At 44.3% G+C, this 71,592-nt stretch overlaps 1 protein-coding gene across 2 annotated transcripts; it reads right to left on the bottom strand.

The window, feature by feature from the left end:
- Positions 1-25,063: 25,063 nt before the first annotated feature.
- Positions 25,064-69,772, bottom strand: THBS4 (thrombospondin 4). 2 transcript variants are annotated; one of them, XM_027607118.1, is made up of 22 exons: positions 69,585-69,772; positions 64,683-64,886; positions 51,038-51,285; positions 48,640-48,748; positions 48,175-48,257; positions 47,791-47,842; positions 47,377-47,579; positions 45,754-45,891; positions 43,377-43,445; positions 41,473-41,625; positions 37,576-37,680; positions 36,690-36,797; positions 36,287-36,446; positions 34,203-34,321; positions 33,277-33,329; positions 30,613-30,806; positions 29,459-29,637; positions 28,784-28,832; positions 28,490-28,686; positions 27,696-27,868; positions 25,816-25,955; positions 25,064-25,286 (listed from the first exon to the last, which is right to left on the bottom strand). In XM_027607118.1, the coding sequence occupies exons 1-22, from the start codon at positions 69,670-69,672 to the stop codon at positions 25,225-25,227; spliced, it is 2,886 nt and encodes a 961-aa protein (XP_027462919.1). In that variant the 5' UTR covers positions 69,673-69,772; the 3' UTR covers positions 25,064-25,224. The 2 variants fall into 2 exon arrangements, with proteins under 2 accessions (XP_027462919.1, XP_027462920.1); XM_027607119.1 differs by lacking the exons at positions 47,377-47,579; positions 47,791-47,842.
- Between the last annotated feature and the right edge of the window lie 1,820 nt (positions 69,773-71,592).

Here is a 71,592-nt window from a genome sequence, read left to right as displayed (position 1 = left end):
CCCCAACCTTCATAAATGGTCCCTTTATTAAAATCTTAATTTCACAATTTGAATGTGCCATCTGTTTCTAGTGGAGCCCTGCTGGTACGAGGAGTTAGGACTCCTGGATTAGAGCCCAGACCTTGCCATTCAGTAGCTGTGGAGTAGGGATAGGTTACCTAACACGTATCAGAGGGGTAGAGTCTAACCCTTCTCTGTACCCCCGACTGGCCTCTCAGTGTGCTTTGAACATCACCAACTGAGGGGTGTCAAGAGCTTGATGAGTGAAGAGGGTTGAATGAAGCTGGCGTGTGGAGGATGCAGCCCTCTCTAAGATTCTCCTGCAGGAATGTAGATAGTGTGGACAAGCTTTTGATTTTTGTTACTGTTACTTTGAAATAAATTTTAAAATTCTATAGTGAGGGAAAACATGAGTGTGTTTCCACCCAGGATTGAACTCTGGGGTCCTTTACACTTGTGAGGTGAACATGATAACCACTGGTCAGAGCACTTGATGTTTTAGAAGAAGCTGAAAATCCAGATTTTAACGTGAACTCTTTCAAGTTTTTTTTTTTTATTTAAAGTATAGTTGACACACAGTGTTACATTAGTTTCAGGTGTGCAGCCAGTGATTCAATGACTCTACATTATGCTGTGCTCGCCACAAGTGGACCTGCTGTGTGCCATACATCACTGTTCTAGCCCCACTAAGCCTATTCCCTGCTGTGCCTTTCATCTCCATGAGTCACTGGTTCCGTAACTGGAAGCCATACCTCCCTTTCCCCTTCACTCCCATTTGCCCATCCCTCCACCCCTCCCCGCTCTGGCAACCACCCCAGTTTGTTCTCTATATTTATGGGTCTGTTTCTGCTTTTGTTTGTTTGGTTACATTTCACATAGAAGTGAAATCATATGGTATTTGTCTTGCTTTGTCTGTCTTTTTTTTTTTAAACTTTTTATTTATTTATTCATGAGAGACAGAGAGAGAGAGAGGCAGAGGAAGAAGCAGGCTCCGAAGGAGCAGGGAGTCTGATGCGGGACTCGATCCCAGGACCCTGGGATCATGACCTGAGCCGAAGGTAGACGCTTAACCATCTGAGCCACCCAGGGACCCTTGCTTTGTCTGTCTTATTTCACTTAGCCTAATGCTCTACCCTATACATCTATCCATGTTGCAAATGGCGAGATCTCTTTTTTTACATGGCTGAGTAATATTCCTGTGTGTGTGTACACACCACATCTTCTTTATCCATTCATCTGTCAGTGGACATTGGGTACTTTTCATACCTTGGCTATTGTAAATAATGCTGCAATAAACATAGGGGTGCATATATGCTTTCAAATTAGTGGGTTTTTTTTTCCTTTGGGTAAATATCCAGTAGTGGAATTACTGAATTGTATGATATTTCAAATTTTTTTAAAAGTGTTTTTTTTTTTTAAGTAATCTCTCCAGTCAACATAGGGGGTGTCAAAAGTCGCATGCTCCACTGGCTGAGCCAGCCAGGCACCTCATATTTCTAATTTTTTTCCATATTTCTAATTTTTTGAGGAACCTCCATCCCTTTTGATTGTGGTGAATGATTCTTTTAATGTATTGGTGAATGTGGTTTGCTTATGTGTGTGTGTGTATATATATATATACATATATATATACATATATATATTATTTATTTATTTATTTATTTATTTTGAGAGAGAGCATGCGTGAGTGGGGGAGAGAGGCAGAAGAAGAGGGAGAGAGAATCCCAGGCAGGCTCCATGCCCAGCACGGAGCCCGTCATAAGGTTCAATCTTATAACCTCGAGATCATGACCTGAGCTGAAATCAAGAGTTGGGCACCCAACTGGCTGAAGCCACCCAGGCGCCCCTGGTTTGCTAATACTTTGTTGAGGATTTTTGCATCTGTGTTCATCAGGAATAATGGCTTGTGGTTTTCTTTTTTTGTGGTGTCTCTGCCTACTTTTGGCATCAGTAATGCTGGCTTCATAGAATGTATTTGGAAGCTTTCCAGGCTCTTCTATTTTTTGAAATAGTTTGAGGAGAATATTAATTCTTTAAATGTTTGGTATAATTTGCCATTAGTTAATCCATCTGGTCCTGGACTTTTGTTCATTTGGGGTTTTTGATTACTGTTTCATTTTTGTTACTAGTAATCAGACTGTAAAGATTTTCTATTTTTTCCTGATTCAGTTTTGGAAGAATATATGTTTCTAGGAATTTATCCATTTTTTTCTAGGTTGTCCAATTTGTTGGTGTATAATTTTTGATAGTAATCTCTTATCCTTTGTATTTTTTATTTTTTTTAAAGATTTTATTTATTTGACTCAGAGAGAGAGAGAGATCACAATCAGGGGGAGCAGGAGAGGGAGAAGCAAACTCCCTGCTGAGCTGGGAGCCCGATGTGGGGCGCAATCCCAGGAGCTGGGATCATGACCTGAGCTGAAGGCAGACGCTTAACTGACTGAGCCACCCAGGCGTCCCATCCTTTGTATTTTTAAAAAAGATTTATTTATTTGTTTTAAAGAGAGAGAGAGAGAGGATGTAAGCAGGGGGAGAGACAGCAGGAGAGGGAGAGAGAGAATCTTCAAGCAGACTCCATGCTGAGTGTGGAGTCTGACGTGGGGCTCAACCCCAGGAACGTGAGATCATGACCCAAACTGAAATCAAGAGTTGGAACTTAACCAACTGAGCCCCCCAGACACCCCAAGTCCTTTGTATTTTTGTGGTGTCAGTTGTTAACTCTCTTTCATTTCTGATTTTATTTATTTGGGTTTTTCTCTTTTTTTCCTGATGAATCTGGCTAAAGATTATTAATTCTGTTCATCTTTTCAAAGAACCAGCTCTTGGTTTCATTAATCTTTTATTTTTGTTTTTTTTTTTAGTCTTTATTTCATTTATTTCTGCTCTGATCTTTATTATTTCCTTCATTCTACTAATTTTGTGCTTTGTTCTTTTTCTAATTCCTTTAGGTATAAGTTTAGATTGAGATTTTTCTTGTGTCTTGAGGTAGGCCTGTATCACTATAAATCTCCCTTTCAGAACTGCTTCTTTTGAGCCCCCAAAATTTTGAATTGTTGTGTGTTAATTTCACTGGTCTTCATGTATATTTTGATTTCCTCTTTGATTTCTTCATTGACCCACTGGTTGTTTAGTAGCATGTTGTTCAGCCCCTATGTGTTTGTGTCTTTTCCATTTGTTTGTTTTTTTTTTCCCCTTGTAATTGATTTCTAGTTTCATACTGTTGTGGTTGGAAAAGATGTTTGATGTGATTTCCTTCTAAAATTAATGAGACTTGTTTTGTGGCCTAATGTGTGATCAATACTGGGGACTGTTCCATGTCCCACTTGAAAAAAAACAAACAAAACGTGTGTTCTGTTGTTTTTGGATGGAATATTCTGTATATATCTCTTAAATCCATCTGGTCTAATGTGTCATTCAAAAGCACTGTTGTTGGGGAGTGGGGAGGAAGAAAAAAACACTCTTTCCTTATTGATTTTCTGCTTGGATGATCTATCCACTGATAGAAGTGGGGTGTTGAGTCTCCTACTACTATTGTACTACTGTCAATTTCTCCCCTTTATGTCAGTTAATATTTGCTTTATGTATTTAGATACTCCAATGTGGGGTACATAGATATTAAAATTGTTATATCCTCTTGTTGGATTTCGCCCATTATCATTATGTAATGCCCTTCTTTGCTTCTTCTTAAAGCCTTTGTCTTAAGGTCTATTTTGTCTGATACAGGTATTGCTACCCTGGCTGTTCCCCCTCCCGCCCCCAGCCCATTTGTGTGGGATATTTTTCCATACCTTCACTTTCAGTTTGTATGTGTCTTTAGTTCTGAAGTCAGTCTCTTGTAGGCAGCATATAAATGGGTCTTGGTTTTTTAAATCCATCTTGCTGTCTTTTGATTGGAGCATTTAGACTATTTGCAAATTAAGGTAATTATTGATATGTACTTATTGCCATTTTATTAATTGTTTTCTGGTTGTTTTTGTAGTTCTTCTTCTGTTCCTCTCCTTCCTTATGATTGATGACTTTTAGGAGTTATGCTTGGCTTTCTTTCTCTTTATTTTTTGTGGGTCTATTATGGGTTTTTGGTTTGTGGTTACCATGAGGTTCATATATAACATTCTATGTATGTAATAGTCTATATAACTTGAGTCTGAACACATTCTAAAAACTTTATTCCTTCATCCATATTTTATGTATGTGTTTTCATATTTTACATCTTTTTGTTTTGTAAGTCCTCTAAACTAATTTTTTTTAAAGACCTCATTTATTTGAGAGAGAGAGAGAGTGAGTGGGAAGGAGAGGAAGAGAGAATCTAAACAGTCGCCACACTGAGTGCAGAGCCCAACACGGGGCTTGATCCCAAGATCCTGAGATCATGACCTGAGCTGAAACCAAGAGGCTGATGATTAACTGACTGAGCCACCCAGGCGCCCCAACTCTTATTAATTTTTTAGATGTAATTGATTTTATTACTTTTGTCTTTTAACCTTCATACTAGCTTTATATGTGATTGCTGTACTACCTTTACTGTATGTTTGATTTTGAATGAGATTGTTTCCCTTTTTGGTTTGTTTGTTTGTTAAGATTTTATCTTTAGGTAAACTCTATACCCAGCATGGGGCTTAACCTCACAACCCTGAGATCAAGAGTTGCCTGCTCTACTGACTAAGCCAGCCAGGTGCCCTCCCCAATTTTTTCCTTTTATAATTTTTTTTCTAAGTATGGCCTTTTATTTTCCACTTAAAGAAGTCCTTTTAACATTTATTGTAAGTTGGCTTAGTGGTGATGAACTCTGATTTTCTTTGGGAAACTATTTCTCCCTCAATTCTGAATGATTTTCTTGCTGAATAGTGTATTCTTGGTGGTAGGTTGCTGGTTTTTTTTTCCTTTTAACACTTTGAATATATCATGCCACTCCATTTTGGCCTGTAAAATTTCTGCTGAAAAATCAGCTGATTGCTTTATGGGATTTTCTTTGTTTATGACTAGTTGCTTCTCTCTTGCTGCTTTTAAAATTCTCTCGTTCATCTTTGACATTTTAATTATTGTGTGACTTGGTGTGGACCTCCTTGAGTTCATGATGTGGAACTGTCTGTGCTTCCTGAATCTGGATATCTGTTTCCTTCCCCAGGTTAGGGAATTTTTCAGCTATTATTTATTCAAATAAGTTTTCTTCCCCCTTCTCTTTCTCTTCTCCTATAATGCAAGTATCTGTTTTTCTTGAAGTTATCTAAGAGATCCTGTACTCTATCCTCATTTTATTTTATTTTTGTTTTGTTCAAGTTTTTTTTTTCTTCAGATTTTATTTGGTTATTTAGAGAGAGTGCGTGTGAATGACAAGAGGGGCAGGGGAAGAAGGAGAGAGAAAATCTCAAGCAGACTCCACACTGAGTGTGGAGCCCAACACGAGGCTTGACCTCACAACTCTGAGATCATGACCTGAGCTGAAATCAAGAGTCAGATGCTTAACCAACTGAGCCACTCAGGCGTTCTTTATTAAGTTTTAATTTTAATTCCAGTATAGTTAACATATAATGTTATATTAGTTTCAGGTATACGATGTAATGATTCAACAATTCCATAGGTCGCCCAGTGCTCATCACGACAAGTACACTCCTTAGTCCCCTTCACCTTTTAACCCATCCCCCTACCTGCCTCCCCTCTGGTAACCATCAGTTTGTTCTCTATAGTAAAGAGTCTGTTTGTTGATTTCTCTCTTTCTCTCTCTCTTTTTTTCCTTTGCTCATTTGTTTTCTTTCTTAAATTCCACATATGTGTGAAATCATATGGTTTTGGTCTCTGACTGACTTATTTCACTTAGCATTAGACTCTCTAGCTCCATCTGTGTCATTGCAAATTGCAAGTTTTCATTCTTTCTTATGGCTGAATAATATTCCTGTGTGTGTGTGTGTGTGTGTGTGTGTGCGTGCGCGCACGCGTGTGCATGTATCTCTTTGAATTACTGTTTTTTTGTTTTGTTTTGGTAAATACCCCATATTGCCATTGGTAGATTACAGGGTAGTTCTGTTTTTTACTTTTTAAGGAACCTCCATACTCTTCCCCAGTGGCTGTATCAGTTTGCATTCCCACCAACAGTGCTAGAGGGTTCCTTTTTCTCCACATCCTCGCCAATACCTGTCATTTCTTGTGTTTTTGCTTTTAGCCGTTCTGACAGGTATGAAGTGATATCTTATCGTAGTATTGATTTGCACTTCCCTGATACTGATTGACATTGAACATCTTTCACATGTTTGTTGGCTGTCTATATGTCATCTTTGGAGAAATGTCTGTTCATGTCTTCTGCCCATTTTCAGATTGGATTATTTGTTTTTTGGGTGTTGAGTTTTATAAGTTCTTTATATATTTTGGATACTAACTCTTTGTCAGATATGTCATTTGCAAATATCTTCTCCCATTCAGTAGGCTGCCTTTTAATTTTGTTGATTGTTTCCTTCACTGGGCAGAAGCTTTGTATTTTAACATAGTCCCAATAGTTTATTTTTGCTTTTGTTTCCCTTGCCTTAGGGGACCTATCTAGAAAAACGTTGCTATGGCCGATGTCAGAGAAATTACCACCCAAGCTCTGTTATAAGATTTTTATGGTTTCAGGTCTCACATTTAGATCTTTAATCCAGTTTCAGTTTATTTTTATGTATAGTCAAAGAGAGTGATTCAGTTTCATTCTTTTGCATGTAGCTGTCCAGTTTTCCTGATACATTTTGTCTTTTTCCAATTGTATATTCATTTCTTCTTTGTTAAGGATAAATTAACCATATAACTGTGGGTTTATTTCTGCATTTTTTATTCTGTTCCATTGATCTATCTGTTTTTTCTGCCCATACCATACTGTTTTATTTACTACAGCTTTGTTATATAACCTGAAGTCTGGAATTGTGATACCTCCAGTTTTGTGTGTGTTTTGCAAGATTGTTTTGGCTATTTGGGGGCTTTAGTGCTTCCATATAAATTTTAGGATTGTTTATTCTAGTTCTGTGAAAAATGCTATTGGTATTTTTTTTAAAGATTTTATTTATTTATTTTAGAAAGAGAGAGAGAGAGAGAGCGAGTTGGGGAGAAGGAGAAGGACAAGCAGACTCTGCACTGAGCATTGAGCCCAACATGGGCCTCAACATGGGGCTCGATCCCACGACTCTAAGATCATGACCTGAGCCAAAATCAAGAGTCAGATGCTCAGCTGACTGAGCCACCCAGGGGCCCCCATGCTGTTGGTGTTTTGATAGGGATTGCATTAAGTGTGTAGATTTCTTTGGGTAGTCCAGACATTTTAATCAATATTTTATATCGCAAGCATGGAACATCTTTCCATTTCTATGTCTTGTCTTCATTTTTTTTCATCAGTGTACTACAGTTTTCAGAGTATAAGTCTTTCACCTCTTTGGTTTAGTTTATTCCTAGATATTTTATTATTTTTGGTGCAATTGTAAATGATGTTGATTCCTTAATTTCTCTTTTTGCTGCTTCATTATTAGTGTAAAGAAATGCATCTGATTTCTGAATGTTGATTTTATCACCTGCAACTTTACTGAGCTCGTTTATTAGTTCTAGAAACTTTTTGGTAGAGTCTTTTGGGTCTTTTGTATACAGTGTCCTGTCCTCTACAAGTAGTGAAAGGTTTACTTCTTCCTGAGCAATTCGGATGCCTTTATTTCTTTATGTTGCTATTTGCTGTGACTAGGGCTTCCCATACTGTGTAGAATAAAGTGTCTTGTTCTTGATCTTAGGGGGAAAGCTCTCAGTTTTTTCCCATTGACTATGATGTTCACTGTGGGTTTTTCAGATATACTTTTTATTACATTAAGGTATGTTCCCTTGACTTACTTTGTAGAAGGTTTTTATCATGAATGGATGTTGTACTTTGTCAAAAGCTTTTTCTGTAGCTATTGAAATGATCATATAGTTTTAATTCTTACTCTTATTCATGTGATATAGCATGTGGATTGTTTCGTGAATACTGAACCCCCTTGCATCCTGGGAAGAAACTCCACTTCATCATGGTGTATGATTTTTTAATGTATTGTTGGATTCAGTTTGCTAGTATTTTGTTGAGGATTTTTGCATTTACGTTCATCAGAGATTCTGGTCTGTAGTATTCTTTTCTTGTGGTGTCTTTATCTGGTTTTGGTATCAGGGTGATGCTGGTCTCATAGAATGAATTTGGACATTTTCCTTATTCTCCTATTTTTTGGAATAGTTTAAGAATAAGTATTAACTCTTCTTTAAATATTTGGTGGAATTCACCTTTGAAGCTGTCTGGTCCTGGACTTTTGTTTGTTGAGAGATTTTGATTACTGATTCAGTTTCATTGTCGGCAATCAGTCTGTTCAAATTTTCTATTTCTTCTTGCTTCAATTTTGGTAGGTTATATATATTTGGGAATTTATCCATTTCTTCTAGGTTGTCCAATTTATTGGTATGTAGGTTTTCATAATATTCTCTTGCAATTGTTTGTATTTCTGTAGTGTTGCTTGTGATTTTGTTTATTTGGGTTCTGTGTGTGTGTGTTTTATGCCTGCAGTCAGAGATCAATCAATTTTGTCCATCTTTTCAAAGAATCACCTGCTGGTTTCATTGATCTGTTCTATTGTCTTTTAGTTTCTATATTATTTCTGCTCTAATCTTTATTATTTCCTTCCTTCTGCTGGGTTTGGGTTTTGTTTTTTCTTTATCTAGCTCCTTTAGGTGTAAGGTTAGGTTGTCTGTGATTTTTCTTCTTTAGGTAGGCCTATATTGTTATAGACTGCCCTCTTAGAACCACCTTTGCTGCATCCCGAAGATTTTGGACTGTTGTGTTTTCATTTCCATTTATTTCCATGTGTGTTACAATTTCTTTGATTTCTTGGTTGACTCATTCATTATTTCGTAGCATGTTACTTAACCTTCATGTATTTTTGCTCCTTCCAGATGTTTTCTTGTGGTTGCTTTCTAGTTTCATAGTGTTGTGGTCGGAAAAGATGCATGGAATGACTTCTTTTTTAATTTATTGAGACTTGTGGCCTAATATGTGATCTGTTCTGGAAAATGTTCCATGTGCACTTGGAAAGAATGTGTACTCTGCTGTTTTAGGATGGAATATTCTGAATATATCTGTTAAATCCTTCTGGTCCAGTGTGTCATTCAAACTACTGTTTCCTTGTTGATTTTCTGCTTGAATGATGTGTTCATCAATCTAAGTGGGGTGTTAAAGTCTTCTACTATTACCATATTACTATCGATTATTTACAGTTGTTCTATCCTCTTGTTGGATTGTTCCCTTTATTATTATATAGTGTCTCTCTTTGTCTCTTGTGGTACAGTCTTGTTTTAAAGTCTGTTTTGCCCAGTATAAATATTGCTATCCTGGCTCTCTTTACACTTCCATTTGCATGATAAATATTTCTCTATTCCCTCATTCTCGGTCTGCGCATGTCTTTAGGTCTGAGATGAGTGTCTTGTGGGCAGTATATAGATGGGTCTTGTTTTTTTTTTTTTTTTAAGATTTTATTTATTTGAGAGAGAGAATGAGCACAAGCAGGGTGAAGGGCAGAGGGAGAAGCAGGCTCTCCGCTGAGCAGGGAGCCTGATGTGGGACTCGATCCCAGGACCCTAGGACCATGATCTGAGCCAAAGGCAGGCAGTTAACCGACTGAGCCACCCAGGTGTCCCCAGAATCTTAAATATTCTTTATTTCATTTCATTACATCGTTTTTGAAGTATAGTTGACACACAGTGTTATGTTAGTTTCAGGGATACAGCACAGTGATATAACAACTCTGTATGAAAGGAACTTGATCAATGTTTTCCCAAAAGAGACAACATTCTGAGAAATGTACATGACCTATCAATAATGAGTTGTGAAAGTGAAGGAAACTTTAAAAAAAATTATCAGTGATAGAAAACATGCTGGTCAAGTATTCTAGATATTGGCATGATCTATCTTTTTAATCTTTATAGAAAATGAACTTACACATTGTTGTTATAAGAGGCAAAAATTGGAAAAGTGTATTCTAGAGCTGTGTCAGGCAGTGAAGAGGTAGAAATATTTCATTTTTTTATATAAAAAAATTCAGCATGAAGAACACCATCTGGCTCTTTTTTTTTTTTTTTTAAATCTCTGTTAAGGGTCTCACTGGTGTCCTTCACTCTTTTCTCAAGTCCAGTGAATATCTTTGTGACCATTACTTTAAATTCTCTATTAGGCATATTATTTACATCTGTTTCACTTAGGTCTCTTGCTCTGGTTTGGTCCTGTTCTTTCATTTGGGACATATTTCTCTGTCTTCTCATTCTGTCTAACTCTCTTTCTGTTTCATTAGAAAAATCACCTATGTCTCTTGCTCTGGATGGTAATGGCCTTCAGAAGAAGAGGTCCTGTAATGCCCTGCCCTGAGCTGTCCCCTGTTCCCCAGGGCCTGGTGCTTCAGGGAGTGTCTCCTATGTGTGTGGCATGAGATCTGCTGCTGAATCCTGGTCTCTTTTTCCTTCAGTGCAGTGTCTCTTTGCCGGCTGTGGGCAGTGTTTTTTCCTCAACAGGGGTGGGGTGCACATTTATAAGGTGTGTGCTGGTCTGCTTGTGAAATGAGACCTGCTACTACCATTGCCACTGGAACTGAGGTCCTGCAAATTACGCAGGTTGGGAGATGTGTTGGCAGGGTTTGCAGCAGTCTTCTGGGGAGGGGGCCTGTAGTGCTAGGACTGAGGCAAGTGTGACTGGAAAGTGTGGATCTGCCAAAGTGGGGGGGGCGTGGTCAGGGCTTGGTGTTAGCAAGTTAGGTAAGGAGTGTGGAGGTGCACCGGGTCTCGCAGGTGGCTGTTGTTTATGCTGGTGGGAGGGGGACGTAAATGGCATGTGCCAGTTCCTTTGTTCCTGGAGGGGTCTCCTCATCATCCCTGCCTCTCTGAGTCACACTCTGAGATGAGTAAATCACTCTCCCTCCTGTCTGCCCCTGGTGTGTTTCAAAATGCTGGTTCTGGGCTGTATTTGTATAGACTATTTGTGGTGGTGTCTCTTGAAGGGTGGGGACTTGACTTCTTAACAGCCTCTGGGCTCTGCCAGAACTGAGACCTCTGATTTTTAAAATCGCAGGCTTTAAGCTCTCCTGGTTGTAAAAACTCACTAAAATTGTCCCTTCTTGTTTTCAAAGCAAAATATTAGGAGGATTCATCTTCCCTATGTTGGCTCCATGGTGTGAACATCTGTTTTTCACTCTTCTCTGCATCACCGACTCCGTCCCTACCATGGATGGCCGTGGTCCTTTTTGTTCCCAAACTGTGTCTTTGTCCTTTCTACCTTCCTTGATGTGGCGTCTTCCCAGCCTTTAGTTGTGGAGTTTATTCTGCCAGTCTTCAGGTTATTTCCTGCGTTACTTATGTTGATGTGAGTGTTACTTAGTTGTATCCCTGGGACGAGGCAAGCTTAGGGTCTATTTACTCCACCATCTTCTCAGTCTCTCCCATCCTCATTTTAAAAAATTCCTTTTTTCTTTTTGCTGTTCAGCTTGGGTGCTTTCCCTTATCCTGCCTTCCAGATCACTGATCTGTTCTTTTGTATCCTCTAATCTACAGTTAGTTCCATCTAGTGTATTTTTCATTTCAGTTATTGTACTCTTCAAGTCTGATTGGTTCTTTTTTATATTTTCTCTCTGTTGAAATTCTCACTGAGTTTATCCACTCTTCAGTCCTGTTAGCGTCTTTATGACCATTACTTTGAACTCTTTATCAGGTAGATTGATTATCTCCATTTCATTTAGTTCTTTTGCTGAGGTTTCTGTCTTATTCTTTTGTTTGGAGCATATGCCTCTGTCTCCTCATTTTGCTTGACTTTCTGTGTTTGTTTCTATGAATTAGGTGGAACATCTTCTAACTTTGAAGGAATGGTCTTGTGTATGGTAACTCCCTATGAAGATGTGCTTTCCTGGTGACTTTGGTTGGTTGTTTGGCTGGAGCTGTTGCTGTCATGGGCTGGGCATCTGGGGACACTCTGTACTGGGCTGCCCTGCTGGGATGGCTGGAACTGAAGTAGGCATGGGCCAGGGTGGTCCCAGGACCCTCTCTGTAGAAGGTGCCCTGACAGGATAGCTGGATCTGAAGTGGGTATAAGCCCCAGGGTGTTTCAGGTTGTCTTGTGCAGGGAGCATTCAGGCATTATGGCTGGAGCTGAGGTGGGCACTGACCAGAGGATTCTGGGTCTTCTGTGTAGGTGGTGCCTGCCAGGGTGGCCGGAGCCAAGGTCAGTGTATCTCAGGGGCTCCTGGGTTGTATTGCATTGAGGGTTCCCTGACAAGTTGTCTGGAGCCAAAGTAATGTGAGCCTGGAGTGTTCCAAGGTGCTTTGCAACCTGTGTTGCCTTGATGAAATGACTGATCAGGGGTGTCTTGGTATACACCATGCTGGGACCACCTTTGTGGGTTGGCTGAGGATGATATGGGCTAGGGGACCTGGGGCTCACTGAGGTGGCAGGCTAGCTATGGTGCAGACCCTGTTCCTGTCCACACTATCAAGGTGGACTGGGGAGGGGGCATAAAATGTGGTGCTCACAAGTCCCTCTAACCCCGAGAGCATTCCAGCAGCTCTCCCGCAGTCTGTCAGGGTTCTAGGGTTGGTTCCTTTATGTGCTAGTTGCCCTTTTATTTTTTATTTTATTATTTATTTTTTTGAGAGACAGCGAGCATACAGGGGATTAGGGGCAGAAGGAGATGGAGAGAGAGAATCTCAGGCCGGCTCCATACTCAGTGTGGAGCCCGACATAGGGCTCGACCTCTTGACCCTGAGATCATGACCTGAGCTGAAATCAAGAGTCAGACACTTAACCCACTGAGCCACCGAGGCACCCCTCTAATTGCCCTTTTAAACTATAGCTTTTTTTCCCCTGTGCCTCAGTACAGATAAATGCGCTCACGGGCTCTGGGTACCGTCCCTCCCCGGTGCAGTTTATAGCGTCGGGGATGGGGGGGGGTGCCCCTTGTTACTGTGTCTCCATCTCTTGATGTTCTCTGTGGGGTCTCTCTATCATTTGTTGTGCAGAAGCCGCTCAGATAGCCCTTAGTCCTTCTTCAGGAGGAATTGCTCTATAGAGGGGGTAGATTTGGTGTGTCTGTGGAGGAGGCGAGTTCAGGGTCTTCTTACATGGCTATCTTGGACTACAAACCCTTCCAAGTTCTAAGTGGTTGCAGAAATTAACCAACCAAACAAAAAACGCCAAGAACAATGAGAACACTGCAGGCCAAACAGTTTTTGACTGAAGCAACTTTTGTCAGGCCCCCTGTCCCTGCCTGAGAAGTTGCCCTCTGTTCCCTGGCAGGTGACTCTCCCCGGTGGTGCAATCAGGACAAGGCTCTTTTTGGCCTAGCTAAAAACTCTCAGGACGAAGGAAGTAGGAGTTCTGCCAGTAGACAAATGCTTTACAGATAGTCAGAGAGCAAGGGAATCCAGAGGGTTGCTTTAAGTTTCGTCCGGTCCTAATAAAACAGGTTATTGTTTTGCACTTATCAGCATTAGAGTGAAAATGGCTTTCACTCATTCAGAGACCTGGACTGAAGCCAGCTGGACTGACCTACTGTTTTGTGTCCCTCACAGGGTCTAGCACAGGGCCTGGCACACAGCAGTTGCTCAGTAGGTATTCGATTGATGAGTGGAGTGGGTGAGTGATGAATGGACGGATGCAGGGCTCTTTGCTCGGCTCACAGAGAAGACTGTCATGTGAATTTAGGTTGAGGGACAAGGAAGGTCTTCTCTAGGCACTTCTGGAAAAGAAACAAAGAAAATGAGGCTTCTGTATTTATTTAGAGCCTAATTGGCAATAATTCACATTTCATTTGTTTCATGTGTGGTTGTTGGTTTTTATTTAGTTGAATGTTTTGGTAAATAAGAGTTCGTAAGTACTGGACTATTAGCAGTGGTGATGCTAGGAGTAAAGTGTTTAATAAATTGTAGTTGTTATTTTATTTTTAATGAACTTCAGGAGTTGTTTTTTAACTGGCAGAGTGGCTTGCTAAGAATAGGTCTATTTTTGGAGAATTGCTGCCCCCTCGTGGAGTCTATGGAGAAAGACAAGAATTTGAAGCTTCTTGCTTTGGGGCTTGAGTCAACTGGCTTTTCCAATTCAACAAATACTTTATTGAGGGGCTGGGGGTAGGGTACAGAGATAAATATTGCACAGTACTCGTCCTCCAGGAGCTCACAGAAACCACAGGGTTGGAAGGGACTTTCAAGATGTTAGTTCTCAACCCCCGATCCTCAGAAGTCTGGTGAGAGAGGGGTGGGAGTGAGAGGGGCTTCTTGTGAGGATAATGCATTAAAAATAAACTAATGGAGAACATTTTCTTTCTTTCTTTCTTTCTTTAAAATATTTTATTTATTTATTTGAATGAGAGAGAGAACAAGCTGGGGAGAGGAGGGACAGAGGGAGAAGCAGGCTCCCGCTGAGCAGGGAGCCCAATGCGGGACTCAGTCCTGGGACCGGAGGATCGCGACCCCAGCCTAAGGTAGGCACTTAGCCAACTGAGCCCCTCGGGTGCCCCTGGAGAACATTTTCAATGAGAATTTTCCTTCCATAAATTTTTTTTTGACATTAGATGTCTGCTACTGTTTTTTTTTTTTTTTTTTCTACTGGGTGCTATCAAAAAAGCAATTAAAGAACAGCTATTTAGAAGAAAACCCCCCAAATATGGTAAGAGATGTTTACACTTAGTTTTGGAAAACTCTTTTCTCATCGAGACATATGTTACCAACAGTGATTTCCTATTGTGTTTTATGATGTATAAATCTGATATTACTTAGCAAGGTGAACTTACTGAAGGGGAGACTTGTGTGCTAGATCATAGCTTGGATAAATGTCTGAAAGGAATCCTTTCTTCAGGGAACTTTGAACCGAAGCTGTGACTTCTGAGAGCTGCCGCTCGAGGGTGGGGTCCAGACCTGAGTCCCTCCACCCCCATGGAGCCCTCAGCTCAGGGGCTGTTTGTGGAATTTCTAGATGGAGGACTCCATTCCATTTCTTCTTAGAGAAACAACACACATGCAGGAGTTTTAGAATTGTGAATATGCTTGGCAGGCTCTCTGTTTCTGCACATGGGTCCAGGGCTGCCTGCTTCGGCCTCTGGTGACCAGGTTGGAGGGACAGTGTCACCAGAAACACCTTCTGGAGTTGGGAGTGTGGGGCCTGGAAGTGGTCGTGGCTCTCCCTACGGCCCCCTCCCTTCCCCTGAGTGCAGGTTTCTTTGGCCTTGCCCCCCATGTCCTCCCCTCCTCAACTTCTCTTTGGTCGGTTCCCGTCTGTTAGGGCTGAGCAGAGTCCTGCCCCCTGCTCTTGCTCCATCCCCCTGGCCTCTCACTCCTCCAGCCTGCCCTGTCCGCTCTTACTGGGACTCCTTCCTCAACCCCATTCCCGAGGTTCCCTGGGCTTGGTGAGGGGGAAGGGGGAGAGGAGGTGGTGCTTTTGTCCAGGATGGCTCCATTGGCGCTGCTCATGATGGGCCTGCCTGCCCTCTCGATCGCGGCCCTCTGGAGATGGCTCAGGGCTGTGGCCTGGGTGTCCAGTCCACAGTCAGGAACAGGTGTGCCGTGAGAAGCTCCTGGCACTCTCTCCCACCATGTAGGAGTGGGGCAGACAAGGCTGCTCTGCTTCTCCAGCCTTGGGGAATCCCTTTTTCTTCTTTTTCTGCCACTCTCCCTCTGGCTTTTGAGCAACTCTGATTTCATTCTGCAAGTCTGACTTTTCCAAACAGTATTCTTGGCGGCTCTTTCTTTCTTTCTTTTCTCTCTCTCTCTCTTTTTTTTTTTTGGTAGGCCCCAGAAACCCAGAGCGGATCCTGCATCTTAGATCATCAACATTTGAGGGCGTTCAGACTGTGGTGGGGTAGCTCCTTAAGACCCTGACTCCATCTCCCTTTCATGTTTCCCTGCTCCCCAATTCTCCCATTCAGGCAGGGGGTGGACGCTGAGCTTATTACCTCAGAAGGCATGTGGCGGGTGTGAGTCAGAGCCAGCCTGCAAGCTAAGCCTTTAGGAGAACTTCGGGGGCGTTAAGTAAAGGAAGACTGGGAACAGACAGAGTTTCTTGGCCAAAAGCGAGGGAGAAGATGAGGCTTTCCTCCTCAGGTTGGGGATAGATTCTCTCACACCAGAGGGAGAGGGAGAAGTGGCGGAGGGGATACGCCTGTAGGGCTCCCTGCAGCCCCAAACGTGAGGGCCAGTAAAGAAATGTCTGCATAGGTTCATACAGGTTTGGGGGCCCTTCTTGGGGTCTTTTAGCCTCAGAGAATGGAGGGTGGGTGCTGACCATGGGTATGTTAGCAGGAATCCGTGTGGACAGATACTCCTCACCCCCTCACACTTTGGTACTGAGAAGGTATCCTGGAGTCTTGATCCTGGGAGAAGAATGGAAACCCCAAGGAAGACTGGAGTAGTATTTCTCTGGAGTCTGGCAGGATGAGCTTTCAAAATAAAAACAAGTTGAAATTTGGGAATTAAAACTATTTTTCTCACAAACCTGAGTTCAGGGTCTGGATTCATGTCTACTGCATAAGCTGAGGAGGCAGGCGATATGAAGAAAATACTTTTCATTCTTTTATGAGAGGCTCAGGAATAGGCCGCGGTCACTTCTCAGTCAGGCGTCTGGCCAGAAAAGGGAGCTTTCATCCTGCAGGCCTCCTTCACCCCCACCTCCAGATAAGTAGGTGCATTTAGGCATCCTTTTTAAGGTTTAATACGGGGGAGGCGGGAGGAAAGAGAGGTGCCTCTTGCCACATCCCCAGTGAAGGCTGGCCCAAGTCCAGCCTAGCACATTCCTGGGGCCAAATGGCCAGCAAATGAGGTTGTGATAGCTGGAGCAGAGTCGCCCTGGCCGTTGGGAGAGGCCGCAGCCACCCCTGGAGCTACGGGATACTGCACCAATGTTCTTTTCCCCTCTGTACAGTGCCCTGCGCTCTCGAACTGTCACTACTAATTTGGAGTTGAGGATGTAGTGCCCCAGACTAGCGCTGGGCTGTTTTTCGTTGGTTTTGTTTTTCCGTTATGAGGGCAGCTTTTGTACATAGAAAGCAAAATTTATGGCTACTTTGGTTTTTAAAATTAGTGTTCGATTAATTAAAGATACAAATTGCAAAACCTTAAGATTATAAGTTCAACTTAAAAATATTACTACTCTTCTATACTCTATAAATATACAAATGTACTTACTACTCTATAGCAAAATTTATCATCACTTTTAAGCTTCTGATTGTTTAGTCTCATTTGCAAACTTAAATTTCCACAAGCATTTTCAATTGCATTTATAAATTGAATATGTTAATTTATAGCACCTAAAATATATTAACTTATAATAGACTATATAAACTTTCATTTATAAATCTAATTTTTTGGTCATTTGACAAAACCTATGTAGGTACTCAAGTAACTCTTACAAATACAAACATAAATATTGTGGATTTAATTTATCTTAACCACCTCACTCTTATTTATATAGTCAACCAAATTCCTTCATACCATTTAACTTAAAACCGGAAGTCTAAAGTCAAATACATAACTATACATTTTTAATTGAATCACAAGTTCAATTTACTAAATTCTCTAATATGCCAAATTCTTTAAAATACGTCAAGTACTTTGTATTTTCTTTATTTGTATTTTTAAAAATTTTCCCCTTTTTAATTTAAATTCAATTAACATATATTATTTGTTTCAGGAGTACAGGTCTGTGATTCATTAGTCTTATATAATACCCAGTGCTCATTACATTTCGTGCCCTCCCCAGTGTCCATCACCCAGTTACCCCATCCCCCACACCCCCTCTCCTCCAGCAACCCTCAGTTTGTTTCCTGTGATTAAGAGTCTCTTATGGTTTGTCTCCCTCTCTGGTTTCATCTTGTTTCATTTTTTCCTCTCTTCCCCTATGATCCTGTACCTTGTTTCTTTTTTTTTTTTTAAAGATTTTATTTATTTATTTGACAGAGAGACACAGAGAGAGCAGGAACACAAGCAGGGGGAGTGGGAGAGGGAGAAGCAGGCTTCCCGCGGAGCAGGGAGCCCGATGTGGGACTCGATCCCAGGACCCTGGGATCATGACCCGAGCTGAAGGCAGACGCTTAACGACTGAGCCACCCAGGCGCCCCTGTACCTTGTTTCTTAAATTCCACGTTAATCAGTGAGATCATATGATGATTGTTCTTTCTCTGACTGACTTATTTCACTTAGCATAATACCCTCTAGTTCCATCCACGTAGTTGCAAATGGCAAGATTTCTTTTTTTTTTTTTCCGATGGCCGCTATTTTTTATTTTTTAAAAAAGTTTATTTAAGTAATCTCTATACCCAACTTGGGGCTCAAACTCACAACCCCGAGATCAAGAGTTGCATGCTCTTCCAACTGAGCCAGCCAGATGCTCCTAGAGTACTTTAAATATCACATATTAAGGGGTGCTTGGGTGGCTTAGGTGGTTAAGTGTCAGACTCGGCTTTCAGCTCAGGTCATGGATCTCATGGGTTGAGAGATGGAGCCCCCTCTCCCCCTCCCATGCTCAGCAGGGAGTCTGCTTGAGATTCTCTCCCTCTGCCCTTCCCCCCACATGCACTCACTCACTCTCATGCTCTCTATAATAAATCTAAAAAAAAAGTAATACCATATATTCAAAGATAATTCCTAAACACTACACAGCAGTATTAGGACGGTAGGTTTAGCATCTCTGTACTTAATTTTAAGTTTTCTCAGGAATTAAAAACCCTGACCCATTAAGGAAACTACACTGTCTCAAGAAATTTATGGTAAACTTCTCAGTGGACTGAAGTTACTTATTAACCAAAATTTGGACAAGGATGTAAGATTTGGAGCTGTGGACACTGCCGGGGATTTTGCTCATACCTCTGAAAGGAAGACTGAGTGCTCATAAACTCAATGATTTTAGGGACCCTAAGTGTATGGCCTTTAACAAGGGTACCTCATGCCTCACTCCCCTTGATTCATATCACTAATGACCTAGTTCTCTAGTTTCTTCCAGGACAGATTCTTTTTTGTTGTGTCAATATACTTCAAGTTATCTTTCTAGTCTGGGCCATTAAAATGCTTATAGATACTGAAATAATGGGTGACTGGATTCTATATCTTTCTCATTCTCTTTCACTCCGTAGCCCCACATTAAGCTAGGGACAGTCACCTGTAATAATTCTCAGATATAGGAATGGTAACCTGGGAGAAGAGGAGGAAGAGCTTCCTTTTTGTTGGATGAAGACAAAACGTGCTCCACTTCCCTCTCTGCCCCTGCTTCCGTGCTCCTCGGCCTTCTCCTATGGAGAAGGCCCCGGGAACTCTCCCCACATCCCGCGGGAGTCTACATGGCCCCGGGGCCCTCCTCCTGCCCCGGGAACTCTCCCCACATCCCGCGGGAGTCTACCCTGGTATGGTCTGTCCCCATGGTGACATCCCTCTACTTTTTCCCAGTCACCCCTCCCTCAGGAGCCTTGGTCTCAGTGAACAGTCAGGAGGAAGATAGGCACTAGGATGGATTCATCCTAGTTGGTGAGTGAGTGAGGACTGCCCCGACTCCTAATAAGATTCAAATGAAGACCTTACTATCATGAATAGAACTCATGGAAACTTGGGTTTCTGCACTAGGGTTGGGTATAAACACTTAAAAGTCCCAGGTTTCAAATTGGGGGAGAGGGTTGCACACTGGCTAGTCCATTCCCATAGTGTGTTGCTGGTATCTGGCTAGACTTTCTCAAGTGTTTCCTGATTCTCACTACTTTTTCCACTTCTCCCCCTTTTTTTAATTGAATCTATTTGACATGTAATGTGTAAATTTAAACATTACGATTTGTTAATTTGATACATTTATATATTGTAACATGATTGCCATCGTAGTGATATTTAACATCTCTATCATGTTACATAATTCCTTCCTTTCAGCAATTGGGATAATTAAGTTTTAGTCTCTCAGTAGTTTGATGATTGCAGCCTAATATTGTCTATATTCATTATACTGTACTTCAGATCTCTGTGACTTATTTACTAATTGCAAGTTTGTACTCTTAAACACCATCAATCTTTTTTTTATTATGTTATGTTAATCACCATACATTACATCATTTGTTTTTGATGTAGTGATCCATGATTCATTGTTTGCGTATAACACCCAGTGCTCTATGCAGTACGTGCCCTCTTTAATACCCATCACCAAGCTAACCCATCCCCCCACCCCCCTCCCCTCTAGAACCCTCAGTTTGTTTCTCAGAGTCCATAGTCTCTCATGGTTCGTCTCCCCCTCCGATTTCCCCCCCTTCATTTTTCCCTTCCTGCTATCTTCTTCTTCTTTTTTTTTTTTAAACATATAATGTATTATTTGTTTCAGAGGTACAGGTCTGTGATTCAACAGTCCTACACAATTCACAGCACTCACCATTGCACATACCCTCTCCAATGTCCATCACCCAACCACCCCATCCCTCCTTACCCCCATCACTCCAGCAACCCTCAGTTTGTTTCCTGAGATTAAGAATTCCTCATATCACAGAGATCATAGGATACATGTCTTTCTCTGATTGACTTATTTTGCTCAGCATAATACCCTCCAGTTCCATCCACATCGTTGCAAATGGCAAGATTTCATTCCTTTTGGGCGCCTGGGTGGCTCAGTCGTTAAGCGTCTGCCTTCGGCTCAGGCCATGGTCCCAGGGTCCTGGGATCGAGTCCCACATCGGGCTCCCTGCTCAGCGGGAAGCCTGCTTCTCCCTCTCCCACTCCCCCTGCTTGTGTTCCCTCTCTCGCTGTGTCTCTGTCAAATAAATAAATAAAATCTTTAAAAAAAAAGATTTCATTCCTTTTGATGGCTGCATAATATTCCCGTGTGTGTGTGTGTGTGTGTGTGTGTGTGTATAGCACATCTTCTTTATCCATTCATCTGTCGATGGACATCTTGGCTCTTTCCGTAGTTTGGCTATTGTGGACATTGCTGCTATAAACATCGGGGTGCATGTACCCCTTCGGATCCCTACATTTGTATCTTTGTGGTAAATACCCAGTAGTGCAGTTGCTGGGTCGTATGGTAGCTCTATTTTCAACTTTTTGAGGAACCTCCATACTGTTTTCCAGAGTGGCTGCACCAGCTTGCATTCCCACCAACAGTGTAGGAGGGTTCCCCTTTCTCCGCATCCCTGCCAACATCTGTCGTTTCCTGACTTGTTAATTTTAGCCCTTCTGACTGGTGTGAGGTCGTATCTCATTGTTTTGATTTGGATTTCCCTGATGCTGAGCGATGTTGAGCACTTTCTCATGTGTCTCTTGGCCATTTGGATGTCTTCTTTGGAAAAATGTTCATGTTTTCTGCCATTTCTTGATTGGATCATTTGTTCTTTGGGTGTTGAGTTTGATAAGTTCTTTATAGATTTTGGATACTAGCCCTTTATCTGATATGTCATTTGCAAGTGTCTTCTCCCATTCTGTCAGTTGTCTTTTGGTTTTGTTGACTTTCTTTTGCTGTGCAAAAGCTTTTTATCTTGATGAAGTTCCAATAGTTCATTTTTGCCCTTGCTTCCCTTGCCTTTGGCGATATTTCTAGGAAGAAGTTGCTGCAGCTGAGGTCTAAGAGGTTGCTGCCTGTGTTCTCCTTTAGGATTTTGATGGACTCCTGTCTCACGTTTAGGTCTTTCAACCAAAATACCATCAATCTTACCCTGCCCACCCCCATCCTCTGGTAAGTACCATTTTACTCTGTTTTTTAGGAGTCTGACTTTTTTCGGTTCCACATATAAGTGATATCATACATAAGTACTTAACTTTCTCTGACTTATTTTGCTTAGAATATCATGCTCAAGGTCCATCGTGTTGTTGCAAATGACAGGATATCCTCCTTTCTCATGGCTGAACAACATTCCATCATGTATATTTACCACATCTTTTTTATCCTTTCATCCACTGATGGGCATTCAGGTTGTTTCCATATCTTGGCCATTGTGAATAATGCTGCAATAAACATGGGGGCACAAGTATCAGGTTGAACTCCCGTTTTCCTTTCCTTTGGGTATATGCCCAGAAGTGGAATTGCTGGATGGTGTGGTAGATCTATTTTTAATTTTTTGAGGAAACTCGATATTGGTTTTCATAGTGATTGGAACAATTTGCTTTCTCACCAACAGTGTAAAAATGTTCCCTTTTCACCAGATCCTCACCAGGCCTTGTTGTTTCTTGTCTTGATGACAGCCATTCTAACAGGTGTGAGGTGATAGCTCCTTATAGCTTTGGTTTGCATTTCCCTGATGCTTGGTGATGTTGCCTATCTTTCCATGCCTATTGGCCATTTTGATGTCCTCTTTGGAAAAATGTCTATTTAGTTCTGTCCATTTTAAAATCAGATTTTTTGTTATTGAGTAGTATGATTCTTTATATATATTGAATATTAACCCCTTATGGATGGTTTGAAAAATTTTTCTCTCATTCTGTAGGTTGTCTTTTCATTTAGTTTCTTTTTCTGTGCAGAAGTTTTTGAGATTGATGTAGTTCCATTGCTGACTTTTGCTTTTGCAGTTTGTGCTCTTGGCATCATATTAAAAAATAATTATCACCGGGGCACCTGGGTGGCTCAGTCGTTAAGCGTCTGCCTTCAGCTCAGGTCATGATCCCAGGGTCCTGGGATCGAGCCCCGCATCGGGCTCCCTGCTCCGTGGGAGGCCTGCTTCTCCCTCTCCCACTGCCCCCGCTTGTGTTCCCTCTCTCGCTGTGTCTCTGTGAAATAAATAAAATCTTTAAAAAAAAATCATCATCAAGACCAATGTCAAAAAGCTTTTCCTATATTTTTTTTTTGGTACTTCTCCATTTAAAAAAATAATTTATTTTAGAGCGAGAGCGTGTGTAGGGGGGAGAGGGGCAGGAGGAGAGGGGAAGCAGACTCCCAGCTGAGCTCAGAGCCTGTCGTGGGGCTCGATTTCAAGACCCTGAGATCATGACGTGAGCTGAAATCAAGAGTTGGCCCCTTGACCAACTGAGGCACCCAGGTGCGCCCCACTACTTCTCCATTTAAACAAGAAGTTTTCTGAAAGTTTCAGGCTTTCTACACCGGTTCCCGAGATATGGAGGAGGGGTGACTAGACGTGAGACAAGATAGCGTGCCCAGCCAGTTGTGTGCTGGTAAATGTTTGACAGTCAGCTCTCCGGTGCCCTGCTTTGTAGTGTTTGCCAATTTCTGTGGTATAAATATTTCCACCATGGCTAATCTCAAACTATCAACAGCTTGACAACTAGCTCAAAAAATTCCTCAAAACTCAATGGTTGGCTCTCATGAGCTGGTGAGTGCTGGCTTCAGCACATCACTGGATCTATTTGCTCTCTGTATGTAATGACTTTTGTCTTCCCAACAATGTAATAAGCTCCTTAAGGGATGCAATTAGATTCTTGATCTCCAGCAGGCTGATGGTACTGTCATGGTTATAGACACAAAAGTACCGATTAAGGAGACTTTCCTGTGGATATAGTGCTTTCTCAGAACAATGACGCAGCGAATAGCAGGGAGACTTGGGGGTAGGGAGGGCACAGGAAGCCTGGCTCCTCTTTCCACCAGCCTCAGGAAGGCAGTGGAAGAGAGAACATGGGAGCCACAGGATGGTTTCGCTAAGGAAACCAGGCTCACCGAAAGTCAGATCAAGATACTGTAAGAATTCATCTCAGATTCACGTCCAGATCTGGTCAACACACCTTTCCCTTAGAGATTAGTGTATTTCCTGTCCAGGATCTGGTATGTACTTCGATGATGAGAATGGAATCTCTCAAGAAGTGGGTCTGTAGTTTTCATCACAGACTGCCTAGGAAAGTGCCAAAGACTCAGTAAAAGGGCATTAGAATCACTATAAAAGTCTCACCTAACTGTACTGTTGATAAAATGGGTGGAAGAGCTCCTAGAGTCCGTAAGGGCTCAGGAAATAATCACCTTTCACTGAGATACAAAAAGTGAGGAAAAAGGGTAAGATCGAAAGGGGATAATCTCTAACCATGTGAACTTGGCCTTCTGAGGTTTTTCGGGACGGGGAAAGGTTTATAGGTGTAGAACCACAGACTGGATAAAGCCCGTGACTGCAGCATGGCACAGAAATCCTTGGAAGGCAGCTCCTGGAGCAAAATCCCCCTGGGAGACGAAAAGTGTCGGCAGAGGGAACAGTTGGTAGACAGGCCTGAGTTCCGTCCACTCACTGACAATCTCGAGGTAGGAGACCCAGCGTTCTGCGGGACGAGGCAACATCTGTCTCTAGGCTTTACGTGTGTGGGCAGATACCTCGAAATCCTCCATATCTCATACTGGTCATGCATATGCCATTGTATTTTCTGCCTCCTGAAATCATGCTCAAATTGTGGCGACTGTGTCTTTCCTTATTTAGGATTTAAGAGACCTCCAGGAATTTGAAACAGAATTCTTGGGGAATTTATAAAACCTTGCCAGGATCTTTGCCTTACAAATGGAATGGTGAAAAGGCTAGTGTAGAGATGAGGCACATCTCTGCCCTGCACTGATGTGATGTCATGGATACCATCATAGCTGAAGCTGTTTCAGTTGTAGTAGGGCTTATAGGATCCATCTACACTACTGTCCATGTTACTTAAGAGGCAGCCAGCCCGCAAACACGTACTGCATATTTACTGTAGCCAGGTACAATGCTGGGCATGGGGGAGACGATGATAGTTAAGACAGGGTCCTTTAGCTCAATAAGCTTACATTCCACTAGGGGGAGCCAAATCTATTAAATAAGCGTAACAAGACGTTGAAGGTGCGGGTGTGGACGGTGTGTGGTGTGGGAGAGGGGGTCAGAAAGGATTGGACAAATTTGCTCCAGTATTGGTCAGGAAAAGTCGTGTTTTTGAGGCTCCTATGCCAGAAGAGGAAGGCTGCTGATGGCACTGTTAGGCTTTTCTGTGAAGCTAAGCTGGAGTGACCAAAGAGACCTCTGGCCTGAGCCTTCTGCCTCACGCACTTGCTCAATCTCACTGACCCCATCTGAGCAAAAAGGATGTCCCTGCAAGTTCAACATGCATCCCTCAGAGAACGGCACACACACCATCAAAGCCTGAGCCACACGTAAGCAATGTCTGAGTAACGTGCTTTTTAGAAATTATCTCTTCTTTATTGCCCCATTCATATAAAAAGTTTGATATATCTGGACTGGTAAAAGAAAGCCACAGTGTATATGAAAATAGTTGTACGAAGTTAAAAAATATATGGCTTTAGTGCTTGGAAAAGCAGTTACGGATTGCTTCCTTGGTTTAATTCTCCAGGTGATCGAAATTCTGGGTTTGAAACTCTTGGAAGTCCTCTGGGATGGTGTCTGCAAACAAAAACAGGCACGAAGGGGTTAGGAAGGCTCTTTCCCCTGGAATTCTGGTCCGGCTTGTGCTGTGCAAGCGTCCTGTAGGGGTCACTGCCAGCCCGAGCAACAGGCCCCAGAAGGCTCCACAGCCATTTTCTACCTCAGGCTGCTTTGCAAATTGTTGGCTTAAAGCCCAGGAGTGCTCATTCACACAGGCCTAAAGGAAATTAGCAGGCAGAATGGATTTTGAGTGTGATTATGTTTGAGCCATAAGAAAATAAAGGCTGCCCGTAAATTAAATCTGAATTTCTCACTGAACCCCCAAATCCTCAGCCAAGCAGTTAAATTCAATGAGTCTCAATTTCCTCATCTATCAAATAGGGGGAAGAAAAGATCTATAATTTACTTCAGTTACACAGAGATGGTTACATTTTAATGAATATGGGGCTTGAGCTTTGGGCTTCTGGGAGGAAAATGTGCTATAAAAATAAGGTGGTATTATTTAATTCTAGTAATAATATTGTATAGTAACAAGAAGGTATGTTACCATTGCAGCGATACTTGAGGTTGGACCAAATGATGTTTTCTTGGGAGAAGCAGAACACGCCAAGCCGGCCTCCACGCATGGTGGTGTCTATGGTGACCCCGGAGTCAGCCACCAACTCGGAGCCTTCATAAAATCGCACTCTGTAGACAACACAGCCCAAGCTGGTCACCATGAAACTCAAACCAAGGTCAAGGTCAGACCCACTTCTTTGCGGTTTCATGATCCATTTTTCACAGGCCTGGACTGTGCTCTAGCTGTTGCCCCTTCCCTACTAGATTGGGAGCTCCATGTGGTCAGGGACTGTATGTTCATGCCCTCCCATATTCTCTCTCTCCAAAGGCCCAACATGATGTTGGGCACAGAGTCCAACTTGATGGGTACCTGCTGAGGAGTTAAATCACAGTATGACCCAAGACCAAGACACTTGGTGACCTCACTGTCCTCTGGGTTACCTTGTCTAGACATCATGCTTAAAAACCACTGCTTTTCCTTTGGTCTGAATGATAGACTCTGGTAGACTCTCAGAATAGTGATCCCCATCAGGAGCAGTAGTGCTCTGTAAAGAAGGCTTTTAGAAATTTGTGGGGACATTTCTGGCTGTTTCTCTGGCATTTTATGACAGAAGCCAGGGATACTGAATGGCTTGCAAGGCCCTGGAGAGAACAAGAAAAACTTGTCTTGCACCCTATATGCTTTATGGAGTGTTCCTCCAGACACTTGCGTAGGTGAAGAGCCCAATTATAATTATCTGGACCTAGAACTGAACTTCCTTTTACTTGTTTACATTAAGTATTTTTTTTGCACTGTTTTAATATATACTGAATTTTCTGGGGTAAACTGAGAAATTATGGAGCACTTTGTTTTGCTTAAAAAGAGCTGTTCTCCCTTTTAGACATTAAGTCAGAGGCAGACCAATCTGCATTAGAAGGTCACTGCTTCTATTTCATGTTGTGTTGTGGTGTAGTGGTGTCTAAGCATTTGCGTGATTTTGTTATAAATTACTATTTTTCTATTATAGGTGTTAGGGATCAGATTGTATTTTCTATGATTTCATTTTGGGACAGAAAAGGAGGCATTAGGCTTTGCAGGACTGAGAACGTGATCGTCTTACTGTGCGACAACAGTACATTGGACTTAACGTCTCATAGAAGAACAAAATGTGAATTAGCCATCAGGATTTTTTTTCCTGCGAGGCTGCCTTCCTGCCCTGGTCAGGAGATAGCAATTGGTACTCCTTCCTCAATGCATTACGTAAACCAGCGTCAGTGTTGTTGATTTGCAAGTTTGAGGACCGACGAAGTAAGTACGTGGTCTCAATTTCAAGGATTCAGCCAAAGCCATCCATTGCTCTTGAGAATACTTTTTAGTATTTGTTTTTTTAATAGTCCTAGAGGGAAAGGAGGCAGATTGTATGGGCTCACATGAAGATCAGTTCCTGCCACGTGTGGGAAGACCTGGCAGCCCAGAGACCAAGAGCTCTAGGCACTGCCTTCATAGCGTTTCTAGTCCAGCAGGGAAGAGACTGTGAGGGACTCACCACAATAAGCCGCCATCCAGGGCAGGTGTGGATGGGAGGCTGAGCCGGAGCTCCCCAGTTGAGCCCCTCCATCCTCCAATGCTGAGACCACTTCCCCCCCCGCCCCCATCTAGAAGGTCCCTCTATCCCCACCTTGGCCCTAATGTCCAGGTGGTTAGTCTGAGCTTGGGTGTCTCCTTCCCACTTCTTTACTGTGGGCCATAGCCTGACATCTTGGAAGTCCCGGCATGCCCTTGGAAGCCATCCTGGGTCACGACTGCTTGGGACAGCAAAGGCCTTGTGATGCAGAATGCGGGTGGGCTTTGCTTCAGGTGCAGGGTGAGGAGACAGGTCCTCCACGTACCTGATGTAGCCCACCTGGGGCCTGTGCTGCAGGAACCAGCGGTAGGATACCTTGTCCTTCCAGCCCACATTCCTCGAGTCCTTCCACAGCAGCCGGACCTGGTCACTGGTGTCCCCAGTGTGCCACAGGGAGTTGCGGAGATGCTCCCCGGGACCGGTCTTAGACTTAACAGCCTGGAAAGGCCATAGGCAAGGTTTTAGAACAGAATGCACAGCCCACCCTTCCTGGGTCCCTGGGGTGGTGACTTCATGGTTACAATCTGGCTGCCTTGGATTTAGATAGCCCATAAACACTTAAATGCCCTTTCTACTGAGGTGACCCTTAATCCTTGAATCCTCAGCACTGGCCGATACCCCATTAACCCATTCCCTGCTTTTCCAGCTGTAAATCCAGTGCTCCCCACATCTGTCCCATGAGTGCTCTGAAGTCTGCCTTTTCTCCCAGCAGGAGGGACAGAGACAGCATCTTGGCCCTCCTAGCCAGAGCTGGCCCCAGCTCGGTAACAGATGAGCCAGTTTCCGGCATAGTGCACCTGCTGACATGCCCCCAGAGCTCCCCCAACTGGTGATCCCCACTCGGGCTGATATTCTCCCCGTCAGTCACCCAGAGGTTAGGATGTGGCTTGTACACAGGAATGAAGGCAAGGCCCTGGGTGGGCTCTGGCGTTCCCTGCCCTGAACTCTAGCACAAACCCCTCAACTTCACAGATGAACTAAATGCCCTATGGGAGAACAGGACTTAAAAGGAGGGTAAAGGGCACAGAGGGGAGATGAGTGACTGAGAACAGTGGCTACCTTCAGCTGGATGCCGGGCTCGGCAACAGCCCGGAACGGCGTGGCTTGCCAGTACGTCTGCTCTGTCTGCTTCCACATGACCACGTAGAAGCTGGAGCTGTCTTGGTAACCAAAGATGAAGCCGGCATAGTCGTCGTCTGTCTGGGTGTTCACGTGGAAGGTCCCTTCAAAGTCAACTCCGTTAAACGCCGTGTACCCTGGAGGGATCAGAAGCGGATCAGAGAAGCGGACCAGCCACGTGAGTAGCTGCAAAGACTGGATTCTCGCCACATGGTGTGGAGGCCCTGGACCTACCTACTGCCAGGCCAGGATCGCTGTTCATGGTCTGCACAATTTCCATGCCCTGTAGAGAAAGTTGAAGGGGTTAAGGGCCATCGTAGGGGGTGGAGAAGCTCAGAGGAGGTCCCGAGCCTCCGGCGCACTGGGGAGTGGTCAGCGTGTTCTGACCTCCACACAAAGACTGCATTATCTGAGCAACTGCTCTACCCTATTATGTGCTCCAGGAAAGCACAGACTTGTGAGGAAAAAAAGAAAGCGGAATAGAAATAATTTTGCTAGAACTGTAATGAAGGGTCTGTTGAATCAGCTTAATTTTGAGAGAACATACACTTCTAATGAATGTGACTTGCTGGGTAAAAAATCCAAGCCTCTCTGTGCCTGCCTTCTGGAGTTTCCCAACCAGGAGGAGGTGGGGGAGAGATCAGGAGCATGGCTCTAGGGCCAGACTGCCTGGGTCCTCATTCCAGCATTCCCAGGCACTCCCTGGGGTGCTCCCATGAGCCAGCACTTCAGATGGATGCGGCTCCGTGTCACGTGTGAACCGGGGCTAGTGGCAGTGCTTTGTCATAGGGCCACTGTGAAGAGTCCGTGCAGTGTGGGATGGTGCACCCTCTCACGGTTACCTGCTTCTCCCAGAAGGGCCTGTGCTGAGAGGCAGAGCTGAGCTGCTGCCAGCCACGTGGCACATACCTGGTTCAGGACTACCCAGTTGGGATCGATCTGGGCGTCCCCTTCAGGGTCCAGGACCACAGTCTGGTAGGCTCTGAAGTCGGTCAGGGTGACCTCTGCATTCTCCGGGCAGACATCAATCCGATCGATGACCTGGTCCTGGTCAAAGTCTGTCTCACAGATGTCTCCCACGCCATCGCCTAAGTGGGGTTCGGGAGGACGAGAGGAGCTGGCTACTGCCCACACACACCACGGCTCCTTGCCAGAGACAGGGCTGGGCAAGGAGCCGAAGGGAGCCCATGCTCCACCTCCAGGGCGACGGTTTGCAACCCACGTGGGCAGAGGAGCCCAGAATTAGCCATGGCTGAGGTGGCCCCGGGCCCCACCCTGCAGTCTTCATGGTGAGTTGGTAAGCCCCACTGTATGTGACCAAAAGAATTTCCTGGGGACAGAGTGAAAGGCAACTGTTCAAAACTGATCTTATAAGAAACCCTGCATGTTCTCTGAGGACACTGAGGTTTACCAACTGCTGGATCTTAAGGCTGACCTTACATAAGCACATGTCTGGAGCACTTTCTCTAGAATGTATGAAAAACAGGGAAACTACTGTCGCCAGAGTGTCTGTAAGATCATAATTTCTGCTGATCCTGAGGCTGAATCTGGCTCGTGGTATGTTTTGTGCAGCTCACATGGTATTAACATACTTGAATTAAATACTGCAGAGCCGTGGATGGACATGCCTCACTAACTCGCCATGTCCTCACTACTCTGTCTCATTTCTGGCTTTGTGCATGCTTTTCCTTATCGGCCTGGCCCTCGCAGCCCTCTGAGTTTGTGAGCCCATCTAAGCCATTGGCTGCTGTGCCCTTCTCTCTGTCCTGCTCCTCTTCTGTGACTCCTGGTGGAGAGGAGCAAGCAAGATGGTGGAGCAGTTGCCCAAGCCCTTTGAGCAGGAGCATACGGGCTGCTTCCCTGTCCCATGTGACCTCATCCCAGAGCTCCTCAGAAGCTGTAAAGCAGCCCCTCTCTGAAGAGTTAGAGAACGGTGTCCACCGGCTGTCTACTGTCCACAGAAGCCGTGGCTGCTCAGAGAAGCTCTGGGAGAGGTGTGCTGCCGTGTGCCCGGCTGAAGGGAGCCTGGGGGTCCCATGCAGCCCTGGGCTGAGCCCACTTACTGTTGCTATCCTCCTGGGCTGGGTTGGGGACCAGCCGACAGTTGTCTGGTCCAGGGGGCACCAGGTCTGGGATGCCATCATTGTCATCATCATCATCACACTCGTCGCCAATCCCATCCTTGTCAGTGTCCAGCTGGGCGCTGTTAATGACAGTGGGGCAGTTGTCGGTGCTGTCCTGGTGCCCATCTCCATCACTGTGGGAGAAAGAAGAGGAGATGTGTGGCACCGGTGAGCAGAGAACAGGGATAAGAAACCGAGTGGGGGTTTGGGAGCTTGTCTTTTGTCAAACCCCTATGTCTTCAGACCATTCTCCTACTTCCTCATCTTGTTGAAACAAGCAGATCATATCCTACTGAAGAAGATGAAGGCTGATTTCTGATTTTGTGACCAGATGCTCCTATCAGTCCCTGGGGACTATAATCAGTCCCCCTCCCTGCCCAACCCGGAAAATGTACAAGGGGAACAAAGGTTGAAGGGCAGTGAGCCAGGCTGGCTCAGCCGCTTACCAGCATGTGACCCCTCTTTGGCTCAGTGTCCTCATCTGTAAAATGGGCATAACAGAGCCTACCTCATAGGGTTGTTACAAAGATTGAATGCTTACGTGATGAGAATTTTGCATATTACATTTGAACATATGATAAAGCATTTCTACGTGCTGGCTCCTACAATGTCTTCCATTCCTCTTCCCATTCCCTGGCCAGCAGACCCAAGAAGGATCAGCTGTGAATGCCACAGGGAGAACGGCAAAGAGACGAGGGCCGCCCCTTCCTGAGAGGGGAGCATGGAGTCTGGGCTCACTCCGGCTCTCAGGCACTTCTCAGAAACCTCATTCTCTCCCCACGTGACAATTCATTTTTTCCAGGCCTAATGGCCACCCAGGGATGAAACTGCCCTGTCCCCAGAGGTTCCCCTGAGTTGATAGAGGCCTCCCATGGCTGCTCTGAATCAGAACGGATGCTCCTTTCGCCCCACTCCTCCCGTGGCTTGTCCCAGGCAAGGGGAGGACGGGGGGAGGGAAGTTAGAGACCAGTCCATGCCCTTCAGATCAGATGGGTCCCAGAGGAAACGAGGCCCACCTGGACAAGCAGAAGGTGACACAGCTCAAAGAGTGGAATGCCTGTGCCTATAGCAGGGCTGTTTTTTAAGTCATACGATTGAGCTATTTCCATTAGCGGCCATTCTACAGCCTTGAACATTTTAATGCAAAAACAAGCAGTTCCTGTCCTCCTCCCCAAGGTTCAAGCTTGTGGGAACTAAAATGGAGCAGAATGAGTCATGTATTTTAGGCAAATATCTAGAGGCTGGGTAGGATATTTTAGAGATTCTTTGGATGGCAGTCTGTGCAAGAGGACCTGCAACAGGGAACATTCTTGATGTCCACCACTTAGCGGGGCTACAGGGTACCGGTCCCACCTGGCATGCAGAAATGGCGACGTCCTATGGCAGACTCTGTTGCTGCCTTGCCTCTCCTCATGTGTGGTAACAGTAACGCAGCTGCGGTTGGCTGCAGGTCACCCAAGGGCCGGCCTTCTGCCGGGAGCTTTACCTATTTTTTCGTTCATTCTTACCCGAAGCTGCAAGGGACATTTCATTCTCTCTATTTTGCAGAGGAAGAAATTGAGAGTGCAATTCAAAAACCCATTTAAGTTCGCTTGGCTCACGTGGACTCGGCCTCAAGGACACTGAGCACAAGGACCGAGCTGGGGCTTTCTCGGAGCTGTCCTTGCACAGGGTTTGGCTCAAGAACCACTGGCTATAGGGCACCCTCGGAGAGGAGGTCGGGGAGGGAAGCCCTGTTGCTTCCTGCTCTGCCTTCCCGAGTCCCTTCCCTCTCGCATCCCGTCCCGCTGCCTCTCTAAGCCTTCCCGCTGCAGATGAAAGGGGACAGAGCCTTGGACCGCAGGCGCCTCCAGGACAGAGGTGCGCTTGTCTATGTTCTTGGTGATGTTCCGACAGCATCTGATCCAGCCCCATGTCTTAATATAGGACTACCTCCACGTGGGGCTGGGAGGGTTGACAAAACTCATTTGCCCAGAACACTACCGCCAAGTAACGAACACGGAATGAACAAATTCCAAAGACAATGAAATCACAGTGACCCCTCAGCAAACTGACAGCTTTCTATCTTGGGATAGTGGTGAAGCTTTCCCGAGCCAAAAGAGTATAATAATAAGAGAGCTAAACCTATTGAATGCTTCTGTGTAAGCGAAACCGTAACCTGCACTCTTTGTCAATTAACTCAATCTTCACAACAGACCTATGAGCTACATGCCACTGTCATCCCCATTTTTCCAATGAGACTTCTGGGGCACAGAGACCGGTGACTTGCTTAAGGCTAGCTAGTTTGTAAGTGAAGGGGCTGGGATGTGTATCTATCTAGCTGTGTCATCCAGACTCCAGCTCTGAGGCATGATGCTCTACTGCTTCTGTCATTCAGTCTCACTCGATGGAGTACCTCGTGGCCCCTCCTGACACTGTCACCCGGCTATAGAGAACTTTCAAGGAGGTGTAGTGACCCTGACCAGAGGCAGGGCTGCCGTCCCCCCAGCAGCTCAATCTCTCTCAATCTATTCGGAGACATCCCAAAGCAAGGCAGCAGCAGAGAGCTCTGAAGGCTCTGAATTTTTCATCTGGCCCTAATGCAGCTGGGAAAATGCTCCCTACCTGTCCTGATTGGTGTCACAGGAGTCCCCAACCAGATCGTTATCCACATCAGACTGCAAAGAGAATAGAACATGTTATTGTTTATCGCTGGGCCTTCATGCACAGAATGTTCTGGAGAAGGCAGACCTGGCCCATCATCACTGCATCTCAAGAATTATTTCTCTGGAATTGGGTTGGTGCAGAACTGCAAAAGGACAACACCATATTGGTGTAGGCACAATGCTGAATTGTCAAAAAAGCCTTCCGAAATACCAAGCCACATGGCTGGGCTGCCTACACACCAGATGAGCTGATTGGAGAGGGCGCCGGGGCAGGATGGTGGCAGGTGGAGACGTGGAACTCTGGCACAGGTCGGAGGGGAGCCAGCCAAAGGCCTGGGGGCAAGGCAAACTGATTTTGCTTTGCTTCTGCATGTTGGAATTGAGCCAGAATGGGAGTGAGTCACGGAGGGCAACGATGACGCCCCTCTCGCAGGGCTTTAAAAATACATGACACATCCCATCCAGCTATCCAGACAGGAAGGAGGAGTGGGAAGGGAAGCAACGTGTCGCTGACTGAACCGCGTCGGAGGCGTCCGCACACAGGCTGCGTAGGGTTGGGGGCTAAAAGAACACAAGGCTCCCAATGGTTAGCTGCCACGTTGCACGCTCCTCTCAGAAAAAACAACTGGCTTGGGGCATCCCTCAACTGCTGCTCCTCACCTCACAGGCAGTCTGCAGCCTGTGAGATCTGTCCAGAAGGCCTCAGCATCCCCGTAGCGGCCTTCCTAGAACCTCCAGGCCTGAAGTACGCAGTCCCACCACCTCCGCTCCAGTAGGCATATGGCAACAGCGAGGAGCTGAGCTGGTGTCTTTAAGCACTTGTCATAAAGACTTTTTGCACAGGGGAGCTCAGCCTAGAGTCTGAATACCCTGAATGCTACTCACCTGATTAGGGTTGCTGACATCAGGACAACTGTCACAGGCATCCCCCACGCCATCCCCATCCCTGTCCTGTTGGTTACGATTGGGAACTTTTGGGCAGTTGTCCAGAATGTTCTTTATTCCTACGAGAAAGGAAAGCTTCCCTGAGTCAGGTGAACATCGCAGAGAGGTTTAGAACACAGACTTCTAGGTGCTAAGAGATCAGGCCTGTACCCAGGCACATGGGGAGACTTGTGCCTGGGCCATCGTCCCAGGGCCACTACATTTCTCCGCAGTTATCTGCAAGTAACACCAGAGGACGGATTGATTCTGGGAGACTTAAAATGAATGGTCACCTGAGGCCTTTATCCATGGAATTTTAAGTTGTCTAAGACGTCAAGGGCTACCACGGCAACCAGACGAGGAGGTCATGAGGGTGAGGTGGGCTGGCCCGGGAGAGGGACCTTGTGGGGATGTGAAAAAAGACTGGGATCTGAAGGCAGGCGCGGTGGCGTGCTGAAGCCAGGCCCACCGTGCCCTCTCTTCTCAGCTTTGTCTCATCATGTCCTCTCGCACCAGCAGCTGGTAATCAGTCACGGAGGGAGTGGTATTTCTGTCACGGAAACTGGCAAATGCTACAACGTGGGGCTTTTTTGTTTTGTTGAGCTAGTTTGCCAGCATAACCCTGGATCTGGCCATCAGTCAGGCCTGTAGAAGATGAGGTCATGTTTTAGGGAGTGTAGGTATTCTGGAGTGGGGTGTGTGTGTGTGTGTGTGTGTGTGTGTGTGTGTGTGTATGTGTGTGTGGTGTGTGTGTGTGTGTGTGTGTGGTGTGTGTGTGTGGTGTGTGTGTGTGTGGTGTGTGTGTGGTGTGTGTGTGTGTGTGTGTGTGCGGTGTGTGTGTGTGTGCGGTGTGTGTGTGTGTGTGGTGTGTGTGTGTGTGGTGTGTGTGTGTGTGGTGTGTGTGTGGTGTGTGTGTGTGTGTGTGTGTGGTGGCTGGTTGGGTGGAGGGGAGGGTGTACATTTCTGGAAAGATTTTCCTTCAAGGCCCTTGTGATGTAAAATGTTTTTCAGAAACTACCAGATCCAGTCTATACTTTGACGATAGTCATCTATGTGTTATGGAAGCGATACAGAAACAAATGTCCTTCGGAGCGCCCGGGTGGCTCAGTCGGTAAAGCGGCTGACTCTTGATTTCGGCTCAGGTCATGATTTCAGGGCCTTGAGATCAAGCCCCGTGTGGAGCTCAGCAGGGAGTCTCCTTGAGATTCTCTCTCTCTCTCTCTCCCTCCCCCCATCCCCTGCACTCTCTCATTCTCTTTCAAATAAATAAATCTTAAAAACAAACAAACAAACCCCAAACATGTCCTTCTTCACATCCCGAGAGGCTCCAGCGCTCCGGCTGTGCTCCAGGGGGTGCCATTCCCACCGCCCACACTCGAAGGCCCCTTCTGTGGAGCCAGGAGCAGGGTAATGCAGCTTCCCTGCCTCCACCTTCTTCCCAGAATAGGCAGGACATGGACACGTCTCCCAGGAGATCCCCGATTCTCTGCAGGAGGAGCCAGACCCAGCTGTAGCCTGAGACCCTGCTCAAGGTCCCCTCATTCCACTCTCCACTTCGAGGACTCCCAGGCATGGAAAGGATGCTGGTGGGGGTGGTGGGGAAAGAGACACTTTCTTTGGGAAGACAGAGGCCCTACAAAGACACAGCCCTGACAAGACACTGCTTGAAGTAATTCCTACAAAATTTCTGGCCATGATGTAGAGTTCCAGAAACACCCAGGATTATTAAATAGGGGAGTGGGTTATGGAGTCTCCTCCCACAGAAACAGGTGGGCCAGGGGCCCCTGGGTGGCTCAGTGGGCTAAGAATCTGGCATCCGGCTCTGTACTGGATGTGGAGCCTGCTTAAGACTCTCTCTCCCCCTCTCCCTGTCCCCACCGCTCCGTCTCTAAAAAAGAAGAAACAGGTGGTCCAGACACAAGCTTCGGGGAAACACTCGGTGTGGGAGGCCTTCCGAGCCAACAATTCTATTTCTGCTCCTAACAGACCACAAGGGCAAAAGGACCAATGAGTCCCAAATAAAAGACAAAGCAAGACAAGCCCACCATCTCCATCCATGTCGTCATCACAGGCATCTCCTTTTCCATCCCCATCAGTGTCTTTCTGGTCATTATTCAGGACATTCCGGCAGTTATCACAGGCATCCCCAAAGATATCTTTGTCACTGTTCCTTTGGTCCACGTTGTGAATCAGGACACAGTTATCCTAAAGGATTGGAAGACCAAACATTTATTCAGACTATCCTGAAGCCCTCCTAAGGTTGCCGGTCCCATGCTGGATGCCAGCCAACCTCCGCCCCCATGGGCATGAGCAGTCAGTGCTCGGGGTAAAAAGTCACAATGCCACAGGATCACCGGCACGGAAACGAACACTTCGGATGACTCATATAAATAGGTGACTTCCCGGGCTTTCTTCCACTATCCTGGGCCCTCCCGATGGAGCCAGTACCTGCTCATTGAGGATCCCGTCTCCATCGGCATCCTCGTCACAAGCATCCCCAATGCCATCTCTGTCTGCATCTTCCTGGCCAGAGTTGGGCACATACTTGCAGTTGTCCTGGGGAGAAGAAACAGGGCTCAGAGAAACATCTACATCTGACTCTTTTTCAACTTCATTGATGCATAATTGACAAAACTGTAACATATGTGAAGCGTACAGTATGATTATTTAACATACATTTATATTGTCAGAGGATTCCCACCGTTAACACGTCCAGCTCCTCACATATACACCTTTTTTTTTTTTCCCCTGAGAACATTTAAGTTCTGCCCTTTCAGTGAATTTCAATTAGACAGTACTATCAACAAAAGTCACATGTTATACATGAGATCTTCAGACCTTATTCATCTGATCCCTGAAAGTCTCTACCCTTTTATCAACTTCTCCCTATTTCCCCCACCCTCATCTACCTCAGTCTTACGTCAGAAAGGATTTCCAACCTCAAGACTGACGGCAGCTGCCTGACTTCATTGTGGATGGCTGTTTTGCGAAGTGTGAGATGTAGCTACTTGAAAAATGCCATTTTCAATGGAAGCCATAGAATCTCTCCTCCAGAGGGCACCTGGGTGGCTCAGTTGGTTGAGCGACTGCCTTTGCTCAGGTCATGATCCTGGAGTCCCGGGATCGAATCCCGCATCGGGCTCCCTGCTCGGCGGGGAGTCTGCTTCTCCCTCTGACCCTCCCCCCTCTCACGTGCTCTCTCTCATTCTCGCTTTCTCAAATAAATAAATAAAATCTTAAAAAAAAAAAAAAAAAAAAGAATCTCTCCTCCAAAGAAGATAGGGCTCCGGAAAGCCACGGTGGGTGTAGTTTTTCTCCCATGCGCCCTGTTTACCTTCTTGCAGTTCCTGGCGGAGCACGGCAGTTCTTCGTCAGGGTAACTGTCGATGTCCACGTCCTTCCCGCAGATGTAGCCATCACCAGCCCACCCGACGCCGCACTGTGAAGGCAAAGTGCAGCACACGCTTGAGGAGCTGAGCCTAGGGGCGGGGGGGCGGGGGCGGGAAGGACTGACAGGGCCTCTGCTCTGAACCTGTGAATCCTTGCTCTCCTGTGCACATCGCCAGAGGGAGGGTCCAGAGCGACACGGTGTTGTTGGGTAGGATTCTATAAAACTATTATTTTTTTGAATAGTCTAATGAATCAAAATGTGCAAAGAGACATAGAGTGAAAACTCCTTCCCATTCCTGTTCTCTCAGCTCAGGCCATCCATTATTCTTTTTTTTTTTTCCTTTAAAGTTTTTATTGTTATGTTAATCACCATATATTACATCATTAGTTTTTGATGTAGTGTTCCATGATTCATTGTTTGTGCATAACAGTGCTCCACGCAGAACGTGCCCTCTTTAATACCCATCACCAGGCTAACCCATCCCCCCACCCCCCCTCCCCTCTAGAACCCTCAGTTTGTTTCTCAGAGTCCATCATCTCTCATGGTTCATCTCCCCTCCTTCATTCTTCCCCTCCTATCTTTTTTTTTCTTAACATATATTGCATTATTTGTTTCAGAGGTACAGATCTGTGATTCAACAGTCTTGCACAATTCACAGCGCTCACCAGAGCACATACCCTCCCCAATGTCTACCACCCAGCCACCCCATCCCTCCCACCCCCCCACTCCAGCAACCCTCAGTTTGTTTCCTGAGATTAAGAATTCCTCATATCAGTGAGGTCATATGATACATGTCTTTCTCTGATTGACTTATTTCACTCAGCATAACACCTTCCAGTTCCATCCACGTCGTTGCAAATGGCAAGATCTCATTCCTTTTGATGGCTGCATAATATTTCACTGTGTGTGTATGTATGTATATATATATACATACACACACCACATCTTCTTTACCATTCATCTGTTGGGCCATCCATTCTTCTATATACTCTAAGAGATAACACTATGCACAGACAAGCAAATACACTTTCTTTTTTCTTTTGACACAACTGAGAGCATATATACCCACTGTTCTGCACTTTATTTAAAAATATTAGTATCGGGCGCCTGGGTGGCTCAGATGGTTAAGCGTCTGCCTTCAGCTCAGGTCATGATCCCAGGGTCCTGGGATCGAGTCCCACATCAGGCTCCCTGCTCCTTGGGAGCCTGCTTCTCCCTCTGCTTCTCTCTCTCTCTCTCTCTCTGTCTCTCATGAATAAATAAATAAAATCTTTAAAAAAATATTAGTATCATACTTTGGAGCTCTTTCCATATCACTCCATGTAGATTCATGCCATTCTTTTTAATGGTCACAGATGCATCATACATAAAGTGGTATGCGTATGTCTCCATGAATTCAACCAGTCCCCTACTGGTGGGTGTCTGGCTTTTTAAAACATTTTTTTCTATTACAAACAATGCTACAACAAGGAATTCTAGTACATTTGTCCTTCTGCACCTGTACTGGTTTCTCAGTGTGGAATTCCTGGTTCAATAGGTCTTTGTAATTTGGAGTTACTGTTGAAATGTTCTCCACGCGATTGTCTAATTTCCTCTCCCAGCAGAAACAAACGTGTGTGGCTTTTGTGGTACTTTCCTCATCATTCTTGAACTACAGTCCGAGCTCTGAATTTAACAGTCTTCTAGACCAGTTCCCACCAAAATAAATAAATAAATAAATAAAAATAACCTTCCAAGGTGCTTTACCTCTATTCATGCTCTTTTAACAGAAAAAGATTCCCCCGGGTGCAGTGTTGGGTCTGCATGTTCTCTTTGTCTCTGGAAGAGTCTACCCAAGTATCCTGCCACTACCAGCCACTGACTTCACAGCAAGAATAACAGGCAGTAACAGTTAGCCTATATCAGACTGTATAACCATTGTCTCCAATCCGTCAGTGATGCTGCAAGGTCACTGTGATCCCTTGTACCAGAGACAACTAGGCTCTTGAGCAAGGATCACTGGCAAACCAGAGAGAAAAGAAATGATTCCCTCCGTGGGGCCCTGGGCATGAGGTGGGACCTGGGAGCCAGGCCCAGGATAGGCACCTGCGGGGGGGCGAGCAGGCAGGACAGCAGGAACACAGAGGAAGACGTCTGGGAAAGAGGAGGGAACCAGAAATGCAGGGAGAGGGCAGGGAGTCTGAGGAACAGAAGCAGGGCCAAGGGAAAAGAACCTTCCACGAATAAACGTTAAATTTCCTGGCTTTGCTAATCAAAATAAGGTGATTAAAGACCAGTGACTTCCTAAGCAGCAGCCTGCCTGTTCTCAATCATCCAGGCTCTCCTTCTGTTCTCAATCATCCAGGCTCTCCTTCTGTAACCAGAAATTTAGAAGGCAGGAGGCCAAAGACGCCCCTCCCGTAAGGGCCCCTATTTCCGCTCAATTGCTTCGGCGGGCCTTCAGAAGGCCTGGAAAGCTCCGCTGTGGGGTATGGTCCTTGACTCATTTTAATGAAGAAAAAATTTCCTCTAGGAACAAATACATTTTCAATGAGCCATCTTCTGGCAGATTAAATTATTTTAGTAGTCACACCAAGTATATTAATCCTTTCCCATCTGTCGTTGTGCCTTATTACAAATTCAAAAACATATTAAGAGCCCCATCACCCACCATCCCAGGGAAGTCATTACTTTGTTCACAGCAAATTAGGATTTACACATAGACTTGCCCTCGCCTCTCAACGGTAACAAACATGCCCAGGCAACAGGAATTAGGAAAGTTGTGGGGTTTTCCCGTCTGACCCGGCTTGCTCCTTCGTCAGGACCTTGTTACGGACTGTCTGTGCTGCCCGAGGGAATGGATGCTATTATTACATTTCTTCCTTTCACTCCGTGCTGATTGTTGTCGTTTTCCCTATTTGAAAAGCGAAATGCTCACTATAGAAAGTTTTGCGAGCCTAACGTCGAAGAAGTCTAAGTTTGAGGTAGAAAGAAGGATCAGGTGATCACTGTGAACCTGCAAATCCCAGAACCCAAAGGGCCCCTGCCGAGGGTCTGGCTTAGTGGGAAGGATGGACAGGATGAGCAGCTGAGTGGTGGCTGTCTCAGCACCTAGAAGCCCTGGGGCCTCTGGGGCCTGGGATCTGGAAGTGGATGGCAGGCATGGGCCGCCTTCTTCACCTACAGCCCACCACACCCCCGCCTGGCATGAGGCTGGTGTCGGCCCAGGACCGTCCCGCTCTCTTGCCCCGCTGCCTCCTCCCCGGATCGGCTGCAAGGTTGGGAACTAGAGAGGAAGAAGAGTGACCGTCCACTGAGCTGTTCCTGAATCCGGGTGCAGACGGACACGGAACAGTGCCGTGCGCCCCTTCCTGCTCACTGAGGGGAGAGGGGGGCCCTCGGAGAGTGTCTGACAGCTTACCCCTTCGCTGCCACCCGCTTCCTGCAGTAGGAGGCCAGATTCTGAGGACCACTAGAAAGGACGGCGGTGTGCTTCTAAGTTACACAAGCAAATAGGGGGGTAGACAGAGGGAGGGAAGGAGGCTCCTTCCCTTCCTGCTGCTCACTTCTTGGCCCTTTGCAGAGGGTGCCCGGGGGCGCGGGCCTCCGCTGCTGACGTACCTGAGGATATGGTGTCAGACCCCCGGCAAGAGGAGAGAAAAGGCAGCTGATGTGAGATGGACTTGTGATTGCTCTCCAGGAGCACAGCGAAACCTGTTACTATTGCATTCTGTGTTTATCTCCACGGGAATGTTTTCACTTTTCTTTTGCTTCCCTATTGGGAAGCAAGTAGAACCCGAGGAGGGGAGATATTTAAAACGGAAGAGAAAAACATGGTAAAGCAGGTGACAAACAACTCACCACACATGTCACATCCCCCTGCCTCTCCTCGATGCACTGTGCGTTCACACTGCAGGGATTCAGCTCAGGATTTCTGCAGCTTCTTTCGGTTTTGCATCCCCTTGTCTGATCACCCGTGTACCCGGGTTTGCAGGGCCCACAGCGGTAAGAACCCTGCAGGGAGCAAAGATCAGCTGGTGAGCCAGGGGCTCAGAACTGGGAGCAAAGCTACCGTGATCGTGTTTATTTTCACATGTACTTGATGATGCCGAGAGGACGTGACACTCGGGGCTGCCTCTCCGAGTATGTGTCCATCTCATAAGACTGTGGAGTACGGAGGAAGACACCACCAGCCTGGAGGCTGCTGCGAGCCACGCATGAGGGAAGAAGGCTGGAACGAACCCCTGTCACTGGCCTGCAGCTCCAGTGTGAGGACATGAGGGGAAAGGGCCGATGGTGCCAGTGAAGCCCTGGGAGGCAGAGTGAGAATTTATTCTGGGGACAAGGGAGGGGATTTGAGTGAAAAGCCAGTAAGGGGAAGAAAAAGGTTTTTTAACCGTTCTTTGTTTTTTTTTTTTTTTTTTTTTTTTTTACAATTGAGTGACAGAGAACAGGTGTACAGAGAAATGTCAGTGGCCTTGCTCTGAGAATTCTCGATGAGCGAGGCAGCGATGGGGCAGCCCGGCAAATGAGCTGTCAGCTCCACGGCAACGGCACCGTGAAGGCCAGCCAGGACTCTCCGGTTTTTTTTAAACAGCTTGACTGAGGTCAAATTCACATTTCATGAAAGACAGCCGTGTAAAGCCTACAGTTCAATGATTCTGGTCACTAGCAACCTCCTACTTGCCACATCCTAAGGATGCTCTTCGGTGGTCTTTCTTGATCTATCAGCCTCACTGGACTGCTCCGTGGGGCCAGTTCTCGCCTCTTCTCTGCTCCTGCTCTTTTGCCTCTGCCCCTTCTTGAGGTTCTCTGGAGTTCCACTTTCTAGAAAGTTCCACTGTCTAGGTTCCTTCCCCCAGGGTGGTGTAGTGATTCCTGTTAGGTCGGTGTCTCCCAAATCTGTATCTGCTCACTAGGGGAGACAGCCCTGGGGAGAAGCAAAGAAGCAACAATCCCCGCCCGTTCCGAGGCAGCAGAGTGTGTGGATGAGAACACAGGCTCCGCAGCCAGATGGAAGCCTTAGGGGATGAGTGGCCTGGGTCCCATTACTTTTCCGTAGCCTACTGTCTTCAAATGATTTATAGTGCCTAGTGACAGAGTGATTGAGAGGATTCAGATACGTGCCTTGTTATTTATAAAATGTTTTTACATTCAAGACAACTAGGAACCTAGAGATGGAATAACTTCACCAGGGACATCAAGTTGGAGGCCGCCATTCCATCATGGAATCAGTGGCTCTCTTGTGGACGGTTTACTGGGCCACACCTCTATGTTGCAATCAGTGGACAAGAAATTTCAGAAATAAAACCACATTAAATATATACATTTTAGAACCCTCCCCCAGGGCTAAGCATTTTAATATAAATGACTTTTGAAAAGATTTCTAAAAATAATGAATACTCTGTGGGGATTGTGTCATCACCAATAAAATGCATATTCTGAACCACATAAACCCAGAAGCTCTTCACATTTTTAAAATACAAGAACAATGTTTTATTCCATACATATTTTTCTGAAAGCCCAACATGGCAACTTTGATATAAAGTCTGGCACTTATAAAATTTTTCTTACATAAAAATTACTTATAAAATTACTCTTATATGGAAAACTATTTTTCAACATAAACTTTTATCTTCATTTGCCAATCAAATATATTGTGCCCATCCGTTGTTCTATGTGTGTTTTGGGGTTATGATTCATAAACACACACTTGTTTTAATCACTGGTCTGCTTTGATAACATCATCCATGAAAAGTACTTACCAAAGTGTTAATACAGATAGAATTGAGAACACATGCTCCATTTCGACACTCATCAATGTCAGTGCAGACCTAGTGCAGAAAAGTTTAGAGATATTCTGTTTAAGCAGAAATGCAAATAAATTTTGCTTTGCGAGCTTTGTGTGAGGGCATGGAATTTCAGGTTCAATGCTAATAGGAACATCACTTTAGCCACCTCGTTGTGTTGGACCGGTCTGTGCTTAACCCAATTTCAAGGGATAGCTGCAGACTTGGTATTTCAAGTTGTTCAGAAAACACAACCGGTATGGTTAATCTGTTCTACAAACCTTTAACTCAGGAAGATTCTTCTCTATCCTGCTTGGTACTCCGTGTACTGCTGTCTGAGGATTCCTAGCTTTCTTCAATTCCGGAGAATTCTCAGCTTCCCTCTGCTCCTACTCTTTCAGTCCTTTCTTTGGAACTACAAATTAAGCAACTATTAGACTTTCTCATTCATCTCTTCTTTTGACTCTTAACCTCTTGTTCATATTTTCCATATCTTTATTTCTCTGTGCTGCATTCTGGATGATTTCCTTAGATCCACCTTCCATTCTATACATTCTCTGATAGCTGTCTTGCCCAGCTATTGGGTTTTGTGGGTTTTTGTTGGTTGGTTGGTTGGTTGGTTGGTTTTAAGTAGGCTCCCTGCCCAGTGTGGAGCCCAACACAGGCCTTGAACTCATGACCCTGAGATGAACACCTGAGTTGAGATCAAGAGTCAGATGCTTAACCAACTGAAGCACCCAGATGACCCCCGCCAATCTATTGAGTTTTTAATGTCAATGATTACATTTTTCATTGAAGAAACTTGACTATTTTTCAGAGTTCCCTTTTTTTTCACATTGCCCTATTTTTTAGTTATGGTATCTATTCTTTCCTTTTTCTCTTTATCCTTTTGAATTGTTTTATATGTACCATGTTTCCTCATGGTAACTTCTTCATGTAAATCACCATTTTTATTTATGAACCTATCTTTATTGGCTCTGTTTTCCCATGTTCCACTGGCACTGAGTTTCAGAGTTCTTCACAAGTGGTATGGCTTTGACATTAGCCAGGGCCCTGGGGATTTTACTGCTCCAGGGATAATTTTTTCTGTTAATTTTCTGGCTTGTATTCCCCATTATATGTGTAACATAGATTTGAAACTCTTAACAGTACGTGGTACAACCCTGGAGCTTTGATTTGTTGTGAGCAATTTTCCTTTTTGTCAACCATGTCTCAGAGATGACATCCAGCTTCCTTGTCGCTTGTGGGGGGCTAGTAGTTTTCTCATCTCCTTCTAATGGGTAGGGTAGCTCTTTGAGGCCCGTGTCTTTCTGAAGGGATGTTATGTCTTTCTCAAGATCCGCATAGATGCTGAAACCCTGGATCCCCACTCCAAGGGCCTACACCCTGCTTCCACCTCCCATGAGCATGAATTTGTTAAGGTGTAGTGAGTGGCTTCCTTCTACTTCCATTCAGTCTACTATATTGTTGGTAATCTTACTAGCTCACATAAAGCACCAACTATTTCATTCTGTCTATTTTCCTTGGTTTAGTCTTGGAGATTTTGTCTTTAGAAGAGAGGAAGAACAACTCTGTGTCATTACTCTAATGGCTTCTTGTCATTCCTGTGTGTCCAGCCTGCCCCCCTTTTCTAGTCTAAAAAAAATGATGCCCTTTAGAATCCTTTGATAGGTGGCTAGAAAATAATGAACTCCTGTCCTTCTTCAAACCTAATAATTTCCCTAAGGTAGTAAAATATATTTATAGACCAACCATTTTTAAGGGCTGAAAACATCAAAAAGAATTTCACAGCCAGTCAGTTAAATAATGGCCAGGATATAGTAGAACATTTGGGAACAAATGGAGACTGTCACAAAGTGCTCAAGTGCTTTATGGCAATTTATAGCTTATATAAGAAGAAGAGGGGTTTCCTCAGGGGATAATTTCTACTCCTGAAATCCTCTCATCTCTGAACTAGCTTCTTATCAGCAACAGTGACTCTATAAAAGTGACCTAATTTTTCAAAGCTTTTGTTTCCCTGATTCTCAAGTTATTCTGTGGGACAAAATGTTCAACAGCTAACAGAAAGGACTTGAAATCACACCACATATTTAATATTACCCCACTCATTGTTTTCCTAGCGACACTCTATTATCCTGATTTAACAGCTTCCTTCCTGCTAGACATCATGAACATATATGCTCAGAAAGGAGTCGGAAAGCGTCCTCATTTGCCTACCGTGCACCGTGACATTCCACGTGGCACTTGGCAGTTCAAAGAGGTTATAATGAAAGAGGTGGGAAAAAAACAAAGTTTTTCTGTTTGTAATTCAGATTTAAAAAAAATGAATAGAAAGACCATCACTTCAGCCCACCTGCTTGTTTGACTTGGCAAAACTGATGCCGACACCCTGTACCACGGGCCCGGTGAAGCCCACTGGGCAGGGCTCACATCGGAAGCCAGGAGCCAAGTTCACGCAGCGCACGCCTGGGTAGCAGGGATGGTATTTGCACTGGGAAGGAAACAAAACAAAACAAAACAAACAAACCCCAAAGTCTTTAGCTACACAGGGAAAACACAAACTTTCATTCATCTATTCAGACATGCTTATTTACTTAACTATCCTAGACACACGCAGTATGGGGTTGCCTTTTAGTGGGCTTTGCTGTATCGCAGAATAATGGCATGGCCAAGTGAAAAGGTCCTTCATGATCACCAGTCTACCTCCCCATGTCAATTCCCTGATATTCTACCTTGTAATGTAAAAATCACCATGAAGGGGTGGGGGGATGGGTTAGCCTGGTGATGGGTATTAAAGAGGGCACGTACTGAATGGAGCCCTGGGTGTTATACGCAAACAATGAATCATGGGACACTACATAAAAAACTAATGATGTAATGTATGGTGATTAACATAATAAAATAAAAAAAATAAAAATCACCATGAAAGGACGGTTCTCCTGGACCACTTGTCAGCTGGCTGTTAGATTAATCCAAACACAATGCTGAACCAACTTCTCAAATGAAGAGATCCAGAGAAGACAAAGCCAAGGTACTTGTGTTTTTGGTAAGATGTGGTCTATCAGGGTCTGTGCCTCCTTTCATGCCCTGTCAAAGCCATGGCTCTTCCAAAGCTCTTGGAGTCTAGGAGACTGTTTTTTTTTTTTTTTTTTTTTTTAACCACCTCAGCTAATGTAAAAAACATGACCACTTCCTGCACTTTCAAAAGGAGGAAAATTCCAGCTCACAGACAGAAACCAGATGCAGTTCTGTGAAACACGCACGATGATTCTAAAACTGAGGGATCACTACAGACCATCTTAATTGCTTACTACCCTCCCCTGGCCTGGTGGGAAGGGAAAGGCATATTTCTGATGGTAGCCTTGCTACCTATGTGAACACTGCTTTGGGACTGGACTACCGACTGGCTAACCACGCCCTTGAATCAGTCTCCTACGGAGGCTTCGCAAGCCGGCCAAACAGCCTGTACTCGCTGTATGTGTCTTTCTGGCTCCATCCTTCAGCACTTCTGATTACTCACAGGTTATAGAACCTCCTTAACAGGGCTTGTTGGTTTGAGAGTCCCTTCTGCATTTCTAATTTAGGAAGGCTGAAGAAATTAGTTGCAAGCCCTGAAATATACCCTAACACAGATCTTCCTCCTCCCACATATGTAGAAGTGTAGAAAAATCAAAACTGTAATGTTGACTGCATACGAGAAATCATCAATGTTGGAGTACAAATGTCAGCACGGTAGCAACATGGCCCAGGGGAGCAGCTGGAGACATGGAGAGGAGATATGATGAATGCAGCCACAATGGTGCGTCATGCCTCCTTCGTCCCCCTGCTCCCGGTCCCTCGTGGTCTCTAAGGGTTCAGGAGGGTGTAGTTTTTATGTCACCTGGAGGACACCCCAAGTCATCCCTTAGTCATCCACCTGGCTGTAGGGTGTCCCAGATACTTAGGGAGCCTCTACCCCATCAAGTTGAACTTTTACCTCATCAATATCAGAACAGGTGATCCCATTTCCTGTGTAGCCGTTGGGGCAGGGCCCACATTGGAAGCCATCTCTGGTGTCCATACACCGGACACCGCGGAAACATGAGTTGGAATCACAACGGCGCACTGGGGGTGTTGGGGGTGCTGGGGGTGCCAGGGGCACCAGTGTGTTTGGGGTTGGGGACTGAAAGCTGAGTGGACCTAGAGAAAAACAATAATCCACATACTTAGTGACCACCAGAAAAACAGCTGATACAAAATGAAATTTGGCTTCCCAACAAGCTCTCCCTTCCCTCCAACTCTGTGCCAAACGTCCAGAAACCATAGTCAATGTAGCCTCACCCCAGGTCCTTCATCTATCCTCACATGCCCATACAACTCAGAACGAAGCTGTTATTGGAACAGCACTTACCACAAGCCTGGCACTCAGCTATAGTGTTTCGCAAAAATGAGGTTTCCTTGACCTTTAGAAATGGGAAGGGAAAAACAAGATGGAAAAGGAGGATCTGATACGTAATCCAGGAATGAAAGAATTCACGTGTAGCAATCTAGTAAACCCTTCTTAAGGAAGTGCTCAGGTAGCCCTTGAAGGCTCCCTCTCTGCTCGGAGCCATGGTGTGTTTCTCACACACCTGTCCCCCATTTCCAGAGCCCTAAGAGAGACCTCCAGGGTGGTGCACGGGGCCACTGAGGTCTGCCCCCTCGCCCGCCTCCCCACCTCTGCAGTTCCACTAGCTTGTACAGTGAGTTGCTCTGGCAGGACTAGGGTTTTCTGATGCTTTGTCCTCGTCATTACCTGCTGTCTCAGAAGATCCTTCACCTCTCCCAGCAGCTGGTTTAGTTGCGTCATTTGCCCCAAGAACTGCCGATTAAAGTCTCCTGTAGCAATAATAAAAGACAAGGAGCATTCAGCCACGAACAGATGCTCCTACAGTGGCTCAAAAACAAATGATTTCCCAGAGAACCATCATGACAAATACCTAGGGCACAGGAATTTAACTTGGGGTTAATTCATCTAATTCACCTAAAAAATGATAATGATGCCACTGGCTGTTAGCCCAAATTCTTGAGTTATAAAAATAAAAATTGCAATGGCGATATTTCTTGTCCTGGACTTTGGTACAAAAGCCTGATTTCTATAGACACATCCTATCAGGATGCTCTGCCGAAGTCCACCTTTCAGTGATGGGACCCAGGGCCCTTAGGGGCTGAGGCTTTATCTGGATTGATGGAGGCGTGCCAACTGCCCAAGAGCCCACACCTGTGCTTGTGGTAGCCAGTGGTTCACTCTGCTGCAGGAAGCAGTCTTGCAGGCTGGCCACCTGGAACAGCGAGCCTCTCACCACCAGCTTCAGCTCTTCCAAGAAGTCCTGGAAGAAATCACATTCATACCACACATTGCTGACACTGCTCAAAAGCCAATGTGCTTGCATACTCACCCAATTTTCCCAACAGACTAAGTAGCCCTGTATCCTTGGACTCTGACATCTTACATAATTTTGTGGGTTTGATTTCTTCCTAAAACCTGCCAGCCCTATCCTTTTGACTGAAGCAAATATGGAAGGAGCCAATAGCCTAGGAACATGTTAGCATCCAGCTTGGCCTGAGGGTTCATCAAGGTAGATCTGAGAAGAGGAAAGGCTTTGAGTTTCATGGTTAAACAAGTTATTTTGTGGCAGGAGCCTGTTAAGAATTGTCTGGAATTTGTTTATGGAGTTTAGACCGTAATAAATAAAATACTGATCTCAATTTTAAACACTATTGTTTTTAGGATGTCTTAACTCCAGGTTTTAGCAAAGTCCCTGACGGTCTTGGGCTAGGAGAATGAATAAACAGTATCTACTATGGTTATTAGGTAGCTGGAATCATATTTTTGCATTATGGGTTGATATCAATCATTCATTGTTAGTCACAACATCAATTTCCTCACCCCTTTATTTTATAACTTTTGATTGTACCATTATATATTCATGACAGAAAAAGTTTATGTTAATTGCTAATGTAAAGTCATCATCCTTATTTTAAAAATGAGGATGCTAAGGATTTTCAGAGGAATTCTACTTTTTAATTTAGCTAAGTTATGACATATACAACACGTGTTATATAACGGATATTGTTCTGGACATCCGGCTATGAGCTCTATGGAGGCAGGGCCATGACTATTTTGTCCACTATGCTTTATCCCTAATGCCTCGAATATAGCTATTTGTTAATTCCCTGAATAAATGAAGTGACTATGAAGATAGAGCACTGTAGTCTCTGACAGTCTAAGGATTTAGAACTTTTGAAAAAATTCTGATAAGTATAGTTTCTGATGACCTTGTCGTGGCTGACTCCTGGCTTTTAGAAATTGACTTATTTGGTGGTAGACACTAATTTCTGAAATGGCAGTGATATAATTTATATCATTCTGATTCTTTGGGCTACTTTGGGGATTCAGAAATAAAGTTCTGCATCTCTCTCTATTCACTACTCTTTTTCTATGTAAATCTATGCTTCGTATAAACATCTCTCTTTTTCTGCAAAAAGCAAAACAAAATCCTTGGATTTTAGCTTTCTTGCAATTTCTGCTTGAAGATGCTTCCTATTTTCCAAGCACAAAATTTTAGTATCAGATTCATAGTTTTTATATTATTATGTAAAACTTCTCAGCATTCCTAGTTGTAATGATTATTATTATTTACACCCAGCCTCTTTGTACAAAGGGTTCAGAGCAGCTTGTAACTCAAGCACATATAATAAAATAATAAAATAGAAATGCAAAATGAGGATTGAGGCACAGAAAAATAACATTATGGGCCATAACAGATGAACACAGTTACTGATTTTGGCATTGACTTCCACGTCAGATAAAATTCGGAAACTATGACCAGTAATAGTTATAATTAATGGAAAGGACAAAGAATGCTAGTTCTTTATAGGAAACAAACTACTTCCTAACACAAAATTTTAAAAGAAATACATGTGGCAATTTCTACAGTAGGTATCATGATATAATAAAAAATACCATCAACATGGCATAAAACAGACGACAGAGGTGATGGAACTATTAAGGCCTCATGGAACTAAGTTGGCAATAAGGTCCTTTTTTGTTAGGGACGCTCTAAAAAGACCTGTGAAAATGTTGTTCCTAAGTGCTTGGCAGTTTCCAATCATTCTTTATCACTTTTGTTAAAAATAATATCATTATAGAAAAATTAAAAGTAGATCCTATTGTCCTAAGATTTTGTTTTTGTTTTTTGTTTGTTTGTTTTAAATAATCTCCATGCCCAACGTGGGGCTCGAACTCACGACCCCACTCTCAAGAGTCACATGCTCTACCAACTGAGCCAGACAGGCACCCACTAAGATTGCTTTTTAAAAATTTTTGCTAATCCTTTCCAACTCCACAATTATATCCAAAAAGTCTTCACCTAGCAACTAAAGCAGACGCTTTCAATTTTAGCTTCCCATTAGTATTAGTATTTTAAAAAATACCTATGCCTAGGCACCACTTCAATAGATTCTGATTCAATTTGTCCTGAGGGTGGGCCCTCTAGTGATAGTTTGAGTTCCTCAGGTGATTCTAATTACACAGCCAGCCCCACTCCTGCCCTCTGCATTCCCTGAGCCAGGGCAACCCATCTTTCCACGTTGGAGAATGGTTTGTGGGTGCCTACCTGTGCCTTCCTCTGGAAAGTCCTCAGTTCAACGGACTCAGGACTCTGGGAGGGGCTGGAAAAGGCTCTGGGGAGATTGTGCACAGAATCCACTTGGGTACAGTCCAGGTAGAGCTCTACAGAGCCAGCCCCTCGCTGAAAGTTGGTCAGTCTCAGGAGGACCCTGTGCCGCCTGCCATCAGCCAGCTGTAAGTTGTTGAAAACCACCAAATGAATCTTCCCATCGTTCTTCAGGTAACGGAGGATGGCTGGAACCAAGCACATATCAGTGAATGATGAGATAAAGAGCGTCAGGGGGCAAGTATCTGCTGAACAGCCTCCAGGTCACAAGGCTGGGTTACTGGAAAGAATTCAAGTAAGCTGGAACCAGAAATATTCAACATCTTGAGTGCCAGGCGTTGTTTTTTTTTTTTTTTTTTTTTTGACAGAGAGAGACACACAGAGAGAGGGAACACAAGCAGGGGGAGTGGGAGAGGGAGAAGCAGGTTTCCCGCGGAGCAGGGAGCTTGATGCGGGGCTAGATCCCAGGACCCTGGGATCATGACCTGAGCCACCCAGGCACCCCGACCAGGTGTTGTTCTAATGGCACTGGCAAGCCACTCTGTTACTGCGGATGTTTTGTGCTCATGGAAATACAGACAGTGAGTAGCAAATCTGAAAATAAACAATTTCAGACAGTGATAAGTAAAATGAGGAAGGAGAACTCATCAAAAGTCAACTGAAATCCAAGTAAGCTCCTCAACGCATAAATTAATTTACTAAACATTTACTGAGCACTACACTGTGGGTCTGGATGCTGCCCTGAGTTGCTTTCAATATTTAATTTCTATTTGTTGCAACATTAGCAAACTGGAATAACTTCCAGATGACAAAAGTGAAGCTCAGGGAAGTGAAGGCACTTGCTCAAGGACACTGTAAGTGGCAGGCCTAGAATTTGAAACTGAATGTGGTTTATTCCATGACTAAAAGAATGTGACGTGGGTGCCTGGGTGGCTCAGTTGCTTAGGCGACTGCCTTTGGCTCAGGTCATGATCCTGGAGTCCCGGGATTGAATCCCGCGTCGGGCTCCCTGCTCAGCGGGGAGTCTGCTTCTCCCTCTGACCTTCCTCCCTCTCATGCTCTCTCTCTCTACCACTCTCTCTCTCTCTCTCAATAAATAAAAATCTTAAAAAAAAAAAGAATGTGACGTATGGATAGGCCTTTGTGAGCATATACTGCATGAAGTATAATCTGTCATACTGTCTTCAGTTTAATGATGCTCAGAGAGCCAAAGACGTCCATGGTTGCAAAAGGAGGGCTAGAGGGGGATCCGCTACCTCATTTTCTCTGTTTTTTTTTTTTTTTTTTCTATGCAGGTAGCTACCTATTCACTTATCTTGTTAGGCTTAAGCACTTCCACTTTTTGTTAAATAAAAATTTATACACACTTTAGGATTCTGGTTTTCTGTCTGGTTTTACTCCATTATTGCCTTGAATTTATTGAGCCCTGAGCTAAAATCTGTTCCTGGCTGCTGAGCCTCTGGGAGTAAAGCCCACTGGGTGAGGTTTGCTATAAAGATGAAAGTGAATTGCTTCCCAGGGCTTACTGAGCCTACCAAGAACACCTCCAGATCCATTCAAAGGTACCACTGTCAAACCCAAGTTCATTACCAGCAGTCATTTCAGAAATATGTAAGAAACATTTGGCACAACACGTATGTATAAAAAGAGAGGGCGGGCTGGCTACTTAAATTATGATGTAATCATGAAATGGAATACTGTGGAAAAGGTGCATATTAAAAACACAGAAATGTTCCCAGTATTTTGTTGAGTGAAAAAAGGGTTGAGTCACAGTGTAATTTCATACAGAAAAAAATATACAGAAAATTAGAAGGAAATATGTCAACGTTAATATGGTCATTGTTGGTTACTTGGATGATGTGTTTTTCCTCTTGCTCATCTTCATTGTCTAATTTTTGCACAAGAAACACGCATTACTTATATAACACACACACACAAAAAAAGAAGTGAATTACACACATATACCCAGACTGTGCTTCTGTCAAGCTGTAGGATTTGTAGCCAGTAACTTGGACTACCTTTCCTCAGGTACCTTTTCTGTAGAGTATAAATGCCAACTTGGTGCTGCCTCATGGAGTAAGCAGCCTGTTTATGTTGCAGTACTACCAGAGAAAATAATCACTGCTGTGAAACTTTAGAGTTTATTTGAAGGCTTCCTCCAAATATATTACACTTTCTAGGTGGGTATTCCCACTGCTTCTCAAATCTGACTGGGTCTGCTTTTCCATTTGACCATGGCTGGAGAGGGCCAGATGGCCTTAGGTCCTGTGATGTAGAGAGGCTAGGAGGAGTAAGGAGATCTTCTTTTATGCTTACGTGGTCACCACTCCTTGCTTACCAAGAGAAAAGAATTGGTAAGACCTGGCAAGACAGACTGACTAGGAAAACTTTCTATGACTATAATACGATACTAGGTTTCCTGAAGTAAAGTACTGGTAAGATGTAAATAAATGTGGTATGAAAAGAAAGAATAAGAAGGAAGAAAAGAGACAGGAGTAGAAATTCTTGAGATATTTTAAATATGGGATACCACAGAATTTTTACCCCTCTACTTAATATTGTTGAGAATTTAAATAGCAACTGCATAGCTGGAAACTGGAGGCATATATGGTACCCAAAAGGGGGGAAATTGACCAAAACATATGCACTAATTCAACTCTTTAAAGATTTTATTTATTTGAGAGAGAGAGAAGGGGGGAGCAGAGGGAGAGAGACAAACAGACGTGAGGTTGAGACCCCAAGACCATGACCTGAGCCAATACCAAGAGTCAGACACTTGACCAACTGAGCCACCCAGGTACCCCACTAATTCAACTTTTTAAAATTTTATTTTATTATGTTATGTTAATCACCATACATCATTAGTTTTTGATGTAGTGTTCCATATTCATTGTTTGCGTATAACACCCAGTGCTCCATGCAGAACGTGCCCTCCTTAATACCCATCACCAGGCTAACCCATCCCCCATCCCCTCCCCTCTAGAACCCTCAGTGTTTCTCAGAGTCCATAGTCTCTCATGGTTCGTCTCCCCCTCCGATTTCCTCCCCCTTCATTTCTCCCTTCATACTTTTTTTTTAAAAGATTTTATTTATTTATTTGAGACAGAGAGAACGAGAGAGAGAGAGAGAGAGAGAGAGATCGCACATGAGAGGGGGGAGGGTCAGAGGGAGAAGCAGACTCCCTGCCGAGCAGGGAGCTCGATGCGGGACTCGATCCAGGGACTCCAGGATCATGACCTGAGCCGAAGGCAGTTGCTTAACCAACTGAGCCACCCAGGTGCCCTTTTTTTTTTTAACATATAATGTATTATCTCAGAGGTACAGGTCTGTGATTCAACAGTCTTACACAATTCACAGCACTCACCATACCACATACCCTCCCCAATGTCCATCACCCAGCCACCCCTCCCCTCCCACCCCCCATCACTCCAGCAACCCTCAGTTTGTTTCCTGAGATTAAGAATTCCTCATATCACGGAGATCATATGATACATGTCTTTCTCTGATTGACTTATTTTACTCAGCATAATACCCTCCAGTTCCATCCACGTCATTGCAAAAGGCAAGATTTCATCCCTTTTGATGGCTGCATAATATTCCATTGTGTGTGTGTGTGTGTGTGTGTGTGTGTGTGTGTGTGTGTGTGTGTGTATACACACACCACATCTTATCCATTCATCTGTCGATGGACATCTTGACTCTTTCCATAGTTTGGCTATTGTGGACATTGCTGCTATAAACATTGGGGTGCACATACCCCTTCGGATCCCTACATTTGTATCTTTGGGGTAAATACCCAGTAGTGCAATTGCTGGGTCGTAGGGCAGCTCTATTTTCAACTTTTTGAGGAACCTCTAGACTGTTTTCCAGAGTGGCTGCACCAGCTTGCATTCCCACCAACAGGGTTGGTGCAGGAGGGTTCCCCTTTCTCCACATCCCTGCCAACACCTGTCGTTTCCTGACTTGTTAATTTTAGCCATTCTGACTGGTGTGAGGTGGTATCTCATTGAGGTTTTGATTTGGATTTCCCTGATGCTGAGCGATGTTGAGCACTTTTTCTGTGTCTCTTGGCCATTTGGATGTCTTCTTTGCAAGAATGTCTGTTCATGTCTTTTGCCCATTTCTTGATTGGATCATTTGTTCTTTGGGTGTTGAGTTTGGTAAGTTCTTTATAGATTTTGGATACTAGCCCTTTATCTGATATGTCATTTGCAAATATCTTCTCCCATTCTGTTGGTTGTCTTTTGGTTTTGTTGACTTGCTTTTGCTGTGCAAAAGCTTTTTATCTTGATGAAGTCCCAATAGTTCATTTTTGCCCTTGCTTCCCTTGCCTTTGGCGATGTTTCTAGGAAGAAGTTGCTGCAGCTGAGGTCGAAGAGGTTGCTGCCTGTGTTCTCCTTTAGGATTTTGATGGACTCCTGTCTCACATTTAGGTCTTTCAACCATTTTGAGTCTATTTTTGTGTGTGGTGTAAGGAAATGGTCCAGTTTTATTCTTCTGCATGTGGCTGTCCAATTTAAACTCTTATTTCTTTATTGTTTTCAACAGTTTTATAAATACCTGGAATTTTTACAGGCCCATGAAAATACCACTGGGACCACCAAACTTCAGTTAGGGTCACAGACACGTATAGTCAACATCTCCTTATTCTCCTTACAGCCACAATCTAGCCTCCTCATATTAACAGTTGAAGAGGATACCCGTAGTGGCTTAAAACAAATGGCCTTGGTTTTCTTCCCCAAACTGATATTTCTGTGGAATTCAAAGGAAACACTTTCATGGGCATCTTGCCTGCTTTTTAATAGGCCTTCCAGGGCATGTGGGCCATGATTTATTTTCATAACTGAATCACTAAGTTTAATTTTATAAATAGTACCCAGTGGAGTACTTTACACATAACAGGTGCACATTAAACATTGTGCACATGAACTTTCAATGAATAATAAAATGATTGCATTGAAAGCATTTCATATATAAATTAAAAAGTTTAGAGAGTGGCAATTCAACATCTGTTGCAGGTAGCAAATGCTCCTATTGTGTTCATGCTGTCATTTAAGGGCATTCTATACTTCTGCCTTGCTTTGTGTTGCAATGCAACACTGAAATGACAAATTCCTCATGCTCCTAGATCTTGTGACAATAGCAAGAGGAAAAAAAAGGAAAAGAATTATGGAAACTTCCATCTTCACAATGTCTGTTAGCAGAAAAATTATCAAGTGCTTTGACATTTACCATTCTTCATATTTGATCCAGTAATTCTCATTCCTCTTATGGCTTCCATTTTTCATTTTTCTGTTTTATTGCAAACTCCTTACTTCAGTGCTTCAATACTTATTTTATCTTCAGAGCAGTAAGACTACCCCAGAGGGCAGACAGGCACCTGCTCAGGAAGCTCAATGTTTTCACATCAGTCATAGTGAGTCCAGAAAAGTCTAAAGCTCACAGACACACAGCAGAGGGAGCACAACAGAAGGGAAGTACCCACAGAGCTAATAACACAATCATTTCCTCCTCAGGCATGAGTGCAAAGCCAGCCCCCCTGAAGCTGGAAGGAGCGGTCTTCTCCTGGGTCCACCACACCTCTGCCCATCACCACACACTGCACTCGGGGAAACAGTCAATGGGCACGACTTTGTTTCTTCAGCAGCGGCTTGCTGAGTTCTCATAATCCCTCTTCACTCACCACTAGCTAAAACCAGCTTGTTGGCACTATGGATCCAGTTCTCATAGGGCCAGTACAAAGACCCGTGCGCATCTGATTACAACCAAAGGTTGCGGGTCTCCCCATGGCATGTCCCACCTCTACTCTGCTCTGTCGCTGGGTGTGGCCCCAGATTCCTGACTCACCTTCCTGCTGAAGCTTTCTTGCTGTTTTTCTGGACTGACAGCTTAACCTTATAGGACTCTTCTGACCAAGTTATTGCCTTCTCAAAGCCACACACTAGCAAGCAAATGAAATCTTTTAATAGCTATCTAGTCGTTCCTAAATAACACCTAAACTCCTCATCCCAGGACTAGCTGCCACCTTCCCCCGGCCTTCCTTCCCCTTCGTGCTGATGCCCAGCCAAGCTGAACAACCTGTCTTACATTTTTACCTGTCTAGCTTTCTCTGGCTTCCCTCCTCCTTCCCTCTGTGTGGAATGTTCTCTTCTCCATCCCTCTCTTTCCTGATCCAGCACTGTTACACGTCTGAAGCCAACATCCAGCTCCAATGCACCCTCCTCCCTGAAGTCTTCCTTCTTCCCCATGCCCGGCAATTTTTCTCATTCCTGTTCCCATAATACTTGCTCGGGACTTTTCTAGCTCTACCTTCCCAGGATGCAGAATCCAGTCATGGCCCAGATACCTAATAGCTATGTGACCCTGGGCCTGTTCATTTGGCTAAGTGTCCATTTCTTAAACTATTAAATGGAGCTAATAAGACTTGCCCTTTCTGTCTCATTTTTTCAGTGGTGGTCAAATAAAATGTAAAAACTATAAACTGCTAGACAACTGTAGGTATTACTATATTTATTTGTGTTTATTTCTTATCTTCTCTATTAGAACATAAGTGCTTGGGACTAGGATTCTATTTCTTATTGATTTTCTCATATACCATAGCATCTGACAACACCAAATACAACTACTTATTGAATGAAAAATAGATAAAATAGAGTAGTCCTGTATCCACTCTGATTTTTTTTTTAACCCACAATCTCTTAAACAATGTTGGGGGGGGCAGTTTCTATTGGTTTATTTTTACCAATCCTTTCCTTCTAAACTTCACATCTTTGTACACTGGACAATCTGGGGCCTGATTTTATGGCTCCATATCCATGCCTGGATACCAGCCTGACACCAGAACCACAGAGCCTAGCCTGATTCCAGACTGTCTCTGTGACCGGCGGGAGATGAAAGAGCAAACCCAAGCAATGAAGATTTGAAATATTGCTTTCTTGGAAAAGAATTCTCAAAAGGTGCTGTTTAAAAAGTGGACTTGGTAGTCAAAAATATTATGATGTACTGAATGTCAAAGTGATGAAGCAGGGTGGCAGCTTTCAAGGACTGGAAATGATAATATTTTGTCTGCTTGGGCAAAAGAGTTCAGAGTGATCTGGCCTGCAGGCAGCAAATGTGCCAAGGTAGTCCGGGGCTTTCTGCTTTGCTTGGCAAATGGCTTTGCTCTTTGGCACTTTTAAATATATGATGAAAGCCATTGCTGTCAACCTTTCCTCTTCTTTTTAAATAATTGTACATTTCAAAAAAGCCTTCTTGCCATTAATGTCTCTTGTGATGGATATTCTTGTTTGCCTTCGCTTATTTATCTTTAGGCCCTATACACTGGGTCTTTGTAACTTTAATGCTTTGGAAAGACATATAAAAGGTAAATCATCAAACTGCTTTTCCTGAAAATACTCTGGGTGACTCCCAGGTGTGATGGATGCAGTCTGGAAGTTCTGAAATCTTCTTACAGCAGTTTGAACAAATGTAAAGTACACAGAGTATACACCCCCCCACCCCGGCCGTGCAAAGAAACCATCCAGGGAAAGGAAGCACAGCAATGATGTTAAACATCTGCAGAGGGCTTTATATTTTGAGAAGTTATGAGATTCATTATGTACTCAATTATCTGGTGGATGACAAAGCTGTGATTGTGTACAAAAATCCCAAGGTCAGGTTGTAGGAGAGTTGCAAAGCAATTCCTTAAGCACCCATGGAACCTCTCTGGCCTTAGCAGAACCACAGAATATGAGCACTGTAAGTCATCTAGCTCAATATCTCACTTCACAAATCCTTTCAATGAAAGTATAGCCTCTACCAGCACATTTCCAGGAACAAGGAAATAATTACTTTGCAGAGAAACCCATTTCACTTTTGGATTGCTCTCTAAGATTTTCCAAATACAGAGCCAATTCCCTCTGATTTCCACCAATGGGTCCTAATTGTATTCTTCAGAGCTATAGACAGATTTGGTCTTATCCTTCATCTAAATGCTATTCTTCAAATATTTTACGGCAACTTTCATCTCTCTCGTCTTCTATCTGGTTCCTTTATTTCTCCAGATCCTTTAACATTTTGATTTTGTGATGTTGTAAAAAATGGGGTCTAGAGGGCTACTGTTTTGGTGACTCTCCTTAAGGCAATCTTGGACTTGAGAGTGTCCCTGTGAAATGTGTCCAGGATGAGACACAACATTTTAGGTGTGGCCTGGACAGTTAACATTAAGGTAGGATGCATTAGCTCCCTTAATCTGGCCACATAAATGCATTAATGAAGCCTAAAATTTAAGGAGATTTTAAAAAACTGTTACATCACTGTATCTTTTCATTTATTCATTCAGCAAACATTTCTAAATAGCTACTAGATGTCAGGCTTTGTGTTAAACAATACTTGGTTCTTAATGTTGCTGACTAGAACTTTTAGGATAGGTGTCCCATATCCTGTACTTTGGCAATTTACTTTTCACTCCTAGATGATGGATTTACATTTATTCCCATTAAATTTCACCTGATTGTGGCATATGTGTCAGACTGGTAGGACCTTGTTAATCTTGATGATGGCATCCCATATGTTCAACTGTCTTTTCCAGCTATGTGCCATTTGCCAACATGATAAAATAAGTCACTGGTATGTTCAATGGTTCAATACCCAAGATAGAGCCTTGTCAAAAACTCTAGATGCTTTGCTGTAAAACAACTTACCAACCCCTAACAGTACTATTTATCTAGCTTGTTCTTTTTTATATCCAGAAAGGTATAATGAGTGACTTCAAAAAATTCTTTTTTGATGTGAAGATACATTATGCTCATAGCATCTTTTTGATCTATCAGTTTAGAATCTTTACTTTAAAAAAAGTTTAGCATGACTTCTTTTTAGTGAACCCATTTACCTTCAAATAATCCCAGCTTTCTTTCCCAGGTAATCCCCAAATACAAGGATAATAATATAACCCTCCAGGAGTTTGTCCTAAAGTTCACTAAAATTCTTTCATTTTCTGTATATGACCACTTTAAAATTGAGCTAATTCAAGGGCACCTCACAAGAATACTGTGAAGATTAAAGAAAGAAATGAGTGTCGAGCCTTCAGCACAGTCCTGGTACATTAAAAGGGCTCCATAAATATTAATGTCTGATGCACCTCATTTTCCACCTTCAGTACCAGGTTCAGAATTCTAATTTTGAAACTCTTCTCTCTCTCTCACTCTCTCTCATGCTGTGTTTCTCTTTAGCCCACAGGCTTCTCTGTGAACCATTATTCTAACTATTTGACACGTCCTATCCTTAGGCTAAGAAGCTTGACTGTCTGCAGTCATTCCTGCAAATTCTTGGGGTTTCCTTCATTACCACAGCACCACCACAGTGGCAGTCAAATTAAGACTAAAGAAGCAGTTCTTCTTGTTTGCTTTCTCCTTTTTTTTTTTTTTAAAGATTTTTATTTATTTATTTGAGAGAGAGGGAGAGAGCATGAGCGGGGAAGGGGCAGAGGGAGAGGGAGAAACAGACTCCTGGCTGAGCAGGGAGCCTGATGCGGAGCTCGATCCCAGGACCCTGGGATCACGACCCGAGCTGAAGGCAGCCGCTTAACCGACTGAGCCACCCAGGTGCCCCTTGTTTGCTTTTTCTGAAAGGTGAAGGTCTTATCAAGGCAAGCCAAGAGTTCACCAAATCATCTTCAGAAGACAGTTGCCAAAAAAGTAGAGATCTTTCTCTCTCCCTCGTCTTTCTTTGCACCCATCTTATAGAAGCTTATGGCAGAACCTCAAATTTTTATTGAGCTTTGCAGTCTAAAAAAAATTATACTTTATATAATTCAGTTCTTGCAATCAACCTGTGAAGTAGCTATTATCACCCCCACTGTAGAGACAGTAAACCAGGGCTAAGCAATTTAGAGACACAGCTGTTAAGATTTTTAACTGTGACTTGAACTCAAAATACTAACTGGAAAGTTGCCCTATGCTAGATACAAGAAAAGCATCAACCAGATCTTCTGTCCAGCCAGGTGGTCTCTGTAGAACGCTTATTTCTATCAAAATTGTATCACCTATATTACTAACAATATGATAGAACATTGATACCAGAAATACTGTATTTCCTTTATAACTCCATCCAAATGGTCTTCAAAATTCATCGATTCATTAATGAATTTGAGCCAGACCTACTATGTGCTGGACACTGTGCACTTCCAGAATTTACACAATACTGCATGTCTTCTTTAACAAACAAGGCTACTTTTCTCAGCCTCCATTTATTCAATTTGCTCATGAGCTACTTCTATGTATGAGGCACTGTGCTAGGTGCTGCAACAGACACAAACGTGAGCGAAGGGAGGCTCAGTGCCTGTTTTGAGGGAGCTCACAACCTACTGGAGAGAGGACCTAGAGGTAATTCAAGTACAAGGTAAACTAAGATTAGTACATTTTACAGAAGCACGAAATCCCATAATAAAAGAGGTCAGAAGGAATAGGAGATGGGAACTGTAGATGGTGTAGGAATGTACCAGTGGGGAGCAGAGGGCGAGGGTACAAGGATGGAGAAGGACAGACAGCAGGGGTGGGCCCAGGGAATGGTGACTAGTCCATCCAGCTGAAGCATAGGCTACATGGAGGGTTGGAAGGAGGGATAAATTGGAGAGGCGGGTTAGGGGTCATGCAGCAGAAAATCCTGACTGCCCAGCAAGGACCCTTGTACCTTAATCAGTTTGGAATAGGAAGACACTAAATGTCTCTGCTGTCAGGCATAACTTGTTCCAAGTGAAGCTTATAACCGTAACGTGCAGCCACGGGAAGGATGACTTGGGAGTGTGAGAGCAGAAGCAGAGAGCTCGGCAGCAAGCTTGTGCCGCGCAGTCCTCAGGAGCGCATCTAGGACCCTAGGTAATGATTGGGACTCACCTTCTGGGAAGAGGATTCTCCCCCAGCCCCCTCAAATTATGTCAGGACTGCATGGTCACCATCGAATACCTCAACGGGGAGTCACAACCACATGCCCCGTCTCTTCCGGGGAGCTAATGGACCCAGTGCATTCTCCCTGTTCCCATCAGAATGGGCTGCTGCTCTTTTCTAGAACCTTCAGATTCACCAGTGTTGGCAAATCTCTGTACTTTTTCCTAGTGTTCCAGTGAAACTTCTCTAGGTCAAATTCTTCAACTCTCCAAACTCTGATATAAATTGCTCTTTGTTTTCTGAAAATTTTCATTTCTGGATTCTGTTAGAAAATATTTATAAAAAGAATTCTAAGAGCTATTTATCTTCTCTAATAGATTGGAGGGTGGAGAGGTGTTCATCAACATGGAGATTAGCTGGTGTTTACAGCTCAATCACATGACTGGTGGTTGTCCAAAGGAAACACACTTACAAACACCATGGCCTCTCCACCTTCCCATCTAGCGTTACCTCTGCCAATGTAGAGCAAACAGAAAATCAGTTCCAGGAAGTTGCTGCCTTGTGTTTCCAGGAAACATGGATTTTCCACAATGGGCTCACGCATACTGGCCAATTTCGAAACAGAGGGGGAGAGTCAGTGAGGGTGAACAGCTGGACGCAGCATTTTTCACTCTACAGGGGACCCCTTGGCCACCAAGCTGGGTGAGCTAAATGAAAAATCTTTTTTTTAAAGATTTTTATTTATTCATTTGCAGGAGAGACAGAGAGAGAACAAGCAGGGGGAGAGGCACAGGGAGAGGGAGAAGCAGACTCCCTGCTGAGCAAGGAGCCCGATGCGGGACTCGATCCCAGGACCCTGGGATCATGACCTGAGCCGAAGGCAGACACTCAACCATCTGAGCCACCCAGGCACCCCATGAAAAATCTTTCAATGCCTCTAAAATACACAGTTCTGTGAGAAGCTACTGATCTTTGGATGAAGAAGGGTGGTTTTTAGAGATCACAAACTGAATAGCCTGATTAGTAGAGCATGAGCAGTTCCTTCAGTGATGGGAGGCATGGGGCTGTCTGATTCAAGGCAGGGAGGTAAGTGAAGTCACCTCCCATCAGAGCTACGGATGGGGCAAAGGGCGCAGGAATGGTTAGACCATCTGCTAAGCCATGTCCCCAGACTCCCTTCACTACCGGAGACCTCACCCCAGCTCCTGAGAGGCCTGAGGGACAGATGGAGCGCATGTGAGTGGGGTGGGGGGTAAGGGGTGGTTGGAACATGACATAAAAGGGGTTAAAATCCCTTTCCTTCTTGCTTTCAACTCTGGAGTCTTATGAAAGCTAAGAATGAGGAATTTCTTTCAGCTCCTAATATCTGAAAATGTTAAGTGCTCAATCACAATTGGAATCTGATAGAGAGTCTGGAGCACTACAAGTAAAACAAACTGAAATAAATATGAAATCTCGCCAGAAGGACCAGTCCTTTTTTTTCTTTTATTAAAAGCATATGGCAGGGGCGCCTGGGTGGCTCAGTCGTTACGCGGCTGCCTTCGGCTCAGGTCATGATACCAGGGTCCTGGGTTCGAGCCCCACATCGGGCTCCCTGCTCAGCGGGAAGCCTGCTTCTCCCTCTGCCGCTCCCCCTGCTTGTGTTCCCTCTCGCGCTGTGTCGCTGTCAAATAAATAAATAAAATCTTAAAAAAAAAAAACACATGTGGCAGCAGGAACACGTATCTGTCACATTCCTCCATAAGCAGGAACAGGTGTTGTCCCCGGGGCACGGGTGGAGGGGAAGGAGATGCAAAAAGAGTGACCTTATTCTTTGCGAGCCACTTCTTAGTATTTGTAATAACTCATTGTGACAGTGAAACATTTGACAGCAAAGCAAGCAAACAGGTGTCAGACCTGTGTAGGTTGGCACAAGCCAGGTGGGAAAGAGAGCTGTTCACTGAGTTCTACTGACTGAGGCAGATTCTCTCCCTCAAGTCCAGGAGAGTGCTTGCAGAGCTGGGAATGAGGTCTGCTAAGCCACATGTGTGTCCAACGGAACATAAGAATGGTGTGGGTGGCTGTTACAGGATGCATGTTTGTGTCTCCCCCCCCCCCCAATTCATCTGTTGAAGCCCCAGCCTTCCATGTGGTGGTATTAGGAAGTGGGTCTTTGGGACGTAATTAGGTTTAAGTTAGGTCATGAGGGTGGGACCCTCATGATGGCATTAGTATCTTTATAAGGAAAGGAAGCCAGAGAGCTCCCGCTCTCCACTCACACACAGCGAGGGAAGGCCATGTGAGGACAGAGCAGGAAGGTGGCAGCACCCAGGCTTTCTCCAGAAACAAAATCTGCTGGCACCTTGATCTTGGACTTCTCAGCCTCCAGTACTATGAGAAATAAAGGTCTTTTGTTTGAGCCACCCAGTCTGTAGTATTTGCTGTAACAGCCCAATCTAAGACGGTGGCCTAATGGTCCTGGGTCCTGTTCCTTCCCAAACTGGATCCCGAATAACTGGAGGATGGGCATTTTGGCCATAAGCAATTCTTCTTCTCGTGCCATCTATCAACTTGCCCTTCCCCTACAGCTCAATGTACAATAAGAAGAACTTGGTATTGAAAACTGAAATGAATGGTGGATGAGAATAAAATTGTAGGAGGGAACCATTTAAGACAAGTAGACCCCAAGTGCTAGAATAGGAAAAGCAGATTCTTAAGAAAATGATTTCTGCAAATGTGCTTACCTTTGTTCAAGCGTCCCATCACAGTGAATTCGAAGTATTTGCTGTTGTCCGTTGACGAGTAAAGGCCAAAGATGGTGGCTGAACTTTTAGTGTGCAGCTTGAAGGTGGAGATCACATAGACCTCGTTCAGGGTGGGGTCAGTCAGGATCGGCTGCAGAACAGCTGGGTTCAGCCTCTGGCTAGAGGATGGGAGAAGGTCAAAGACTGGGGAGAACAGAGAAAAGGGGATAATCAGTGAAAGAAGTTTGAGACAAACATGTTTATTTTGAGGGGGCACAGTTTGACAGTAAGCTATAAGTAATGTCAACTATTGACATTGATGATAACACTGTTATCATTTTCCACATGGCTAAAATTGCCCGTTCTTCCTTATCACTCTTATAGTGGCTGGACATCTGAATCAGAAAAAGTGCAACACAATTTTCCTCACCAGGTCATGGCCCCCAAGAGAAGACTAAATTTGCAAACCCTAAATTGCATTTGGCCAAAGAATGGCTCTGAAAATGGCCACTAGGAAAAGCACTACCGACCTAGAGTACAAAAGGGACAGGTGAGAGCACACAAGTCACTGTTTCTCTTACGTCCCCAAGCAGTGGATATGTGCCTTAGGGTCCCTCATGCAGCCCATGGACCAGAGCCGATGGTACTTTCTTGGTCGGTGTAAATGATACAGGGAATGCAGCAGAAAGCATGGATGGGGTGGCACACAGTGTGCCATAAAAGTGATTCGCTGCCTCTGTGAGACCCAAGTGTTCCCTTTATGCATTTAGAGTTCTCCACCATTTCTCTGCTAAAAATCTTGATGCAGGGGTGCCTGGCTGGCTCAGTCACTAGAGTATGCAACTCTTGATCTTGGCATTGTGAGTTCAAGCCCCATGTTGGGTGTAGGGCTTACTTAAAGAAAAATTCTGATATAAAAACAAAACAACGGGCTTTCTCTTTCTGAGAAAGACCACCTCTATCTGACTGATAGAGGTGGTCTACAAAAACTGTAATCTGCATTTGTATTTATATAAATTGCTTTTGATTAAGCCAGCAGTACTTTCAAGCTTTGTCATATTTGTGCAAGGTTTAAGAGTGTACATCCAAAGTTATTTTAAAGGCAAAGGCCAAATGGATAATCCTCACTAGAAGTTACTTAGTATTTCTGTTGGTTTATACAAATATTGTTTGAACAATTCCACGGCCTGCATGAACGTTAGCCTCTAAAATTGCCTAATAATTTTTTTAAGATTTTATTTATTTATTTATTCGACAGAGAAAGTGAGAGAGTACAAGCAGTGGGGAGTAGTAGAGGGAGAGAGGGAGAAGCAGGCTTCCCGCTGAGCAGGGAGCCCGACGTGGGGCTCGATCCCAGGACCCTGAGATCATGACCTGAGCCGAAGGCAGACACTTAACCATCTGAGCCACCCAGGCACCCCTGTCTAGTAATTTTTTAAAGATTTTATTTTTTTATTTATTTGAGAGAGAGAGAGAGCCCAAGCAGGGGGAGCAGCAGGCAGAGGGAGAAGCAGGCTCCCCGCTAAGCAAGGAGCCCGATGTGTGGCTCGATCCCAGGACCCTGAGATCATGACCTGATCCGAAGGCAGATGCTTAACCAACTGAGCCACCCAGGCGCCCCTGCAAAGATTTGAAAGACAACACAACAGAATGTTAACAGGAACAGTAGCTATCTCTGGGTTGTGTAATTATACATTTATTTACTTTTCTTTTGCCTATCCAATTTTTTATTTTTAACAATGAACAGGTGTTGCTTTTGCAGTAGGAAAAAAATAAAAGTTATAAAACAAAGAGGCAAAAACCCAGTTACTCAAGAATATCTATTCTTTAAAAGACAACCTGTCTTTATACCGGATCCGTATTGTTTCTTTCGCATGCACTTAGGGTCTTACAAAATAATGAATTTGGTACTAAAATTCATATATATATATATAGAGAGAGAGAGCAGAAAATCTATTATGTTCCTTCTAGCACTCCACATTCCCATAAAACTTGAATACTCCTGCCTACTGTACTTCAAAGGGGAAACAGAATTTTTTAATTTCCAAAGAACTGGAAGCTTTACATTTCCACCAGTAAGAGCAAAGTGTGAGTTTAAGGTATGTGAATTGCACTCAAAACTAAACTCTTACTATCCCTGATTCTTGATCTATGATTATGTTCATAATCTAGCTCAAGCTAAATTTACTCTATTTCAGTCTGCAAGGTTCATCTAATCCATTGGCTTCTCTCTCAAGGGGTCAGAGTTGGGATTAGTTAGTAATGAGTTTGGAGAGTGTTTTGAAAAGGAAATGAGACAACAATTTTCCATTAATGTTATTACATTTTCGTAATAGTGCCAGGATCTAAGCACTAATTAACTCAATAAAAGAATCTATCAGAAACTTGACTTAATCTGATAATCTACGGCAACTAAATTAACTGGTAATTTAGGTAGTATAGCCTGATTTTAAGTCCCATAAAACAGGCAGCTCTAAGAAGCAGCAAAATCCATACCTGTAGCACACCATGAAGTTGTGTGTTCAAATGTCAAGAATTCATGTAACACAAAATATTATACCCATAAATTCAAAACTGCCAAATAATGTCTGTAATCAGAAAACTTTTGAATTATGTTAAAAAGATTCCTTTCTAACATCAAAAAGCAAAGGCAACAAAAGCAAAAATAAACAAGTGGGACTCCATCAAACAAAAAAGCTTCTGCACAACAGAAGAAACCATCAACAAAAGGAAAAGATAACCTAGAGAATGAGAGAAAATACTTACAAATCCTATGTGATAAGGGATTAATATCCAAAATATATAAAGAACTCACACAACTCAATAGCAAAATAACCCAAACAATCCGATTTTTAAGTTGGCAGAAGATCTGAACAGACATCTATCCAAGGAAGACATACAGGTGGCTAACAGGCACATGAGAAGGTGGTCAACATCAGTAATCATCAGGGAAAGGCAAATTAAAACCACAATGAGTAATCACCACATACCTGTTAGAATGGCTATTATCAAAGAAATAGTAAGCGTTGGTGAGGATGTGGAGAAAAGGGACCTCTTATGCACTGTTGGTGGGAATGTAAATTGGTGCAGCCACTACGGAAAACAGTGTGGAGGGTACTTGAAAAAATAAGAATAGAACTACGTATGATTCAGCAATTCCACTGCTGGGTAGTTATAAAAAAAACAAAACAAACAAACCCAAACCCCAAAACACTAATTCAAAAAGATATATGCAGGTTCATGTTCACTGCGGCATTATTTACAATAGCCAAGAGATGGAAACAACCCAAGTGCCCATTAATAATGAATGGATAAAGAAGATGTGGTATATGTATATAATGGAATATTATTTAGCCATAAAAAAGAATGAAATCTCGCCATTTGCGATAACATGGATGGACCTTGAGGGCATTATGCTAAGTGAAATACATGAGACACAGAAAGACAAATACTGCATGATCTCACTTTATATGTGGAACCTCAAACAACAACAACCCAAGCTTATAGATAGAGAACAGAATGGGGGGCGGATGGGTGAAAGGTGTCAAGAGGTACAAACTTCCAGTTATGAAATAAATAAGTCCTGGAATATTATGTACAGCATAGTGACTATAGTTAATAATATGGTATTGGATATTTGGAAATTGCTAAGAGAGAAGATCTCTAAAGTTCTCATCACAAGAAATTAATTTTTTGTAATGCTGTATGGTGACAGATGTTAACTAGATTTATCGTGGTGATCATGTCACAGTGTATACAATTACGGAATCATTGTTGTCCAACTTCCTAGAAGAGCGGTCACAATGAATATAGATTACAGCATTTCAAATAGTTCAAGGCAAACTAAATGCAGAACATTACCCGCTGAAATCACTATTTTGGTTTCCTGGTCTAAAATTAAAAGGAGTTATGTGGTGAAATGCAAAGTTTAAATGGGTGATTACTGCAATGGGAGGGGAAGGACTTTGAGAATTCCCTCACAGGCATTCTTCACTTGGGCTTTGTGAGGAGTAACAACTTTTACTTGGACCTGTGTGACTCTCCCAGCTTTATTTCATTAGTAATACATCAACAGGTGAAGGTCATCACTGGATGGCCAGTTAGAGCGCTAAGATCTTTTCTTGCTTAAATACTTTCTTCCTTTTGGCCTTTGCCAAAAAAAAAAAAAAAAAAAAAAAAAATCAGTCTAAGCTTGTGTTCTGCCCAACGGTTATTTTCACCCCATCTCAATTAGGGGTTTGAAGATTACTCAGGTGTCTTTTTAACGTATATATCGATTTTTTTTTTTTAAACCTCTGTAAGAGAAACACCGACTTCTCAGTCCTTCCTGCTCCATTTATCTCGGGAATCAAGAGATCATGCCAACTCCCAAAGGAGGCTTTGGGGTCCAAACAAAGAACAGAAAACAGGGAGTGGTGGGGCAAATAGAGTAATGCTGTGCCCTTCTGGGGGAATGACAGTCTCAGACTTTCTGGGGGAACATCACTCCAGCCGCGTCGGAGAATTTAGGGAGCCAAGCGTGAGGGGATGGCCCGCCAGAGAGAACCGCAGGGAACAGAACCTGGATTTCACCCCACTCCAGGCAGGACCTGTTAGAGGTCTAGAGCCGTGTGGTAAGCTCTGAAATGAACCCCACTTCTTCGCATAGACTGAAAAGTTTCGCTTCCCCTAAGCTGTTGTTTAGGGAACTGGTCTCATCGCTGGAAAATGGACTCAGAAAATGCTATACTCTAATCACCATTTCCAATTACAAAATGCTGTGACTCGGGCCCCAGAGGGACAGAGAAGTGCCAGGGGCCAAGTAGCGCGCGCGGAGTTGGTCCCTCCTGTCGTTCAAGCGGAGCGGGAAGGAGGGACCCGGGGACCGTCGCCCCTCGCCCCGGCGCGCGCGAGCCCACTTACCCTGGGGGGTGGCTTGGGCGCCGGCCCCCAGCCACGGCTGCAGGGCCAGGTGCAGCAGGAGGAAGACGGCTCCGCGCGGGGCCAGCATGTTGGCTCTTCCTGCAGCCGCGGGCGCTCGCGAGCGACGGCAGCCTGGCCGTGCCTCGGTGTCCCCAGCGGCGCGCTGTCCCTCCGTCGGGCCCCGCGGGCGGCGCAGGTTAAGGGAGCGCGAGGCGTGTGCAGGGCGCGGCGTCCGGGGCTGCCGTCGGGGGCAGTGCTCGCGTCCAGCCGCCGCGCGGAGCTGGGTGCGCTAGCGGCTGGCTGGGCGGCCGCCGCCCGGCTCTTTATGGTCTGGCCGGCCGGGGCCGGGGGAGGGCCGAGGCCGGGGCGGCCCCCTTGGCGGGCAAGCCCGTTCGCTGGGAAGAGAGGGGGCGGCCGGAGCGGGGAGCGTGGGCGGCGGAGGGAAAGGCCTGAATGCGGGGTGGAGGAGCCGACCCGGCCGAGCGGGACCTGGGCTGGGCGCAGTCGCCGGCTTCTGACCGGCGAGGGGCTTTGGGAGAGCCGGGAAGCCAGGGCTGCGATAGGCACACAGGACGGGGTAGAGATGGAGGAGAAGAAGGGAACGAAAGGAGGAAGAAAGTGCCACTGTCCCGCTGGCGTTAGGCACCATCAGTTCCCCCACCTCCTGTATGGCTTTTGTTTTCTAAAAAGAACAGCGTTTGGAGAGGCTTTTTAACACCCGTCGTAGATTCCCCTTGCGAAGGAACCCTGAAGGTTGTCCAGGAACGCCTGCTTCCTAAAGTAGTCCAGGGAGCAGTTGATTTCTTTTATTTCTTCAAGCTTTTCTCGAGTACTTCAAATGTTGAATATTTTTCCCATCAAGTTTCGAGACATGAACAGTGAACGTTTGAAAGTTTTGAGTTTTTAATGGAAATAAAACGCATCCCAAGGAATCGATCCAGATAGGATGGTGGTGCTTTATGGAGAATCTATTTTCAGTCTAGTTTCCAAACACTCTGCCTGCCCACTTCTGTTCCGTCTTCCCCAAGGATTCCATGTGACAGTTTAAAGGTAGGGGAGTAGGAAACATACTGAAAGAGAGGGAAGGAACATAAGGAATCAGTCTTTCTCCTAGGTGAAGCCCCCTAGAAATAACGTGGATTAACTAGAAGAAAAAATATTTCCGAACAATGGCAAAACGTTTCCCTGTTGAGAAATCTTGAGTATTGGAGAAGATCCAGCAAAGCATTTCTATCCTTATCTTCAAGTCTCAAAGAATTTCATTTTGAAGTTTAATCTGCCACAAGCTGGAAGATTAACTCATCATCTTACTTTAAAACTGTACTAGAATAACCCCTCACTAATTATGATTCCGGTCATAGCTAGTGACCTGGAGATTTGTGAGCCTATCTAAAGATATCTCTTCTATTCGCGGTCTGCCTTAGTTCCAGGCTTCATATAATGTCCCATTCCACTAACCCCGCTTCCGTGGAATCGGTCACCATTTATCTACATATGAGAGTGCACTGTAGAGACAAAGTGTACATGTTTCTGGCAGTGTGACTGTAAGCTCATGAGATGACTGAAGAATCTTCAGATCTTCAAGCTGTGTCCCCACGATGGCCTGAGTTAGAGGGAGCTCCAGGTTCCCAACTTCTGCTTTAAGCAGAACTTCAGAGTCAGCAGGACTAAACTGTAAGTTATCTGGAGGCAGATCTTATTTTTTTAGTCATCTTTGTTTAGTCATCTTTGCTAGGTAACCCTAAGTTCTTAGAATCCCAGCAAAATAACTTGCCCAGGGATGCACACAATAAGTTTTGGTTGAAACGGAACGACTACTAAATGTAATGGATCAACAAGAGAACCCAGTGACTTTCTGCTAACATAGCACACTTACAATCTAATTTTGCTTTTAAAGAGCCTGAATTTTTATGAAGCCATTCATTGGAGAATCGTAGTCAGCTTTTTTCTTTATGTCTTCAAAACCAAGAGGAAATTTGATGACAGTGATTACAATACAATCCATTAA

This window comes from Zalophus californianus, chromosome 5 (assembly GCF_009762305.2).
Source record: "Zalophus californianus isolate mZalCal1 chromosome 5, mZalCal1.pri.v2, whole genome shotgun sequence".
Lineage (NCBI taxonomy): Eukaryota > Metazoa > Chordata > Mammalia > Carnivora > Otariidae > Zalophus > Zalophus californianus.
Note: the sequence above shows the minus strand (reverse complement) of the source record. Positions and strands in the feature narration are given on the sequence as shown.

Coding starts and splice junctions, on each gene's coding strand:
- THBS4 (XM_027607118.1), bottom strand. CDS start 69,672: ATGCTGGCCCCGCGCGGAGCCGTCTTCCTCCTGCTGCACCTGGCCCTG. Junction 41,626..43,376: donor CTATCTGTATTAACACTTTG/GTAAGTACTTTT, acceptor TGCTCCCTGCAG/GGTTCTTACCGCTGTGGGCC. Junction 29,638..30,612: donor AGCCCAGGAGGATAGCAACA/GTAAGTGGGCTC, acceptor AACCCCACTTAG/GCGATGGCGTGGGAGACATC.